Source organism: Vitis vinifera, chromosome 12, assembly GCF_030704535.1.
Source record: "Vitis vinifera cultivar Pinot Noir 40024 chromosome 12, ASM3070453v1".
NCBI lineage: Eukaryota > Viridiplantae > Streptophyta > Magnoliopsida > Vitales > Vitaceae > Vitis > Vitis vinifera.
Window position 1 is genome coordinate 14722167 of NC_081816.1, and position 72089 is coordinate 14794255.

Below are 72089 nucleotides of genomic sequence, written 5' to 3' on the forward strand. Positions count from 1 at the left end.
CCCAGAGTCACTTTCCATTTCGACCTAGAGTCATTATTTCCTATTTTAGAGCTTAGACCTCTCGACCCAGAGTCACTTTCCATTTCGACCCAGAGTCGATTTTCCATTTACGACCCAGAGTCATTTCTTTTCCATTTAGAGCCCAGAGCTCTCAACCCAGAGCCCATTTTCCATTTAGAGCCCAGAGCTCTCAACCCAGAGTCCATTTTCCATTTAGAGCCCAGAGCTCTCGACCTAGAGTCATTTTCCATTACAACCCAGAGTCATTCTTTTCTATTTAGAGCCCGGAGCTCTCGACCCAGAGTCATTTTCCATTTTGACCCAGAGTCATTCCTTTCTATTTAGAGCCCGGAGCTCTCGACCCAGAGTCACTTTCCATTTCGACCCAAAGTCATTCTTTCCTATTTTAGAGCTTGGAGCTCTCAACCCAGAGTCACTTTCCATTTCGACCCAGAGTCATTCTTTCCTATTTTAGAGCCTGGAGCTCTCGACCCATAGTCATTTTTCATTACTACCCAAAGTCATTTCTTTTCCATTTAGAGCCTAGGGCTCTCGACCCAGAGTCATTTTCCATCTCGACCTAGAGTCATTCTTTCCTATTTTAGAGCCTGGAGCTCTCGACCTAGAGTCATTTTCCATTACGGCCTAGAGTCATTTCTTTTCCATTTAGAGCCTAAGGCTCTCGACTTAGAGTCGTTTTCCGTCTTGACCCATAGTCATTCTTTCCAATTAGAGCCCTGAGCTCATGACCCAGAGTCTTTTGTCCTTTTTTTTTTTTACCCAGTGTCGTTCATCTTGTCCATGATCTAGAGTTATTCATCTCATCCATAACTTTGAGTCATCATTTTCATCTCTTTCCATCTTTGTGCTACTCATCACATACTTTCTCTCTTTACTGTCATTCCCCCACGTAGAGTTGTTCCATCCTTGTCGTTGCAGACTCATGTTCCGACCTTACTCTCGCCATGTGCTAAGACAAAATCTTTGGTCTTTCTTTAGTTCTTCGGTATAGTTCACTTCATTCCGCTCATTACTCGCGTTTCTACTCACATTCTCTACACTCGTGATCTATACCGAAGATGGGCATATTTGTAGACCCTCAATTTTGTCCCTTTAGCACATGTCTTTAATATTCGTTTTCAATGCTCCACAATAGTTCTTTGGTGGCCCATGGCTACTCATACCACTTACCTTTTTCTGAGTCACCTCGGAGATTTTGGTTAAGGGATTATCCGCCCCCTTATTGTGACCCTTGGTAGCCCTAATTTAGACTTAGGCTTTTCTTGTTTTTTTTTTAGGATAGCTTTTAGATACACTTGGCCCATTAGGCACCACCCTAGGCCAACTTAGTCTCATCATAGGCCCGTTTAGGCACACTTGGCCCATTTGGTCATTTTTAGCGTGACTTGTATGACTTGCATGGTTACATGGCTTTTGGGCTCGGCTTTTGTTTATTGGTTTATTTTTATTTTATTTTATTTTATTTTATTTTATTTTTTTAGTTTTAGTTTTATGATTATCATTCACTTTTTATTGGTTATCTTCCTCTTTATATTATTTTCCTTAACTTATTTATTATTTATTTTTATTTATTTATTTATTTATTTATTTTTACCGTTTCGTAATTTATTTACTTGCTTATCTGTTCATTCAATTATTTAACTTCAAAAATTTCATGTTTTTTTTGCAAGGAAACTTACCATTGGAGTTTAAGGAAGGTGGGACTCTCCTTGGAAGGTTCTGGAGGGGAGTTTGAAATTGGGAAGATTGCTTTTGAATTGGAAGATTTAAAAAAGGATAAGGAGAAAAGAAGAGAGAAAATAGGAGATTTCGCCTTTTTTAAGGAGATTCAGGTTTTAGGGAAGGGGGGATATATATACGTGAGAGATGAAGAAAAGAAAGAGGTCTCTTTTGATGGTGGGAGGAGATTCTTTTTGGTGAGAGGACGCATTGGAAGGAAGATGAGGCGAGGGGGCGCTAACAAGGTTCTGTTATCTGCATATTCTGTGTGATCCGAAACATGGATTTACAAGCCCTGTGATTATGTCATCAAGATAGCGCAGACGGGACCGATAACCGGTGGGAAGCCAAAATTGAAGTCTTCCATTCCTGTTCTCTGTACCGTCCACTTACAAAAGACTTAGAAATATCTCCACAGTCGCATGAAGGAGTCCACGCACAATTCAAATGTTCTAAGAACATGCGCACAGGTCAGATCGAGAGAGCTGCACACACAACAGGTCGGAGACATTAGGAATAAGATTTTTGAGGTAGGGGATTGGAACTCAGCTGCACTATTCTGGGAAGGAGGGGAGATCTCCATCGAAGCGGGTAAGAATTTCATCCCCTTTACGCGTGTTGACGCCTTGATTTAATGAAGAAGATTCTATACACATTCAGCCGTGTTGATGCCTTGGTTAAATGGAAAGGTTTTCATTCACTTTTAGCCGTGCTAACACTTTGACTATGATGGAGAATGGGCAGCCACTTTGTGAATATTAATTACTTGATTCCAATCAGGTTTCAATGGCCTTGCATATAAAATCTCCATGGATGACTTTTATAACGGCTTAATGGAGATAATGGCCTTGAATTTATAAATCTCCATGGATGAATTTTATAATAACTTAATGGAGATAATGGCCTTGAATTTATAAATCTCCATGGATGAATTTTAAAATAGCTTAATGGAGATAATGGCCTTGAATTTATAAATTTCCATGGATGAAACACGGAATATATGGTTGCATATGGAGAATTCCTTTGAAGGTAGTTTCATGCAAAAGGAGAATTCTTGAAAACTGAATTTTGTGGTGGACACGTGAGAATTGTGGTTGTGAATGGAAGCTTTTTCATGGCTGAAAATTCACAATGAAATGTGTTGGAAATTTGATGAAAGACTCTCACTCATGGTGCATGCGATTATTCGATTAAGTTTGTCCGAATTGAGGCACTGAAGAACATATGGCAGTATGTGGTTAGGAAGATCACGCTCTAAGAGGAATTTCTCTCCATTATAGACGGTTCAGTGAGATTGGAGCAGCAGCACACACTCCCATTGATAATAGGAACATGCACCAGATGGAGAAGCATCACGACAGTCGCATAAAGAAAGCACAACACGTACAATTTTATTTTTTTAGGAAAAAGGTAGCACGCATCACCAGATTTTAGAGGAACCACGGCTGCACCTTGAAACAGACAACACCGACACATCACCAGATTCTTGACCACCCACCAGAAGATGGAAGGTAAGCTTCGGGGTTTTGGGTTTTCTATTAATCATCTTGATTTTCTTCTTATTGATTATAATTTTTTGTGATCTATGCTGGTTTAAAGTTTTATTTAAGTCTTTAGTTTTTTTTATTCTTAATGATCCATGATATGATACAATTTTCTTGAAATCTTCTATCATTAGTTCTTGATTATCTATGCTAGTTTAAAGTTTTCTTGAAGTCTTTAGTTTTGATTCTTAATGATCTATGATGTTATATAATTTTCAAGAAATCATTAGTTTGTAATTTTTTATTATCTGTACTAGTTTAAAATTTTCTTGAAGTCTTTAATTTTTTATTCTTGATGATCATTTAAAAGATAGAATTTTTGTTTTTAGATGCTTATTTCTCTTAGTTCTTGGTGATAAATTGAAAGTTAGATTTGTTAAAATGTTGGTTTGCTTGATCTAAAAATCTCTGGTTGGTTGCTATAATGATTTTATCTTCAATTTTTAATTTTCAGAGGTCATTGGAAAATCATGAAGATTGGCCTCTACCCTCACCTTTATTAGTCTTGTTGATTACTGAGAAAATTTTACTTTGTAATTTTGTTTTATTTTGGGTCGTCTATATTTGATCTTTGTGAATTCTTTGTTTGTGAATAATGTCTTTCCTTTTAAAATAAAATAATTTTCTCAAAATGTTCCTTAAAAACCCCTATTTCAAAAATTCATTTAGAGTCCTTAGAATCAAAAACCCCATTTTCTTAAAATAATATGCAACCATTTTTTTTATTGGTTTGCATCTTTCTCGGTTTTTAACGAAAATTTTGGTTTGAAATCAGACACGAACCAAAGCTTGTGGTCCCAAATAAATGGGATAATTCTAAGCTAAATTCGTGTATATCGATTGGGGAATTGGTGAAACCCCTACATAAGAAAATCTTTTCAAAATTTATTTTTGTTGCCACATTTGACACTTGTTGAAATCATGTCTATCTATTTTTTTAGGAATTATATACAAGATGTATGTGATAATTGATGATTCTGTATACTTTGATCACTTTTGCTATGCTAATTAGATAACGAGCATGCTAGGATTTCTATATTTTATTATTTATTATCTAACCCCTTACAACTTGAGGAAGCACGTTACAAATTATCTATGTTATCCAGGTATGTCCTCTATCACCTACTTTTTGAATTCTGTAAATATGCCTGTCATTGTGAAATAATGCTTATGTCTAATAATGCTTGAGTGTTCTGATATACATGTTTCATTGTTTGATTATTTCTAATAAAACACATGCTGGATGATGTATTGTTTAAATTAACCATCGATGTTTTATGATAGCGCTTGAGAAGCCGTCCAGGTACGCATCCTTAACTTTCCTTCATTGTTATTCGATCTTGTTAGGCATGCAATATTCGAAATCATCTAGTCTACTTAGGTATCCATAATTAACTGATTAATGGCCACACTTCCCTTAACTTTGTCAGTAGAGATCTTTGTAGGGCTTAGAGGGGTGCTACCTCCTAGAGGTACCTTCCCAATAAGTAACCTGATCCCCGGACTTAGACTCAGGTTTCCCAAAGACATGCTTTTTCCAAAACTATGGAGTCACTTTTTAGGGTTTTTCTTTCTTATTTTATTTTCCCTTTAAAATAAAAATAAAATAGGTGGCGACTCCAACTTTTCTAAAATTAATTTTTCACAAATAAAAAGCGAGTCTCGCCGATCGAGTAGGGGCGCACTTGAAAAATGCGGGTCCACAATAGAATCCCTATAAACTAGTGTTTGTAACCTAATAAGGTAATGCTATCACTTACCAAGATCACCTATCAAATTCTTGAGTTACAGATCTTACTTATTTTGTGATCAACTAGCATACTCTAACTCTAAGAAGCATATGTTAAATTCCACTAAAGGAAGTATTACAATCATAGATTTCGTGATCACATTTCCTTTGGATCACCCAATGGGACACATTGTCTCAATCCTATGAGATATCATGGTGCCTCTATTGAGAATACCTGTTACCAGCAGCCTTCATCAACAATGATCAATAAGAATATATGACCACTTTAGTATCTCACTTATAGGTCAAAGCCTCATGTTGATTTCAACACAAGCTCAATAACAATTGATAGTCTTACGTCATGATTCAATGTAGGTTCTGTCTAGTGTGCATCATATACACTAGTGTGCTCACTATTGGAAACTCATCCCGACAGCTAAGACAAGTCTCATTCCAATTAGGAGGTAGTGTACTACAACCTTTATTGGATTGCCCAAATCCATGAACTGAATATAAACAAATTATCTACTTACAAGAAACCAATGACTTATATCCTTTGTGCAACTCCTAATGCACCTAAGTCATGTATAATATAAGAGATATGGACTGAATGCTCAAATTAATTTCAATGCATAAAAGAGATAGTAAGAAGATAGCCAAGTCTGACTTCGTTACATCATGTCTTTCTTTTAGGGGCTTAATCCCAATAGTGTTCTACCTCCTAATTAGATGGATAACTTGTCTTGGTCATCGCGATAATTTTCCCATTGTGAGTGTACTAGTGTATGTGATGCACACTGAATAGAACTTATGGTGAATCATGATGTAAGGGTATCAATTTTCATAATTCACTGAGCTACTATATTGTATGAACTTTCAACCTTAAGAGGATATTAAGTTTGTACCAAAGTCAATAAGAGACTTTGACCTATAAGTGAGATCCCAAGGTGCATGGTCACATATCCTTGTGGATTGGGTCATTGTTGATGAAAGTTGGTGACAACAGGAATTCTTAATAGAAACACCATGATATCTTATAGGATTGAGACAATGAGTCCTCTTGGGTAATCTAAAGGACATGTGATTTAGAAGACTATGACCATAACTTTTCCTTTAATGGAAATTTAACATATACTCATTAAAGCTAGAGTTTGTCAATTGATCACATAATATGTGGGATATGTAACTCGAGGTTGGAGAGGTAATCTTGAAAGGTGATAACTCTACCTAGTTAAATTACAAACACTAGTTCACGGGGAGTTTACATGCAATGAATGGTAGGTCAGGACCCTAACTTTGTCTCATTGTTATTTATATAGGATATTGGAGTACAGTTGAGTCTTTATAATGGGATGTTGAATCAACTCTAGAATTGGATTCTTAGGGGGTTAGTACTCCTATGGGTCCCATTAGTCCCCGCTCTAAACTCATATACCATGATGACATGGTTTATAAAGGGTTGGATTGGGTTTAGGTTCACTCTTGTGCATAAGGGTGTTTTGGTAATTATGCAAGGTGCACAAGGATAGTGAACAAGGTTTCTAGATTGAGCTAATTAATTAATTAGATTGTCTTGCAACGTTAATTAATCAATTCAGGCCTAATTTGGGTAAGATTAAGTGGTTGATGCCTATGTGGGCTCATGTCACTTAAACTTAGTGGGAGAATCCTATAAATACCCCTTTAGGGGTTAGAGTTTCTTAATCACTTTTAACGTCATATTTCATTTTTATAGAGAGAGAGTCAAACCTTCCTCTTTTCCATTGCCCACCTTTTGGAGTGTCAAGATTATGGTTAGAGTCATTGAACGAAAGATCTTGGGCGTACAAGACCTCTAGATTCTTCAAACTTCTTCACCACATGGAATGGATTTAGGAATATCCAAATCAGAGGTAAAGTGTTTTGTAGCCTTTAATTTAGATCCTTGAATGTTAAAAATGCTATTTTTGCTTTCATTGTATAGGATCTAGAGGTCTAGGGTAGATTGCATGTAGGTACGATCCAAGGCACGGAAATAGAGAAATCCAGGGTTCCCATCACTTCCATTATCCTTGCACATATAGCTTCCTTGCAAAATTCCTCAAAAAGCTTGTCATTTCGCTTTATTTTGTTGCATTTCTTCTCAAATACGTCCACTAGCTCTCAAAAGGACTTAAGTGTGTATTCAAGGTAAAACACACTTTAAGTGTTGTTTGTTTGTTTTTAACTTTTTGTTGAAAGTAATTTGCTTTTAGAATTCAATTGATTTCTTTTTTACTTTTTATTTGACTTATTATTTATTTTTAAATATTTTTCACTGAATAGAAAAAATAAATAAATAAAAATATGACTTTTTTTAAAACAAGAAGTAATTTATTCGTCCCTCATCCTCAACCTAGTAAAACACAATATCAACATTCATCCTTTATCTCATCTCATCCTAGCCACTCAGTTTTATACTTTGTCCCATTCAACACCATGCCCCTACTACCATTATCGTCACAATTGCTTATCAACATCCCACTTGCCACCTCTCTCATTTAAGTCACACAACAATAGTTTAACCATATTTTAAAATATTTTATTTTGATTATATAAAATAAAAATAAAAATAAAAATTATTTTTTCAAGGATAATAATGATAAATTATTTATTATAATAATTGCTATCATTTTAAGATTTGTAGAAATATGTTAAACTTTTTGGTCAATAAGAATTAGTATAAAAATTATTTTTCTTACTGCATTTAGATGTTGATTTTTAGCACATGAAAATCAAACAATTTAATAATTAATAAAAAATAAAATATTAAAAAAAAAAACTAGAACTTAACACTTAGCACTCTTAAGCACTATTTATTCTTAAGTTAAATTAAATTCTAAAATTAATAAAAAAAACATTATAATAGACTAATACTTGAAAGTATAATTCAATTTTTGTTAAAAATCAGTTCTTAGATATAAAAGATATGCATTTTTTTTAGCGTTAATCAATGGTATCATTGTCCCCATTTTCAAAATTAATAAAATTAAACTTTTACCAATAATTCTCTAGAAAACAAAATTTGTGTATATAACTTCACAAAATATTTCAAAATAACAAATACCTTGGATGAAGCTTTGAAATTATTATTATTATTATTATTATTATTATTATTATGATAAACTAATGATAAGAATAATACTATATACCATGAGAACTTTCCTAAATGCTTCTCAAACATAATTATGGTATACATATTTTTTATCTTGTAAACATATATATACTATTCCATTATATAGAATCACTTCCTATAGCTTACTCTCTGATAAAAAACATGTTTGATTTTTAATTGAATCATGAGAAATTAAAAATTCTTTTTTAAGCTCAATAAGAACTTATATGTCTAGTTCACTAATTTTGTTCAAAGAGCTCATGACTTTTAAAAAAATAAAAAATAAAAAATAGGAAAATTTTGATTTTTGTAAAAGTTATATTTTAGCTTATACAAAAACTTCTTTTATATTTAATAAAACTTTAAAAGTACTTTTATATTAATCACATGAATTTAATAAATTCTAGGAAAAAAATCAAAACATTAAAAAATGTTATGAATAGTTTGATAATATTTTCAAAAAACGGTTTTTGAAAATAGTTTTTATAAATATTTCTTTAATATTTTTTAGAACAAAAATTTGTTCCAGAACTTAGAATGCTTTTAATTTATTTCATGTATTTTTAAATATTTCTTAAAAATACATTTTCTTTGTATTTTATGTTTAATATTTTTTATGTTTATACAATTATTTTTAAAATAGATCTCAAAAAATAAGTGAAAACATTTAAAAACAACAAAAATATGTTCTCTATGTTTTCAAAGCAAGCTTTCAAAAATTTGTTCTTTGTCAAAAAATTATTAAGAAGTGTTTTTTCAAATTTGAAAAACAAATTTTGGTAAAAAGAAGCTACTTTTAGAAATAGTTCCAAACATGCTTTTAATGGTTTTTGGAATAAGTTTTCAATAAACTGTTCTGTATAAAAAAAAAATTATAAAAAAAAGTGTTTAGAAACATACCGTTAATACGTTTTGTGGTAACAACGATGTACCATTTAATATGGGAAACAAATTTATACCATCTTCCAGGAGTAGTTTGGATGGATTTTTAGAAGATACATATGGGCAATATGGTAAAAGAGGTGATGGGAATAATAATGTAAAATGTATTATTTTTTGAAAAAAAAAAAAAACTTTTTGTATTTTGGCGGAGGCAGTGAGTGAGCGGGTAAATGCTGTGGAACAGCAGGGAGTGATGACTAAGTCAGGCTTCTGGGTGGTGTTGGTTTTTCTCACAAAGGCGGCGGCAGTGCGTGACTGATGACAGGTGGGCGTCTTTGACCAGGTTCTTCTCATTCTCTTTCTCTTTTTTTTTTTTTTAAATTTTTTTTATTTATTTTTATTTTATTTTATGAGACATCACTCAATACCACTATTTTTATTATTTAATTCCTTTCATTTTCCCAACCATTTTCTTTCAATTTTCCAACCATTTCCTCCACCCTTCGCCACCATTGCCCCCTTGGACTCTCCCTCTCCGCCATTGCTAACCACTACTCTCCTCCTCTCCTATCTCCCCCTCTCCCGCCCCCAAATCTCTCCTGCAAATTCAACTTCAACGAATATAGCTTCATTTTCCCGGGAAATCCCCGGACTTTTTCATCTGGGACTGTTTGTTCGGCCAGTGTAACCAAAGTCTCCCTCTATGCTCCGCGGCACCGCCAATCCTCTCCAACGCATTCAAATTCAAGGAAATGGCTTCCCTTTCCTGGGAAATTCTGGGGAGTTTTGGTCTGAGGACTTTCTGTTGGGTGAGTGTTGACTTGGGTTGACCCACAAAGTGCTTGTGCGTCAGAGGGTGGTTGATGAAGAGTTTGGGGTGCTAGCTGCGGAGAGGTGGCGGTTATGGAGCCGGGGATCTTCGGTTCGGTTTTTGTTTCCTTGATTTTAGTGTTCTCTGCGTTTCTGAGGGTCTCTGGTAATGCCGAAGGTGTGTTCTCTCATCCTTTTTTAGTGAATTTGAGGGAGATTTGGAGGTTTTAATTGATTTAGGAGATGATTATGCGATGAATTGTTTGCTTGTTTTCTTTATTGGATATTTGATATTGATTGCTGTGGAATCGAATTTGGAAAATCCATGGTTGACAACTTTGTTTGGTTGAGAATTATGTTGCAATACACTAAAGCCCTGTTTGGCAATGCTTTTTCTGCAGTTTAAAACCACTTCTTTGGGACCTGTTTGTGGCAAGGCTAGTTTTTTAGGTAGTTGTTAGTAAATAACTTGCTTGGTCAATTGACCAGACTTGTAATTCGTAAATTTATGTGTATTTCCCTTTTTAATTTTTATTTATTTACTTATTTTTATGTTTCTTTGTGTGTTTGCTAACATGTACTTGTCTAAAACTTGAAGTTGAATCCAAAATTTGCAAACATGTTCCTCATGTTTAATACATGTTTTTTTCCAAAGCTCTGAAATTCCTCACCTTTTCAGCTGAATTTTCATCCTAATTAATAAAATAAAAAAAACCATCTGAACCCTTTTTTTTTTGGTTTCCAAATTTCCCTTTATTCTGATGAACAGGCCTGAGTGTTGTATATAATTTCCCTTCAGTCTGAAGTACTTGCAGACTGATGTTTGCCTCATGCATGTGAACCAGGTGATGCTTTGAATGCGTTGAAGTCAAATTTAGAAGATCCTAACAATGTTTTGCAAAGTTGGAATGCTACCCTTGTCAATCCTTGCAGATGGTATCATGTTACATGCAACAGTGACAAAAGTGTTACAAGAGTGTAAGATGCTTACTTTTGTTAGATTTTTTCACCCAAACGCAACAAGTTATAGGCTATGTTTGGTTCCCAGAAAATTTGAAGGAAAATGCAAGGGAAAGAAAATACAAAGGAAAAGTAGAAGGAAAGAAAAAGTGAAGGAAAATAAAAAAATAGATTAAAAGTGAATAAATTAATTTTTTTGTTACTTCAAACTCATTTTATTTATTTTAACTCATTAATATAAAGATTAAATAATTTAAAAATATATAAGTTTTTAATTAGTTTTAATCATATTTGATTTTCTTTGATATTTTTCATAGGACAACCAAACATAAAAAAATCATTTTCCTTTGTATTTTTTTTCTTTCCTTAGTATTTTCCGGGAACCAAACATAACCATAATGTTTCTTGCTATTTGGAGTCAATGTTGTCTTTATATGTTATTTTTCGGCTGTTATATTGACATTTTTCCAACTGTATACTCACAGTGACCTTGGAAATGCAAATTTATCCGGTCAACTGGTTCCACAGCTTGGTCAGCTTACAAATTTGCAATCTCTGTGAGTCATATTTTTATAATGAAAGTTGTTTGCCATATCTGTTTGATGTTCAAGCATATATGCTTGTTATCTTTTGTGTTCCCTTCTGATCGCTTTTCCCCCCATTACAGCCAAAGCCATAAATTACAAGGTTTCATTTTTGTGTTTTTATTTCTCATTGATATGTGGTAATATTTTTAGGGACAATTGTGTTTTCAAACCATATAGGTTTGATAATTAAGGTAAAGTCCTCCAACCACCCATAATTGATTACAAGGATATAAGATAGTAATTGACAAAAATACCCATTTGACTCATTTTTGTCTTTATTCTACCATTCTTCACATGCCACTATTCTTTCTTATTTAACCATTTTTAGTTTTTTCATTATTTGTTTAAACTCTTTTATAAATAATTGAAAAATCAATATTTATTTTTTATTTTTAAATTTTAAATAAACAAAAATTATATTAATGATTCACAGACTATTTTGGAAAATACTTTCTAAAAAAATATTAATTTAAATAAATAAAAATTATCTTTTACATTTATTTTTATCTTTTACATTTTAGAAGTAAATAATTTAATAATTAAAACACTGTTTAAAATAAATATATTTACTATTTTAATTTCTTTTATACTAAAAAGTATTTTAAATTTTTACTATTATAAAATAAAAAGTTTAATTTTTTTTAATCTTCTTCCTTCTTTATTTTAATAACTTTTTGAACATGACTTTTAATTATAAGTTATATGAAATGTTACAAATTTGTTTACTAAGGATTTTTTTTTTTAATGGTTTGAATTAATTGAAAATTTATTAAAATAAGAAAAAGGAAAAGAAAGAAAGAGGATGGATGAAGAGTTTTTATTTTAAGTATTCAATTAAAATATTTTCATATGACCTAATTTTAGAAGTGGATTATATCAATACATAGTAAAATTGAATTTTTCTTATATAAAATGGTTGAAAGACATATTTACTTATTTTAAATGAAAACAACTAGTTAAAAATTATATAGATTATATTTGAGTTTGGTTTTAAAATATTTTTCTAGTTTTTATTTTTTATTTTTTATTTTTATTTTTAAAAATAATTTTTATTTTCTATATTGTCTCTTTTTGAAAAATATGTTTAATTAAAAAAATGAAAATTATTTAAAAAAATGAAAATTATTTTTAAAAATGAAAATTGAAAACCTTGTTTAGTACTATTTTTTTATATGAAAAAAAAAAATCATTTATTCATTTATTGTGCCACTGTACAATTGTATTATACTAACTGTACAAGGGGAATGTACTAAGTATACAAAGGTGTACAAGACTACCATTTGTGAAATATTATAATTGATTATGAGTCATTCTTTTATTTTTCTTATCACTCATGAATTGTACACATATGTCATGCACTTTATTTAATTCCCACATGGCAATTCCAATACTTTCCCCAATAATGATATATGGGGAAAAAAAAATTTAACCTTAGGTCATCCACCATCTTCTCAACTAAACCATTGGAAACATGGTTAAATACTCCTACGTCGACACATAACTTAGAAGGGATATGAAATTCATGTCATTGTACAAGGGTATTATACTAATTGTACAAGGAAAATGTATTAATTGTACAAAGGTGTACAAGATTATCCTTTGTGAATGATTTTAATAAATTCTAAACCACTTTTTTATTTTCCTTGTCACCCAAGGATTGTACACCTATGTACACCTACTTGGACATATAACTTAGGAGAAATATAAAATTTGTGTCATTATACAATGATATTACACTAACTATACAAGGAAAATGTGCCAAGTGTACAAGGGTGTACAAGGCTCCTAATAGGTTTTGTACAATTTTAAACAACTTGAATTTGACATTAAGACAATTATTGATAGTTTTTTTTTTTTTTACCAAAATATGTCATTAAGACATTCCGTACAAAAATTAACATATAGGAAATAAAATTAAAATCAATCGTGTTTGAATTGTTCATTATAAGTAAACTAAATGAAATATATATTTTTACTATTTTGTCTTTATAAACATAATTTCATTGTTATCAATAGAGATTAAAAAAATCATATTTAAATGGAATTAAAAATAAACAAAAAATATTTTTATAACATTTTTATTTTTTAAAATCATTAATTTAAATTATGAAATTAGTTTTAAAATTAAAAATATTTGTTGTAATTATAGTTTTGAAGATTGCATGATTTTTATCTTATTACTTTGAAAAAATTGCTTTAATAAGAAAATATTTATTTTAATGGTTTTAAATATTTAAATCTTTATTCAAATAAATATTGTCTTCTTGATTAATAGATATATATATATATATATATATGCATGTGAGTGTTTATATTATTTTCGAAATAATATGAGAAATAATAAACACCATGTGTCTAATTTGCAAGTTAGACACATGAGGTATTTCATGTGTCTAAAAATTATATGTTCTATAAAAAATAAAAAAAAATATTTGATGATATATAATTTACAAGTTAGAACAAACAAATAATACTAATATTTTATGAGGTGTTTAAAAATTATTTAATATATATGAGAAATAATATAAGTTTGAAATAAAGAATAATATTTATTATATATTATGTAAGTTTTCAACATATTTTAAAAATATTTATTATATATTATGTAAGTTTGAAAAAAGAATAATATTTGATGAGGCATTTAAAAGTTATTCATTTCAAAAATGCATTTGGTAATAATAATTTTTAACCATATTTCATATTCAATTTGATGAAGAAAAATTATTCAACTTGGTTCCACTATTAAATAGGTGAGAGAAGGGTAAAAGAGTCAAAGAGAGAATGAGAAATGTGAGGTGATTGGTTAGTTTTTTCATTTAATAGTCAAGGGTTTTGTAGGGATTTTTTAAAGACAATATCCTTCCTCTCAATTTTTACTCATTCATTGGGTTTTTGGTTTAATCACGAGTGATAGGAGGACCTTACCTCAATTACCCAACCTAGCGGGGTTGAAAACACAATTCTCCCATATTTTTATGAGCTTTACTTTAGTTTCTTGTAGAAATATATAGCCTTGCTCCTTAGAATGGAAAATAAACTTCAACAATTCTATTGGTTACTTCAATAATAATGATAATAATAATAATAATAATTTCTTCAATAAAGAAGCATGTGGTTTAATGTTCGGTTGTATCAAGTTTCAAGGGATAAATATTCTCATTTGTTCTTCTTATGTGTTCATGACTTACATTAAGAATTCATATTTTTCCTGGTTACAGATTCTGTCCCAACATTAAGGTTTCACATAGAGAAATGAACTTTAAGAGCTTGTTTGGCTGTGTTTCACATTTTATGTTTCTAATAGTTAGAAAGCGAATACAAAATAGTTCAAACTGATGCTAGTCAAATAGAATGGGGAGGCATGCTTTTAGCAATTACTAATATTGGAGAAGAAAAGTTTTGTAGATATTGTAGTAGAACTTTCAATGATTATTAAAAGAACCTTAGTTTTCAGACTTAGAAGTAGAAGCAATAATCTTAGTCTTAGAAAAAATTCAACTATTTCTAAATCAAGAACAATTTACCTTAAGAACTGATTGTGAGAACATTTAAAAGTTTTTTGAAAATAAAAACTCTTCAAAATTGTCCACCAAAAGATGGATAAAGTTTCAAAACTCTTTAATTGATTTTAAACCTAAATTTGAACATATTAAGGGAAAGGATAATATATTAGAAGATTGGTTAAGTAGACAAGTAATTGTTAATAATGTTGATGATACTAATGATTGATTTTATTTTACAAGAAAATGGCTCAAAGAAAACCCACTAGAGCTAGAACCTTTCAATAGGAAACCATATGTCTGAACGAAGTGTTGAATCCAAACTTAAGGTTTAACTCTTTATATTCTCAAAACCTTTTTAAAGAACATAATGTTATAGTAGATAATTTTTGGTCTTTGAAACCACAAAGTTTTCCAAACCAAAATTTAGAATATGCTTATGGAAAAACTATGTTAGCTTTAGCCCAATATTTACAAAACCTTCAAAACCAATTGATTACTTTAAAAACCCAAAAATTTCAAACCTCAAAATCCAAGAAAATCAAGAAAGACTGATAAAAGATTTGAAAACCAGTACAATGTCAACCAGTTGTTTAGATAGTCAACCTGAAATGCTTAATTTAATTAGGAAATCAGCTCTTCTGTCTAAACAATATGAAAAACTTCTTGTTAAAAACCTAATTGGAGTTGATAACTACTCTTTAGTTGAAACTTTCTTTTTGCAAACCCAATATAAAAATGTGTTTAAAAATCAAGAACTTTTATACAAACATTTTAAAACCAAAATGTCGAAATAAAAATAGGGTATATGGCATATCATGACCCTGATTTTTTATTTGTTCTATACTTAGTTTATGTGAATATGTCTATTGTAAATAAAGATTTTTTTTTTTTTATTTTATCTTGTACCCCAGTTTATGGATTAGGGAATTTTAAAAAATATTTTCATGAACCACGTATCTCAAATCCTTACAAATTTTCTAGAAAAACTAAAAAATATTTTAGCTTATCTTTTCAAAACCGAAAAATAGATCGACATTTCTTTTAAAACCATTCCAACTTTATTTCAAACCAATGGATAAATAGTACCAGCCTATCACCATGTTTATATAAAACACAATAAAGAACCGCTTATTCCTCGATAAGAACTAGAATGGGAAATAACCTGTTCAAATGAATTTTTAGAATCTTTTACTTGTTTTCAAGCTTTTCAAATTTATGATCTTAGACCAACCTAAAATAAATTATTTCATCTCATTGGAGAAACAAAAACCATGTCTATACGGAGAAATAAACCTTTAGAACACATTATTGCTCCAAAACCTTTTGTTACCCTTGAAGAACAAGATTTTATAATCGAGCTCACTATAGAATTACTAGAACCATCTTCTTACCTCAACGATGACACATTATTTTAGGAAAACCTTGATGAAGAAAGTTATTACAATCTACAAAATGCGATGGAATGGTGACGTCAGAAATGACGACATTGAAGTAATAAATGCTTCTTCGACTACAAGAATTCAATACAACAATAGAAGTATAGAATCGACAAAAGATCTAATAGCCATGTATACTGCATGTGATGGAAAAGAAGAAAAAGACAAGGAAGAGACTAAACATGCGGTAAATAAAGAAATTAGGGAGAAGAAAGGAAAGTCAAGACCTCATAAACAGTTACAAAAATTTAAAACAAGATGAAATATGAGACAACAAGATTAACATAAACAGAATTATAGAAAATTTAGGACAAAATTTACACAAATATAGGAAACTTGAAATAAAATATAATACATATAATATCATATGTCAATACATATCAACAAAATAATAAATAAAAATGACAAACATATAGATGAGCAGAAAAATTTAGACAAATGTATATACATACAAAATGTATAATATAATGAATAAATAAATAAATTAAATTGATAGAGCTCTAAATAAAATATAGGATAAAATATTCAATTACCAAAATGCTCACAAATATAATAAATATAAAACAAGATAAATCTAAGAAATCCTAAAAGGAACAAAAACATGATACAAATAAAGAGATGAGGAAGAAATAACTTACCTGAATGTAGCCCTAAATCAATCCCAACTCTCCAAACCTCCAAAGGCAACTCCAAGATACGAATACAGTATAAGAAAACAAATGGACAGCCCCACGGTAAATACACGATAAGGAAAAACTTTCACTCACCAATGATATACAATAAAGAAAGAAAGAACCCTAAGAAAAGTAAGAGAAGAACACTAAAAAACAAAGTAGCAGTACCTCGCCTCTCTTTGGTTATCCTCCCCCCTGCTTAGGGCTTATGTGCCCTTTAAGTATGGTTTTCAAGACTTCCTCCCCAAGAAATCTCATGGACCCCTGCAAAACAAATAAAGCCCAAAATGAGGACTGATAACCCAAGCCCAATTAAAATAAAATAACCCAAGTCCAATTAAAATAAATAACCCAAGCCCACAACTTAAAATCTAAATACTCACAATCTAAAAATGAAATAGCCCAAACCCAATTAAAATAAACTAACCCAAATCCAATAAAATAGCCTAGGCCTACAACTTAAAATCTAAATACTTATAACCCGATAAAAATAAAATAACTCATATCCATTTATAAGGAAATTTGAATATCAATTCATGCAATTTTGGAAAAAAAACTAAAATTGAACCTCATGCAATTTTCTAACAAATAAATAAATTTATAAGTAAATAAAAAAATAGATAAGTAAAGAAATAAATAATAATAATAATATAGACATTAAACACTATAATCAAAATTCAAATGTTAATCTAGTGTAATTAATGATAAAAAAAAAATGAAAAGTTGAAATCTCACGACTAAATATTGAAAATTCAATCCAAGCAATAAAAAAAAACAAAAAAAAATTAAGCCAAATACTCACTTAAACTCATAATCATGTAATCACAATTCAAAAAACAAACCTAAGTGCACTAAGCCTAAAGAATCTTTCTTATAAGTGAACCTAAGTGGGTTGGGTGGAATTACCTAAAATGTACCTAAGTGATCTAAATGGAAAAATCTCTCAGTGAACTAAGTGGAATCTAACCTAAAGAGGTGCCTAAATGGGCATAGGGGAGCCTAGATGGGCCTAAGTGGGCATAGTGTCCTAGGAAATGCCTAAATATATTGTCCTAAAAGGGTTAACCTAAGAGAAAAAGGAAAAAGAACCTAGATCTAACTCGAGGTTGCCAATGGTCACATTGAAGGGCCACATAAATCCCTCAATCAGAGTCTCCAAAGTGGCTCAAGCAAGTAAGCTACATGAATAGCAATGGGTCATTGGGAACTATTGTGGAGTATTGAAAAAGCACTTAATAGGGCATAAGAGAAGCACAAGAATATACCTAGTATCCTATGTACATGGAGGAGAAAATTGAGGGTCTACATGTAGTTTGTTATGGATGTAGAAATTCAATTGCTTTTGTTGTGAAGCCATTGTTGCATGCTTTTCTTTTTTAGTTGCATGATCCATTATTGCAAATATTGAATATATATACATTCACTAGTCATACAATCCATGCCTTTTGAGTCTCAATTTTATATTATCTACCCCTTGGAGTTGGCCATTTGATTCTGCTTATTGTTATATATATTGAATTATAGGTTATGGATGTTCTATGCCTTTTTTTATAAAAAAAAATAAAAATTAAATGCTTGGAATATGCTTTTGTTACTTCTTTTTTTGATCCATGAATGATCAAAATTAAACTTTTATGGCAGGGAACTTTACAGTAATAACATAAGTGGAAAAATACCAAAGGAGCTTGGGAATTTGACAAACTTGGTGAGCTTGGATCTTTACATGAACAATTTAAGTGGTACAATTCCGGACACATTGGGCAAGCTTACAAAACTACGTTTCCTGTATGAATACACATCCTTCAGGAACTTTCTTCGATCATTAAATTTTCTTACCTTCCAGTTAATTTAGCTTCCTTCATATTTCTTTTTGTGTCTACTAATTAAAAGGATTGCTCACAATAAGCTAGTTTAGCGTTGATAATTCAGATGCTTGTACTTAGGGCAATTGCATTTAAAAAATATATTTTGGGTTTGTTCTCTGCTTCATTTAATCATGATGATAAAAAATTTGATACACATGTATTTAATTTTAAGAAATGCATTAGCATAAATTATTGATCATATGGAGTCTAATATAGTATATTTCTATTTTGATAGAAATTCGAAGCTCTTTATTTCCACTGTGGTTGAGACATCATATTGCATTTTTATTATTTTGATTTCTTAAGTACAAATTTAATCTTCATTTATTTATACGATCTTAGGGAAGCGTCTTCTCTGTTCACTTTTATACCTTATAACTAACTTTTTGCATTAAATTGTAATATGGCATAGGTGTAAACTTAAACAGAAATTATTAGTAGGTTGTTTAGTTCCCATTCCTCCTTTCCTTCTCTATAGGTGGTGTGACTGTCTTTTGTACATGCAGGACATACATTCTTCTAGTTGTATTTTATGATAGAGAAAATATTACAAATTGATAGGTCTAGTTTATTGTATTTATTCCTTCCCTTTTTCAACCAATCCATACAACCATTTGGAGAGTAAACATCTATTTTGGACAACCTAATGTGGTCCAAGAGTCAATTGTTTGGATAACTGTTGATTGGTTCCCTTAGAACTCATTACCACTGATGGGGGACAACCTTTTAAAGTCTATTCAAGGATGAAAAGGAAGACCTAAGTAAAATTTAAGTAGGATTAATATTAATTAGAATTGAATTAGGATTAGTATTTGTTGGAGTCAAATTAGGATTAGCTAGTTAAATTATAATATAATTAGAATTTGAGTCCTAATAGATTATTAGAGTCCTAGTAGACTTTGAATTTCTTAGAGAAACCTATAAATAGGTTAATCAATGTAAAGCAAATGGATAACTTAATTGATATTAATAATATTATGTTTTCTTCATTGCAAGTGTTGAAATCCTCAATGGTGAGACTCCATTAATTTTTCTTCTAGGTGAGGTCCTAGAAGGCCTTAGTGAGAATCTAAGGTTTCCATTTTTTCTTCCTCGTTCTTCTTTCTCTTTATTTATTTATTTTTTCTTTACCATAAAATTTATTCATAGTTCCTCTCTTTATACTCTAAAATCAAAACCTTAGCCCACCTACTTTTGAGTGTAGGCAACCATCTTAGGGTTGTCCTACTTTGGTTTTGGTATTAGAGTAAAAGTTCTTGGCTTGAAGGCATATGCAATTGAGGAGAGGACCAATTTATGCAATCATGAGTTCCAGAAAAACTTCTAACAATCAAGATGCCGCTACAATTCGCTTGGAGGAAATTTTAGCCACACAACAATCCCATCAAGATGCTATAATACAATTAAATAGAAAACTTGATGAGATCATGAAGATATTAGAAAATAGTAAATAAAAACAACCAATTGAAGATGAAATTAGAAGTAATCAGTTTAGACAATTGCCAAGTCGATCACGCGAAGAACAAGACAATTTTATGATGAGGAATCAAAGAAGGGGCAAACTCTTTGAGCAAGATGATGGTATGACAAAAAAGGTACACCTTGAAGTTGTTGAATTTTATGGAAAATTAAATCCAATGACTTTTCTTGATTGGATTGTGTTGATGGAAGATTACTTTGATTGATATGCAATGCCCGAAAATAGAAAAGTTTGTTTTGTGAAGGCAAAGTTGAAAGAAGCAACATGTCTATGGTGGGATAATATTGAGAATCAACTTCATAGAATTGGCCAACCACCTATAGACACATGGGAAGAGATGAAGTTGAAGATGAAGGAGCACTTTCTCCCAACTGATTATGAACAACTTATGTACACAAAATTGTTTTCCCTTAAGCAAGATACTTAGTTCGTTGAATAATATACAGATAAATTCCATGAATTGAGCATTTGAAATCCAGTTCGGGAAAGTGATGCTCAACTTGCAACCCGTTATAAAGTTGGACTTCGAATGAAGATTCAACTTGAGATGATAGCTGCACACACTTATACCATAGACGATGTTTATCAACTAGCCCTCAAAATAGAAGAAGGGCTAAAGTTTCAAGCTTCCAGGCATCCAAATTCACAAATTGGGAGCACTTTTTCCAACTGGACAACAAGTAAACCTTTAGGCACCACAAATTTCCAAACTTCGAATCATGTGAATAGTGAAGGCAATAATAAACAAGCCTCACATGTGCCTACTAGAGATGCTAATAAGGGTAAAACTTCAATGAACATCGGAGACAAAAATAACTATGACTCCTTTATGCTTTAAGTGTGGTAGGCATGGTCATCATGCTATTGTGTGCCCAACCAAAGGTTTACACTTTTGTGTTTAAGAACCAAAATCTGAATTAGAGGGTTACCCAAAGGAAGAATAAACCCACAATGAAATGAACTTAGTGAATAATGTGACTACTATGATGGTATGGCAGAAGGACGTAGTCTTGCAATACGACCTTTATTAGTTGTCTCAAAGGTAAAAGGAGAAGAAGATTGGTGACATAGTAGCATTTTCCAGAAAAGTATTTCTTGCTAAGGGAGATTATGCACCATGATCATTGATTGAGGTAGCAGTTTGAACATAACTTTGCAAGAACTCGTTGAAAAGCTAAACGTTAAAATAGAGATGCTTCCAAATCCATTTTGAGTAACATGGGTTAATGACACCTCTATTTTGGTAAGCTTTTGCTACTTAGTAACATTCCTTTTTGGTAAGGACTTTGAATAGTCTGTATGGTGTGAGGTCTTAACGATAAAAGTAAGTCATATTTTACTTGGAATACCTTGCCTTTTTGATAGAAGAGTTTAACATGATGGTTGAAAAAATACATGTACTCTCATACACAATGGGCTTAAGAAGATCTTTTGTCTAATGAAAGAAGCCCCACCAATTTAGAAGTCAAAGGACGCACAACCAAAAAGGGTGCTTATTATGCGTTAATTTGAAAAGATACGAGAAAAAAATCAAAATCAGCAATGAGAACTATAAGGAGACAATAGATGCACATCAAAGTTATATTCAGTTTCAAGAAGGTGATCTAGTAATGGTTCATCTACGTCTAGAAAGATTTCATCCGGACACATATCAAAAGCTTCAAGCTAAGAAAATGGGTTTATTTCGGTTACTAAAGCGATTGGGTGAGAATGCATATTTGTTAGAACTCACTTCAGACTTGCATTTTAGTCCAATATCTAATGTGGAAGATTTGTTTATCTACCATGCCATCAAAATAAGGCAAGTGAAGAATTGGATCTTCAATTACCACCTACTCTTAGCCCATGTCTTGAGATCGAGTATGTTCTTAATGATCAACGTGTGTCTACTCAACAAGGTGGATACCAAGAATTTTTGGTGAAATGGTGAGGCAAACCATATTTTGAAAATACATGGATTATGACAACAGAATTTCAAAAGCTTAACCCCGATCTCTATGAATTGTATCAAGCATCTAACTCGTTAGAGTCAAGTTCTTTCAAGTTGGGGGGGAATTGATGGTGGAAAGCCTTTTAGAGTCTATTCAAGGAGGAAAAGGAAGACCTAAGTAAACTTTAAATAGGATTAATATTAATTAGGATTGAATTATGATTAGTATTTGTTGGAGTCAAATTAGGATTAGCTAGTTAAGTCATAATATAATTAGAATTTGAGTCATGATAGGTTATTAGAGTCCTAGTAGACTTTGGATGTTATAATTAGAATTAGAGTCATAATAGGTTATTAGAGTCCTAGTAAACTTTGGATTTCTTAGAGAAGCCTATAAATAGTCTAATCAATGTAAATAAAAGGGATGAATTGATTGATATTAATTATATTATGTTTTATTCATTGCAAGTGTTGCAATCCTCAATGGTGAGACTCCATTAATTTTTCTTCTAAGTAAGATTCCTGAAAGGCCTTAGTGGGACTCTAAGGTTTCCATTTTTTCTTCCTCATTTCTTATTTCTCTCTATTTATTTTATTTTATTTATTTTTTTACCATAAACTTTATTCCTTGTTCCTCCCCTTATACTCAAAAATCAAAACCCTAGCCCACCTACTTTTGAGTGTAGGCAACCATCCTAGGGTTGTCCTACATCAACCATTGTGCAAAGAGTTTTGTTTAGTTCTGTGCTTTCTTTGTTGTGCAAGTATATGTTGATTGTGTTAAAGAACATGATATATATATTGTGGACCCAAATCCTACAAGCTTAAGCTTTTAGGAAAGTTAGTTATCTAACATAGTATTAGAGCCTCATTTGGTGGGAGGTCATGTGTTTGAGCGTCATTGCATTTTTCTTTCCCCAATTTATTGAGTCCACATGTATTAAGTCTACATGCAAGGTCAAAAGAGGTTGATTGTGGTTGTTTGCCTTCGGGTCTTTATGTGTGCATGATCTCGTGTTTGAGCCTCATCACACTTTTATTTCCCCAATTTATTGGGCCCACATGTAAGTTCAAAAGAGGCTGTTTGCCTATGTGAGAGAGGGTGTTAAAAATATGATATACATTGTGGACCTAAATGCTACAATAAAATTGGTTGTCTAACAGATTTTGTGTCTTTGCTTTGTTTGTTGTTTGCATTTCAATGATTATTATGAAACCTAACAGTGTTTATTTTGTAAACTGTCTGCATGGAAATAGGCGGCTTAACAACAATTCCTTGACAGGAACTATTCCAATGTCTTTAACTACTGTTATGACACTGCAAGTCCTGTGAGTACCAAGTTGATGTTCTATCCAGAGGAAGCTATTTTTTCCCCTTAGCTTCCAATGACATGATTTTGTTGCAAGTATATGACATTATAATATTCTTATGTGGATGCAGGGATCTGTCGAACAATCACCTAAGAGGAGATATACCAGTTAACGGCTCATTTTCATTATTTTATTCTATCAGGTAAACTGGGTGCAATGTCATTTTTATGATAGTACTATTGGGTGACCTATCTAATCCGTATGCTAACTGCTGTGTTGCAATTTTGCAGTTTTAACAATAATGACCTAAACCAAATTCCACTTTTTCCACCTCCACCAATTTCTCCAACACCAACAACTTCTTCGGGTTTGTCATTATTATTTTCTGTTTTTAACTAGTATTAAGTCCAACTTATCTGATTAAAAGAAAGTATCAACTCAAAGTTGTAGCTGATATTGGACCCTTCTGTGTTTTCATTGCTATGTTTTCCTTCCACTTTCAATTGGACATGTCTTCTACCCCCTTGTCTGGTCAAGTCATCCTGTACATGAGTTTTATCTAGTTTCGTAACTCATCCATCTTTTTTTATTTTCCTTTTATCTGATATATATAATTGAAAATAAGCAGAGAGAAACTTTATAATTGATGAATGTGAATATAAGAAAATCACTTCAGAGGATGGTTTATTTAGTTTCATCAACATAGTATCATTTTTGAGCAATTATTGTTTCTATTAAAAATTTTGGCGTTTCTTTGGCCTAAATTGCTGGTTATTAACTATTTTCTGAGCTTTTAGAGAATGTGGATTGGACTTGATCAATTTCAGAAACAGGCACTTGTGAGTTAACAAATTCAATTAGAATCTAAACTTTTCTTGGAACATCTTATAACTCACTCTAGAAAAGAAATGAATTGCTTTATTATTTAGAGGTTCTCAGTTAATGTTCAAATGTTCTGATTATCACAAATAATAATGATAATAATAGTATCATTTTTGAGCAATTATTGTTTCTATTAAAAATTTTGGTGTTTCTTTGTCCTAAATTGCTGGTTATTAACTATTTTCTGAGCTTTTAGAGAATGTGGATTGGACTTAATCAATTTCAGAAACAGGCACTTGTGAGTTATCAAATTCAATTAGAATCTAACTTTTCTTGGAACATCTTATAACTCACTCTAGAAAAGAATTATTTAGAGGTTCTCAGTTGATGTTCAAAGGTTCTGATTATCACAAATAATAATTAATAATAGTATCATTTTTGCGCAATTATTGTTTCTCTTGAAAATTTTGGTGTTTCTTTGGCCTAAATTGCTGTTTGTTAACTATTTTCTGAGCTTTTAGAGAATGTGGATTGGACTTAATCAATTTCAGAAACAGGAACTTGTGAGTTATCAAATTCAATTAGAATCTAACTTTTCTTGGAACACCTTATAACTCACTCTAGAAAAAAAATGAATTGCTTTATTATTTAGAGGTTCTCTCAGTTAATGTTCAAATGTTCTGATTATCACAAATAATAATACTATATTTATGTTTTTTTGGATTTCATTGATGTAGAAAACAGTGCCACTGGAGCTATTGCTGGAGGTGCCACTGGAGCTATTGCTGGAGGAGTTGCTGCTGGTTCTGCACTTCTGTTTGCTGCCCTTGGAATAGTACTTGCCTGGTGGCTACGAAGGAAACCACAGGAGCACTTTTCTGATGTACCTGGTTGGTGGTTTTAGTGAAAATGGGTTAAAATGATCAATAAGAAGTGTTACTTAATTTTCACTTCTCATTCGTTTTCATTTCTTTTGCAGCTGAAAAGGATCCAGAAGTTCATTTGGGGCAGCTTAAAAGGTTTTCCCTGCGTGAACTACAAGTTGCAACGGATAATTTTAGTAACAAAAACATTCTGGGCAGTGGTGGATTTGGTAAAGTTTACAAAGGAAGTTTAGCTGATGGTTCTCTAGTGGCAGTAAAAAGACTGAAAAAGGAGTGTATTCATGGTAGGGAACTGCAATTTCAGACAGAAGTTGAAATGATCAGCATGGCTGTGCACCGGAATCTACTTCGTCTACATGGCTTTTGCATGACACCAACAGAACGGTTGCTTGTCTATCCCTTTATGGTTAATGGAAGTGTTGCATCATGTTTGAGAGGTATTGGTTATTGGTCTCTTCATGTGATTTATTTTTTCAAAAATAAACGAAACTTCATTTTCCTTTGATGCCATCTGTTCCATTGACATTTTGGTTGCCAATCCATATGGTATACCAACTCTTGATATATAATGAAGGTTTTAAATTTGACCTTTGCGTCATTTTGATTTTGTCTAAATTCAAAATGAAACCTAAAACCTTGTCAACATAATTTAAATTTTGTCTGGTGCAATGGTAGTTTACCTTTGTCGATGCCAAGTGCAAATGTGTGAATTCTAGCCCTGAGCATTGCCACTCATGTAAAAATGCATAACTCTACGTGTGAATCTAACTAACTCCTAGAAATCTACTTTGATGTGAAAACTACAGAGTATTGTCTTTTCATGTTTAAACATTGTCTGAAAATATTGGAGTTGGCTGAAGTTTGAAAAGTATGAGTGGGCTATATCACTAATCAAAAGGTTGAAAATTTAAAAGATCTATTTTAAGAGCTATGGCCAACTTTACTTACCATATAATTTTTTTTTTTCCCTTCTGATCTTATTGATGCATTATTGCAGAGCGAGCTGATGGACAATCACCTCTTAATTGGCCAATAAGGAAACAAATTGCATTAGGATCAGCAAGGGGGCTTGCTTATTTGCATGATCATTGTGACCCTAAGATTATTCATCGTGATGTGAAGGCTGCAAGCATATTGTTGGACAACGAGTTCGAAGCAGTAGTAGGAGACTTTGGGCTGGCTAAACTGATGGACTACAAGGATACTCATGTTACCACTGCTGTATGTGGCACAATTGGGCATATTGCTCCAGAGTACCTCTCCACTGGGAAGTCTTCAGAGAAGACTGATGTTTTTGGATATGGAGTAATGCTTCTTGAGCTTATCACTGGACAGAGGGCTTTTGATCCTGCTCGGCTTGCCAATGATGATGCTGTTATGTTACTTGATTGGGTATGCTTTTACTATCTTCCCTTTGAGGATTTTTATAGTTTGAGTTTATAACTTAGTGGTGCATCCTTTTATTTACTTCTTTGAACTCTTTTGAGTCTTCTTTGATATTTGTTTGGTGTTGGGGATTTCAGCTATGGCTTCTAGTTTATAATATTGGGGGTGGGTTATTCAGAGATTACAAGTAGGTGAATTTGTTCCATACTTTCCCTCACAGAAATCCAATGATCTATTTCAACCTTGACGTCATTCAAGTGCTTAAAATAATGTTGTTACAATTACAAGTTAAAGTGATGCACAACTCAGAGACCTCTCAGACTCCTGTTCTTCTATTGATTTTAGTGAAAGACTTTAGATGGCAAAGCCGTGTTTTCAAATGGTATGAAAATTAAACTCAAGTTATCTCATATGTTTCCACAAATTTGTGTTTCTACAAAATTTAGGTGAATTTTGGAGAAAAATGAATAGATTCTGTTTTGCTTCTAGGTTTCATTTTGGATTCCTAAAAAAATCAGAAGCTTTTATACACTGACAGAAACATTTCAAAACTCAAAACCATGGTTTCAAGTTTTCAAGGTCCTTGTGTTTTCAATACTAGAAACTGGTCTTGAGCCATCAATTATTATACAGTGGGCCCTTTTTCTTTTAAAAACTGAAAGTTTGAATTCTATATATTTTTTAGGTAAATCAGATGGATTATCTAGTTTTTCCTCTACTCATATTTGTATTGCCTCTGAAATTCAATAGTCATTATGTTTTTCACTGTAAATCCATGACATTTTACTCCTTTTACCTACAATGAACTTGTAGGAGGTTTTTGGAGGCAATACATGGCAAGGGGATGGAGAATAATGCTGTCAAGTTGTGATCCTAGGTCTAGAAATAGCAAAATTGCGCAGACAATGATTACATTGACTCCTTTTTCTGAGATCAATATTCCCTATTGACTAAATATGACTTCATCTAACTTGTAAAACATGTTCTTAATTTCGTAGGGTTCCTTCACATCAGGATTCCATTAACATCTTCATAGCCATCTTCTTTGGGAACCAGTACAACCTTCCAGAATTGCACAGCACCTCATTCCAAAACCATCATCTCCTTTTTCTTTTGATTCTGTTGCACTGTTTCTGAACATGAATTCCCTATGCTGTATGCTCCTAGCTAATCAAAAGAGTAGAATTATGTACGTGAACTATGGCAAAGAATATAGTCAAAGCAGTGTAACCATAAGGGTCACAGAAGTCTTTTCCAGAGAGTAAGTGGGTATCAAATATAGAAAATGGGTCCTAATTTACAAACAATAGAAAGCCTGAAAGATGAATTAGCTCAATACAGTCAATGTTTGTAAAGGACCAATCATACTCTGCAATCAGTGGGAGAAGAACAAACAGCATTGTGTCAATGGCTCCAAAACAATAAACACTGGCTTGGACACAAATCATATTGTTGGAAAGTTGGTTTGGTTAGACTAGTTCAAATTGGACTCAAATTTTAGAATGGATAGGATTCCTTGATTTGAGGAATTTTACAATGGATAGGTTCCTTGATTTGGGGAATTATTTGAATTCTAGTTTTTTTGTACGTAGTAAAAGTTTTATTCAGATTAGGATTGGAATCAAATTTGTTTTTAGGTTTCCTTATTTTTAGCCTAGGAATTATCCATTTGTTGGTTATTTAAACGGATGTAGCCTGTGTTCTGAAAAATTTCAATAAAATAAAAGTTTATCCAAAAAACCTTTCACAGTTTTATGGTATCAAAGCTAGAGAAAAAAAAAAGAGTAGAAGGATGGTGAAGACTACTATGACTGGTGCAACTCACAGGGAGGAATATGATGCCTCATCTGGGACTTCACAGCTACAAGTTCCAACAACAAATCCAGGCAGTATAGAGAATCCAACCCTGCAAATTACGATCCATAAATTAAATGGATGTAATTTTCTTAAATGGTCGCAATCGGTGAAGCTGTTCATCAGAGTAAAAGGAAAGTTGGGCTATCTCATAGGTGCCAACAAAGCACCCAAGCCGGAAGATCATGTGTACCAAACCTGGGATTCTGAGAACTCCATGGTAATGGCCTGGTTAATCAACTCCATGGAGACAGCTATTGGGCAAACCTACCTCTTTCTTCCTACCGCCAAGGACCTCTGGGATGAAGTCCAAGAGACTTATTCAGATCTAGGTAATGCTACCCAAATGTTTGAAATTAAGACTAAGTTGAAAGATATTAAACAGGGTAGTCATAGTGTTACACAATACTATAATATCCTTCCAAATGCATGGCAAGAACTTGATTTATTCTCTAATATGGAGTGGAAGTGTGCTGAAGATAATGCCCATTATTGCAAGATTCTCGAAAAAGAAAGGGCATTTGATTTTTTGGCAGGACTCAATAAGGAACTTGATGAGGTTCGAGGCCAAATCTTGGGAAAAGAACCACTACCATCTGTAAGGGAGATCTTCTCTGAGGTGCGACGGGAAAAGAGTAGGCCGAAAGTGACATTGGGAGAACAACAATCTAGCCAATCTGAGACTTCTGCCCTAGTTATTCATGGTGAGGCGGCTTTTCAACCAATTGACCAGCAACTAGGAAAAAAGGGTGATTGTCCTTGGTGTGAAAATTTTTGAAAACGAGACCATATAAAAGATACGTGCTGGAAGATCCATGGAAAGCCACCTGCTGGGAGAAACCCAAGACCCACCGTGATTCCAAAGCCTACCATAGTGAATCTGAGAACCCTAACAACCAAACAGCCACTTCACCATTCACCAAGGAGTAGTTAGAGGTCTTGCAACATCTCCTTAATCCACAAACTGCATCCACTTCAATCTCAGGTTCACCAAATGCTGATCTCTCACCATCTTGCTCTCAAGCACAATCAGGTAGAACTCAATACCCATTCAGTGCCTTAGCCAATTCTTATAAACCTTGGATCATTGATTTCGGAGCTACAAATCACATGATGGGGTCATCCACTTCATTTACAACATATGTGCCATGTGCTGGTAATATGAAAGTTCAAATTGTGGATGGGTCATATACCCCTGTTGCTAGAAAAGGAATGGATGGGTCATATACCCCGGTCGCTGGAAAAGGAACCATCTCTCTGACAAAATTTTTTTCTCTTGAATTAGTCTTACATGTCCCAAATTTGTCATGTAATATATTGTCCATTAGTAAACTCATGAGAGATCTCAATTGTGTAGCTAAATTTTCATCTACTAGTGTTGTTTTCCAAGACTTAGCTTCGGGGAGGACGATTGGTAGTGCATGTGAGTGTGAAGGTTTATACCATTTTGATGACCATGAAGTTGTGTAAGGACAAGCCATTGTTGCTGGTAGCAGTGTTTTATCTTTTCCTTTTGATCATGAAATAATGTTACGGGACTATAGATTGGGCCACCCTAGCTTTCTGTATCTTAGGTTCTTGTTTCCAAAACTTTTCAAAAATAAAAGGTTGTCCAATTTTCAATGTGAAGTGTGTCAAATGGCAAAGCATACCAGATTAGTATTTCCTGCTAAACCTTACAGTCCCTCTAAACCTTTTACTCTCATACATAGTGATCTTTGGGGACCATCTCAGGTAACAATTCTAATTGGTGCAAAATGTTCATTACCTTCATCATGATCATTCAAGAATTTGTTGGGTTTACCTCCTTAAAGAAAAATCTGAAGTCTTTCAAACCTTCAAAAATTTCTATTCAATGATCAAAAATCAATTTCAAACATCCGTTAAAATTCTTAGAACCGACAATGGTAGTGAATATATAAATGTTGTTATTAGAGACTTTTTATCAACTAATGGGATTATTCATCAAAAATCATGTGTAGATACTCCACAACAAAATGGAGTTGCTGAAAAAAAGAATAGACACCTCTTAGAAGTTGTTCGGTCCTTATTATTTTCAATGAAAGTTAGAAAAATACTTTGGGACGCTATTCTTATAGCAACATATTTGATCAATAGGATGCCCTCAAAAGTTCTTAATTTTAAAATTCCCATTGTTGTTTCTTGCTTCATTCCTTGATTCTCGATTTTGCCAAGATTTATGAATTAAAATTTTCAGGTGCACTATTTTTGTACATGTCCATTCACATAATCATGGTAAACTTGATTCTAGGGCTATAAAATGCTTTTTTTTTAAGGATATGCAACAACTAAAAGATGTTATAGATGTTTTGATCTTGTTAATTAGAAACTATGCATCTCTATAGATGTAACCTTCTTTGAACAGTAGCCCTATTACACTTTGATTCAAGGGGAGAATTCTTGTGAAGCTTCGTCATGCAAAATTCCACAATCTTCTTTTCCAGTTCCTACACTCCTAGCAACCAGTCCAGTGTCTACTAAATTAGTCCACTCCCAGCAACCAATACGGTGTCTACTCAAATCTCTCCATCCATTCCTTTCGTTCAATCAAACCCAACAATAGTTCCAGTACATAACAGATTGTCAAATGCAGGGGAAGATAAAGCATTGCCACCAACAGCCTAGTCTACACCACAGTTCAAAGTCTACTCAAGGAAGTGTATAGTACTTGATACACTCATGCCTTGCCATGAAGCCACATCGGAGATAATGCTTGAATCAGGTTTGGATAATTCTTCATCACTCTCACATTCCTCACTTCCTGTAGACCCAGTGCCTAGTGACTTAGATCTCCCGATAGCACTTAAGAAAAGTGTTTGATCTTATACCATTCATCCCATATCTAGTTTTGTCTCTTATCATAGATTATCCTCATCTTTTTCTACTTCTGCCCCTCACCTTTCTTCCATAGAAATTCCAAAAAATGTACAAAAAGCATTTGGTGATCCAAGATGGAAAGTAGCGGTTGTGGAGGAAGTCAAAGCTTTGAAAAAAAACAGAACATGGGAACTTGTTACCCTACCGAAGGGTAAAAGAATTGTGGGATGTAAATGGGTCTTTTCAGTAAAATACAAATCTGATGGCTCGGTGGAATGGTACAAAGCAAGATTGTCTGCTAAAGGATTTACTAAGACTTATGGGATAGATTACCAAGAGACTTTTGCATTGGTGGCAAGACTGAACACAATTTAATTCTTCTCTCTTTGGCTGCAAACTATGATTGGCCTCTTCAACAACTGGACATAAAAAATGCTTTTCTCAATGGGAAATTAGAGGAGGAGGTTTACATGGATGTACCACTAGGACTTGAACAAGAAAGCTTCAATAAAATTTGTTAATTGAAGAAAGCTTTCTACATACTCAAGCAATCACCCCGGGCATGGTTCAAAAGACTCTCAAGAGTAGTAAAACAATATGGCTATCTTCAAGGATATTAAGATCATACCATGTTTTACAAATCTACTAATCAGGGTAAAATAACTGTTCTCATCGTTTATGTTGATGATATGATTTTAACAGGCAATGATCATGTAGAAATTGAAGCTTTGAGGAAGATCCTAGCTAAGGAGTTTGAGGTGAAGGACCTTGGGGTACTAAGGTATTTTCTAGGGATGGAGATTGCTAGAAATAAAAATGGAATCTCTATTTCTCAAAGAAAGTACACTTTAGACTTACTCAAGGAAACATGGATGCTTGGTTGCAAGCTTAGCGACATTCTGATTGGTGTAAGACACAAGATAGACCTAGCTAAAAAAGGGGATCTAGTTGACAAAGGAAGATACCAATGGTTGGTTGGAAAGCTCATCTACCTCTCTCACACTAGGCCAGATATTGCTTTTGCAGTAAGTACAGTCAGTTAGTACATGCATTCTCCATATGAAGCACACATGAATGTTGTCTATAAAATATTACAATATCTCAAAGGAACCCCAAGAAAAGGACTTCAATTTGGAAAGCACGACCAATTCAAAATAGAGGCCTTCACGGATGTAAATTGGGTAGGGTCTATAGAAGATAGGAGGTCAACATCTGGCTACTGTACATTTGTGTTTGGAAATCTCATCACATGGAGAAGTAAAAACCAAAATGTGGTAGCGAGAAGTAGTGCTGAAGCTGAGTTTAGATCAATAGCTCATGGAATTTGTGAAGTCTTGTGGATCAAGAGAGTATTAGAAGAACTAAAGATTAGAATTCATCCTCTAGCTATGATGTATTGTGACAATAAGGCAACTATAAGCATTTCCTACAATCCAGTCCACCACGATCGAACAAAACATGTTGAGGTGGACTGCCATTTCATTAAGGAAAAAATTGAGCAAAGGGAAATATGCTTGACATATGTGCCATCCAAAAGCCAGATTGCGGATGTTTTAACTAAAGGGATTCCGAGAGAAAACTTTGAAAATAATGTGGACAAGTTGGGTATGATAGACATCTATGCCCCAACTTGAAGGGGAGTGTTGGAAAGTTAGTTTGGTTAGACTAGTTCAAATTGGACTCAAATTTTGGAATGGATAGGATTCCTTGATTTAAGGAATTTTAGAATGGATAGGTTCCTTGATTTGGGGAATTATTTGAATTCTAGTTTTTTTGTACATAGTAAAGGTTTTATTCAGATTAGGATTAGAATCAGATTCATTTTTAGGTTTCCTTATTTTTAGCCTAGGAATTATCTATTTCCTGGTTATTTAAACGGATGTAGCCTGTGTTCTAAAAAAGTGCAATAAAATAAAAGTTTATCCAAAAAACCTTTCACGGTTTTACATATAATAAAAAACAGGGTGAAAAGCAACCAGAAGCAATAGTCTACTGCCAGTATTAGAAATTATTGTGTTGATAAGATCCCAAGAAGAAAGAATCAATGATCTGGTAAGTTGAGATTCAATATGTGGGGGCAACATTGCAACCAACATTTACCCTAGGCAGTGTGCTTTCGGACAAGACAATGATAATTGGGCAAACTCTTATTACATAGGGTATAAGATTTTTGTCCTTTCTTTGGTTTGAAGAACTCAATGATAGTACCTATATAAAAATAAATAAATAAATAAATAAAATAAAACCCAATGATAGAGATAGAATTAGCAGCTAGTGTCATGGTAGAGGCCATATTTATCTAGGGGGTAGACTCTCATTCATAGTTCATTTCAAGCTTGCCTATCCATGATCCTGTTAGAGAAGATCTAAAGGGATACTTTTATTTGTGTGGGTGGGGGTTTGCTGTTGAGACAGGTAGCATGTAACATTTTTAGCTGGGCGACTGTTTTTACACTAAAGAACATGTTTGGGCCAGGACTAGAATTTTTTTTTATTTCTAATAAAGCTAAAGAGGCTTTGGAGGGTTATTATGGTGGTTAGAGATAGAAAATATGCTTTGGAAAAGTGTCTTAGGGGAAAAGTTCCAAAGAGAGGGATCTTGTTCATAGTTGATAGGAAAATGTAGTTTCTTAAGCTACAAATGTTCCTTAGAGCTTGATGAGGTGGGGAATAATCATGTTTCTAGGATTGAATTCATGACCTCCCACTAAATAAGACTTTAATACCCCGATAAGCAACTAATTTTCCTAAAAGTTTAAGCTATTAGCTGGTGGACCAACAATGTATATCAAGCTTATTTAGGCCTTTTTACTAACCTGGCTGATGATTGTCTTGGAGGGTAGTTTCTGGGCATTAGAATTTCAGGTTCTCTAGAAGCTTCCATGATTGAGAGTTGGAGAAGGTGTAGAGTTTTCCAGCTTGCATTTATTGGCATATTATCAGGAGAATGAGAGGATGTGTTAGTCTTTAGATAGTCTAAGGAAATTCTTTCTTCAAATTCTCTTTTAGGTTATTATTGTCGTGGCCTAATCTTACCATGCTAACATCTGCCAGTTGGGGTTTTTGTGTGCCATCCAAGTTTAGCTTTCTAATGCTAGAAGCTGTTCATAAGAAGATTCTCATCATAGACCAGCTGATGCCAAGGATTTATACCCTTGTGAAGTGGTGGTGTTTTTGCAATTAGGACGATAATAGGCAAATTATTGCTAGATAGCATGTGATCTATGGACCTCTGTGGCTTTTTGTTTTTGCTTTTGTTTTTTCTTTTCCCTGTTGTTTGTTGTCTGTTTGTTTGTTTCATGGATTTTGCCTTCTTTAATCAAAAGAACCCTGTTCTGGCAATTTATGGGGAAAAAGAGGCAGACGGTTTGACAATTTAATGTGTTATCTCTTCACTCATTGGAAAAGAAAAAGTTGAAAGGAAATGTTGAAAATAGAAGGCTGGGTCAAACTCTTGAGGCATGGTAAAGTTCCTTTTTAGAACAATGGGAATCTTTTAGAAGCATTTTCCCTGTGTGGAACCCACTTACCATTTTATTTGTCCTACTTTTTAGGTATGGTTTCAAGTAGAAGGCACTTTGTTTTGGCTAGGCTCATAGTAGTAGTTGTTCAACATTTCCTGTATGTAGCACTAAGAAGATTGAAGTAAATATAGGACAACCAATGATGTGATTGGAAACCTGCAGAAAAATATACCAAAATGAAAGGACAAAGGGGATTGAAGCAAATCCACGATATATATATATATATATATATATATATATATATATATATATATATATAGATATATGAGAAAAGAGATTATAATGAAGCTTTATTAGATATCTGGTACTATTTCATGCACCTATTTCCAGAGTCACCCAGAGTCTCAAGGATGAGAAAAAAAATGCTTCACCTGCATCAGCATGGCAGTGAATTGCCACAAAATTTGCTATTTGGATGGTGAACAATTCAGGAAAGCACTAACAAGAGGGAACATAGCAAAAATGAATAAAAAAGCTGAAATAGTACAAGTAAAGCACCTCTTGTTCAAGGACATTTAAGAAATTGTGTTTGGGAATCATTCAAGAAAAGGAAGAAACTAGGGAAAATTGCAGAAGAGCTGGTGGAAGAAAAAAAAGTGAAGAAACAAGAAAGCAAATTGAAAGTGGCCAGAAGAGAAGAATTCCAGAGAGGAAGCATGAGCACACTCATCTACAAATTGATGTATAATTATTTTCCAGATATAATAATCCTAATGAATCTAATAATGGTCTCATTATAAAAAATAATGAGAATAAAATATTAACCTTGAAAACAACTCATTTTATGAGTGGTATTGACATTGAAGAATAGCTGATACCAACATTTGTCGATAGAGAATGAATTTCCCTAGAAAAAAGACAATATATATAAAGAAAGAGGTCATAACCCCAGCGAAGAAGTGGTTGCAGATTTTGGGCTGGCTAAACTCATGGACTACAGGGATACTCGTGTTACCACGGCTGTACATGGAACACTTGGGCATATTGCCCCAGAGTACCTCTTCACTGGAAGGTCTTCGGAGAAGACTTATGTTTACAGATATGGGATCATGCTTCTTGAGCTCATCACTGGGCAGAGGGCTTTTGATCTTGCCCGTTTGGCCAGCAATCTTATGTTACTCAGTTGGGTATGCATTTACCATCTTCCCATTATCTGTTCTATGTTTTAAGTTTATAACTTCAAGTGATGCATTTTCTTAAGTAGTTCTTTGAGTTCTTGAAGTCCTTTTGCCACATGTTGGGTGTTGGGGCTTTCAATTATTGCTTCTAGGTAACTGACTAGGGTTCAGGGTACTCTGCCAGTGGACTCTTTTCAGTTTTTCACATAAATCAAATGATAAATTTTGACTTTGTAACATTCAAGTGTTTTTCGTAACACTTTTCATAGGTAAACGCATCCATACTTACAAGATAATGTGATTTACAACTTGGTGGATCTCTCAGGCTGCTGTCCCTAGTGTAAAAGCCTTAAAATCAAAGTGGTGTTATCATAAGGGTCATAAAATTTTTCTCCAGAACTGAGACAAAGTGGGAATCAGAACATGCACACACACAAAAAAGGCAATGATCTTTAAACTGTTGCATGCCCAAAACACAAATAAGTCTAGGACCTGCTACTGTTTGTAGAGGACCCATCAATACTCACAATAACAATAGGCACTGAGAGAATAACAACTAGTATGTATTCCAATAACTTTCAAACAGTAAACAATCACCCATTCACAGGCTGAAGCATGAGCCAAGAAGGAAGAGGAGTGAATAGAAGCACAAATAGGGAGAGAAACAACCAGCAGCAATAGTCCCCTCAATGGAAATTCTGGCATGGCACTGATATACCTCAAAAAGAAAAAATCAATTATAGATTGAATATATGGGACAATGCTGCAACCATTAGTTATCCTGGACAACATGCTTCAGGATAATGATATTTTGCCCATATATTAGAAAGAGTAGTGATAATAGAGACTGAAGATTGCTGACCTCTTTTGAAGTGAAGAATGCAGTGATTGAGAGATCTGCAAATTCGCCAGCATCAGGCAAAGGGCTACAGTAATCTAAGTGAAGTAGTCTCATTCTAATTCATAGTACCTTTTCAAGCATGTCTCTTTACCTTACATAGTCCTTTGAGATGCTTAGAGAAGCTCTGAAGGTATTTTCACTGGGCTAGAGGTGAGAAAGTACCACATTTTGTGAACTGGGTGACTTTTTCATGCCAGAAAAATTTGGTGGGATAGGAATTAAAAATTTGTTGGTTTTTAATGGAGCCTTGATTGGTAAGTGGTTGTAGAGATTTTATCCTTTTTTTTCACATGGGGTGTGTTGGTGGGGGATTGCAGGGCAGGTCATTCGAGGCTTGGGAGAAATTTCTCAGTGGAAAAGTTCTGAAAGATGGAAGGGACTAGTTACCTGCGGCTCAGGGGGTTCTTCAGGATGAAGCCTTTGGAAGTCTACTAGGAAGGATTAGATCGTTCTTCAAGCTTGAGTTCTTTATTAAGTAATGATTATAGGACAAAGTTTTAGCTTGATATGAGGTTTGAGGAAGTGCGCCTGAGGATTTGGTTCCCTTCTATATTTGCTTTGACCTTTTGTAGGGAAACCTGGATAGCTTTCAATTGATGGATGGTAGTTCTGGACATTCGAATGGGTTCACTAAAAGCTTTCATGATTGAGATTTGGAGACGATGGGGATTTTTCTGGCATACCTTTATCAGGGAAATGAAAGAGGATGTGTAAGTTTGTCATATCAATGGAACATTTTTTTTATCAAATCCCTTTTGCAGCAGCATCATCATGGCCTAATTTTAGCTTCCTGGTATCATCATTCATCTGGTTGGGAATTTTTTTTACCCCATCCAATGTTGCCTTTTCTGTGTTGGTAGCTGCTTGTGAGAAGATCCAACCATGGACTGGCTGATGCAAAAGGGGCAAGGGGTTATACTCTTGTATATTGGTTTTGCTTTTGTGGTACGGATGATAAATTGGCAAATCATATTCTTCTCCATCATGAAGTAGCATGTGGAACATGGGCCTTAATTTTTTTTTTTTTTCCTTTGTTTAATGTTTCTTGGGTTTATTCCTTCTTCAATCAAAAGCATCCTGTTAGCTTGGTGTAGCAGTTTTAGGGGAAAATAAAAGGAAGGTTTAGATAACTGTTCTGTTCTTTATTTTTTGTCCTCAATATATTTTTTCCTATTATAAATGATGGATGGGGATTAAAAGTTCTAAATGAGGAAGCACATACAGCAAATTAGAAAGGACAGGCTGTGGCCAAACCAGTGATGCATGATAAATTTATATGTAAAATAATGGAAATCTTTAAGTAGCAGAAAATTGTATGTGGAACCTTGGTGCCAATACATTTATATCCTAGTTCTTTTGAGTTGGGTTCACAATAGAATACACTTACTATATGCCTAGACTCAAAGTAGGAAAGTGAAGAAACTGAGAAAATGATATTTCCAATTCATTCAAAACTATATCTTTTTTACATAAACATATCCCTATTTAACAAATATACAGAGAGAAATTAAAACGGAAAAAAAAAAACTACAAATATGGAAGAACACAAATTACCCATAATAGGGGCCTTAATCTTTCCCTATTATCCTACCAATCATTATTCAAAATTGTAACGGACTTCCACACTCCCCCTCAAGTTGGATCATAGATATTAATCATGTCCAACTTGCCAATAAAGTCTTCAAAGCTTGATTTCTGTAACCCCTTGGTGAAAATATCGGTCAATTGTTCCCTTGTAGGGATATAAGTCATGTAAATAATCTCTTTCTCAATTTTCTCCTTTATAAAGTGTCTGTCCACTTCTATATGTTTGGTTCTGTCGTGCTGAACAGGATTATAAGAAATACTAATGGCAGCTTTGTTGTCACAATAGAGTTTAATGGGGTGCTCTACTGTAATGCATAGTTCTTCCAACAGTTTCTGCAACCATAGTCCTTCACACATACCTTGTGCAACTGCTCTGAATTCAGCTTCGGCACTGCTTCTGACTACTACACTCTGCTTCTTACTTCTCCATGTTACTAAATTACCCCAGACATAGGTACAGTAACCTATAGTAGACCTTCTGTCATCTGTTGATCCCACCCAATCTGCGTCTGTATAGATCTCTACTTTCTTACTATCACTCTTCTTAAAGAATAGTCCTCTCCCTAGAGAACCCTTTAGGTATCTGAGGATCTTATACACTGCTTCTAGATGACTTTCCTTTGGTGAGTGCATGTATTGGCTAACCACGCTTACAGCAAAAGCAATGTCAGGTCTAATGTGAGAAAGGTAGATCAGTCTACCTACTAGTCGCTGATATTTCTCTCTATCCACGGGCTTTCCGTCACTTTCCATTCCGTTTCTTGCCTTGATAGGGGTATCACTTGGCTTGCATCCTAGCATGCCAGTCTCAATCAACAAGTCAAGTACATATTTTCTTTGGGAAATACTAATTCCCTTCCTTGATCTGGCGACCTCCATTCCTAGGAAATACCACATTTGACCCAGATCTTTCACCTCAAATGCTGTGGCTAAGACCTTCTTCAATCTTTCCACTTCTCCTGTGTCATCTCCAATGAGAATGATGTCATCGACATACACGATTAGAATGGTCATTCTTCCATCATTGGACTGTTTGAAGAACATAGTGTGACCTGATTGTCCCCGTTGGTATCCTTGATTCTTAATCACCTTTGCAAATCTATCAAACCATGCTCTGGGTGATTGTTTGAGACCATAAAGAGATTTCTTTAATTTGCATACCCTGGTTTCTTCTTCTTCCTTACAGAACCCTGGTGGTAACATCATAAACACTTCCTCTTCTAGTTTACCATTCAAAAAGGCATTCTTGATATCAAACTAATGGAGTGGCCAGTCGAGGTTTGCTGCCAAGGATAAAAGAACTCATATAGTGTTCAGCTTTGCTACTGGTGCAAATGTCTTGGTATAGTCGATGCCATAAGTCTGAGTGAACCCCTTTGCAACTAGGCGGGCTTTGTATCGTTCTACAGTGCCATCCACCTTATATTTCACTGTGAATATCCATTTACAGCCCACTGGTTTCTTCCCCCTTGGTAAATTCATCACTTCCCAAGTCTCATTTTTTTCCAATGCCCTTATTTCTTCCATCACAGTCTCTTTCCATTCTTGAATTTCAAAGGCTTCTTGAATGTTTTTAGGAAGCTGGATTCTGTCAAGGTTAGTTGTAAAGGCACGACACTTTGTAGAGAGAGAATTATAAGACACAAAGTTTGAGATAGGATGGAGAGTACATGAACGAGGTTGTTTCCTAATAGCAATAGGTAAGTCATCTGTTACCTGATCAGAATTGGAGCCATACTCCCGAGGGGTTGGAACTATCACCGGTTCTGACTCTTTTAGTGCTTTGGAGATGAGTGTCTCATTGAACTTCGATTTTGGCCTCCTTGAGTAGACAAGTGTTTCCTTATTTGTTTGTAATTCCATATCTTCCCTTGAGTTTAAGTGTCCTTCTATATCAGGTGGAGGGTTAGATATAAGGCACGGAGTGGATTCAAACATAGCAACATCAAGATAGTCAAAGGAAGGTCTAGTTTCACTCATGGACTCCCCCTGAAGCGAGTAGTAGGGAGTATGCTCAAAAAATGTGACATCTTTGCTAACATATAGCTCCTGTGAAATTGGGTCATAGCATTTGTAGCCTTTTTGTGTGAAAGAATAGCCAAGAAAGACACATTTAAGCGCTCTGGGATCAAATTTGTTCCGCTTAGGTCCGTGAATGTGGACAAACACAGTGGACCCAAAGACACGAAGTGAAAGGTGTGCATTAAGTCTCGAATGAGGAAAAAACTCTTGGAATTTTTGGAGGGGTGTGACAAAGGATAAAACCCGACTAGGCATTCGGTTAATAAGATATGTGGCTGTCAAAATGGAGTCACCCCAAAATTGTGTTGGCATGTGAGATGTAAACAACAAAGCACGAGCAACTTCAAGAATATGTCTATTTTTCCGTTCTGCAACCCCGTTTTGTTGAGGGGTGTCAACATAAGAACTTTGATGTATAATACCATTTTCTTGTAGGTAAGTGCTCAAGGAGTGATTAAAATACTCAGTACCATTATCAGTACGAAGAATTTGAATTTTGGTGTGAAACTGAGTTTGTATCATAGAGTGAAAGTTTATGAAGACTGATCAAACCTCAGTTTTATCAGTCAACAAATATACCTAACACAGGCGAATATGATCATCAATAAAAGTAATAAACCATTTTTTATGGGTCCTATTAGGGGTACGTGAGGGACCCCATAAATCACTGTGAATCAGAGTAAATGGTATGGATGATTTATACTTAGATTTAGGAAAAGACGCCCGATGATGTTTGGCAAGTTCACACACTTCACACTGAAAATTCAATAAAGTTTTGTTTGAACATAGTGAGGGAAATAAATATTTTAAGTACTGAAAACTAGGATGACCCATCCTTTTGTGCCATAACAAAAGTTCACTGTCCTTAGGATAAGATGTAGAATTACAAACAGTAGGAGAACTCTGTCCAAGCACATCAGTTTCGTCGAAGTAATATAGACCCTCACTTTCCTTAGCACTGCCAATCGTCTTCCCCGATGATAGGTCCTGAAAAACACAATGAAATGGTAGGAATTTAGCTGAGCAATTAGACATTTTGGTTAATTGGCTAATAGACATCAAATTGCAAGACAAATTAGGTACATGTAGGACAGGGTTGAGAGTAATCGACTCAGAAATACGAATACTCCCTTTGCCAGCAACTGGTGATAAAGTACCATCTGCAATTTTTACTTTTAAATTACCGACACAAGGAGAATATGTAGAAAATAAATGATGAGCATCAGTGATATGATCAGATGCACTAGAGTCAATAATCCAGGGAGTAGTCTGAGACATGGTACTAAGTCCTGTCAAAAAGATACCTTTTTTTGCCAAAGAACCAGAGGATAAAGTGGTAGAAGACTGACCAGATGCTTGGAAATTAGAAAAAAGCTCATATAATTTCGCAAGCTAGTCAGAATTAAACCCCACACTAGAGGTTAACTGACAAATTTCTGGTGGAGTTTTGTCTGCCTGGGTTTCGGAGGAGGCTTGATGACTATGGGCTTTATTAGGTTGTCTGGGCTTCCAATCTGCAGGTTTGCCATGTAGGGCCCAACAAGTGTCTTTGGTGTGGCCCAACTTCTTACAATGCTCACAATAAGTCCTCTTGGACTGTCTTGGGCTTGGCCCATTAGATCCAACAACATGAGGCCCACGTCCAGCAACAGTGTAAGGCCTATGAGGCCCATGAGACCCATGAGGCCCATGAGTTAAAAGGGCTGAGCCTTCAAGCCTAAAGGAGAGATCCAACATCACTCTCCTTCTGCTTTCCTCTCGCCGTACCTCAGAGAAGACTTCTCGGATGGAGGGCAACGGCCGGGGACTGAGAACCCTACTTCTGACATCATCAAGCTCGCGGTTTAGCCCCGCTAGGAACTCGAAGAACCTTTAGTTCTCCATCTTCTTCTTGAAGCGCACACTGTCCCCCGTGCACTCCCACTCTTCTTCGCAGCTGAGATTGAGATCTTGCCACAGACCCACCATCTCGATGTAATATTCCGTGACTTTCCGTTCTCCTTGCTTCATCTGCCAAAGCTGCGTCTTGATTTCAAAGATTTGGGAAGCATTTTTAGCATCTGAATACGTTTCCCGTATCGCATCCCACACGTCCTTTGCCGTCGGGAGGAACATGTAAGTCTTTCCAATGGATGGTTTCATGGAGTTAATCAGGCATGAGGTGATGAAGGAGTTTTTGGACCGCCATTTCTGGGATGCAGCTACATCAGTCAGAGGTGGTCGTCGTGTTTCGCCGGTAAGGAACCCTAACTTCCCCTTTTCGTCAATAACGAGTTTGATTGCTTGAGCCCACTCTCTGTAATTCTTACCATTCAGTTTTTCAACGGTAAGGTGGAGTGGGGAGTTGTCGAATGCACCGATGGGGCCCATCAAAGAGTGTATCTCCGACACTCTTTCATGGCTGTTTCCTCTTTGGGCATCCATGGACAGATTAGGGTTTTAGAGCAAACAAGGCTCTGATACCATGAAGAAACTGAGAAAATGATATTTCCAATTCATTCAAAACTATATCTTTTTTACATAAACATATCCCTATTTAACAAATATACAGAGAGAAATTAAAACGGAAAAAAAACTACAAATATGGAAGAACACAAATTACCCATAATAGGGGCCTCAATCTTTCCCTATTATCCTACCAATCATTATTCAAAATTGTAACGAACTTCTACAGAAAGGCAATCGTACTTGCCCTTTATGCTGCACTAAGGAGATTGAAGTAAATGTAGGATTGACCAATGATGTGATGAGAAGACTGGAGGGAAAGTTAAAATGAAAAGCCCTTTCTCCGTATTGCCTTATCCCAACAATACTTTCCATTACAATCTAACCAATTTCCCTATAGAATTTATTTTCTTTTTCTTCAGTCTGTTTGTAACATGAATGTTGCCCTAGTACATATTGTGGCTTAAATCTTAACAGCTTAAGCTTTTAGGGAAGTTCGTAGCTTAATCATATCAAAGCTAGAGATCTTGTGTTGGAGTGTTTTATCACAAAAGAGAAACAGAGCAGAGAAGAAGAAGCTCACGTCACTCTCATTCATCCTACAGAGCAAAGTGAGTAGGAAGGTTCTAGATATAGGGGGCTAGAAAAGAGTGCTCTAACCAATTTGTGACTAACTCCAGCTTATCCTCTTGCAAAAAAACAGAAAAAAAAAACACAAAAGTAGTTGTTTAACTAACAGAGCTTGTTATTACTGTAATGAGAATCTTAATATGTTTCCTAATGCTATTGTCCCCGTCTATTTATCTACTCAGCTTTTAGGAAAGTTGGTAGCTTAGTAATAGGCTTAGTTTTTTTTGAGTAGGTAAGATATAGACTTCTTGACAGGAACTTCTTTTAAAATTGACTTTCATTTTCTTTTAGTCCTTCTATAAACTCACCACATGGAATGGGTCTATTTTTCTTTTCTTGACACTCTGGATTTAAGGCATTTTAGAATTTCAATTAGGAACTTTATCCTTTTTGTTTCATTTATGGTGACTATGGCCATACCTTCATATCGCATTATAAACTTGTATATTTGAATGCTGCCCAAAACAAAATTTGACAACTTCAATTCCATGGAAGCCGAAACACTTATTTAATGTAATCCTCGCAGTTAACACTGAATCTCTTTTTTCCAGTAGTTTCATTCTCACATCCTATACATGGCACAAGCTTTTTACAGAATCTTATTTTCCATTGCTGACTTTTGTGTATATTTGCTGCTCTTTTGGAAAATTTAAGGTCAAGGAACTGTTGAACAAAAAGAAATTGGAAACACTGGTTGATTCTAAGCTGCAGGGCTATTACATTGTAGAGGAGGTAGAGGAGCTAATCCAGGTGGCTCTCCTTTGCACACTAAACACAGCTTCAGACCGACCCAAGATGTCACATGTGGTCAAAATGCTTGAAGGTGATGGTTTGGCTGAAAGGTGGGAACAGTGGAAAAAGGAGGATATAATTTGCGGAGAGCTAAATCATTGCAACTTCTCCTCTAATAATTGGATTATAAATGACTCCACTCCAGGCCTTCATCCTGAAGAATTGTCCGGTCCCAGATGATGCTTTTGCTATTCCACATGCATATGTATAAGTATCTCCTTTATTGGTGTCTTTAAAATTCAGATCATTAAATAAGTGCATATAATCTCTTTTTCTCATTTTATTTTTCCCACTACCAATTTATATTATTTGGTAGAGTTAATTGACGATGATTATATATTGTCTATTTTCTGTAGGGTTGTCTTGGTTCACACCTGAAGCCTCAGCTGCTAGTTTGTAGCAAAGTGTATATTGGAACAAGCAGATTTACATAGGTGTGCCATAGCTATGAGTTCAATCAATCTAATTCAACTTTTGCCCCGAATTATCATGATTGTGAAAAATGTTTACAGGACATCTTCTAAATGCTAGCAGAAGATCATCCAAGGCAGGGACTAGATCTACCTATGTTTTGTTGTATATGAGTTGAGATAGAATCATACCATTTGTGGATATTAGTCGAAATATAAGGTTTGTATGTTGGCAGTTCCATTCCAATTGTAATAAAACCGGCTTAAGGAGACCTTAATCTCATCTACTTAGATCAAGGGGCTTGATGGACTAGCTTCCCAAGTCTTGTTGATAATGTTGTCATGTATGGGTGCTTTTGTATAAAAAAATTTATTTAAAAGCTTGAGATTTTATGTTGGATTGTAATCAGGAGCCACTTTTAGAAAGTGAAGCTCATTTGAGGCTAGTTTTGGCAGGTAGCTGATAGATGCACTCTGGGACTGAGATCACCAAAGGAAACTGCAAGCATCTGACCAAACTGGCAAATGGGTGAGTCAATCGATAACCAGAGCAAAGTGCAGTTTTCTTTGTTGCTATGTCAACCAATTGAGACCATGAGGATCTCGTAATTCAAATTTGAGGAATGCAAATTGATCGGTGAAGTCTAAGAGAAGATTGTAGATCTTAATTCTGGTAAGACTTGTACACTCAACTCCTATTCCTCTTAGTGGATCCTTGAGGTAGCTTTTATGGCTCTAGGTTTTTGACCTTCCCTTTTTTTTCGAGGTTTTCTGTGTGGTTGAATATTAAGTTATGGCGTGTGATAAGCATTGTAAGTCAATTGGATCAATCCATATCAAAGTTGAAGCAAAATTCAATAGAAATTTCGTAAAAATCATTTACAGTGTTAAAAGCTTAGTTACCAACACATCCCTCTTCCTGACTGTTCCGAGCCCTCATTCTGCTCCCCCAACTTCTCTCCTCGTGCACCATTCTATAGTTGGACCTTCTCTTCTCAAGGATTAATTTGCTCTTCCCATCTCGCCATCGTTGTATCTGACTTCATTTTTTTGCCTGGAATCAGCCAAACCCGTATCATAATCATACTGCATTTGTAGAGTGGGATCAGACAGTGTCTTGTAAGCTGCATTCAGCTGTATAAACATCATTGTTGATTCTTCCTTCATGGAAGGATCACAAACATCAGGGTGATATTGCAGGCTCATCTGTCTATAAGCTCTCTTTATATCATCAATGCCTGCATTTTCTGGATGCCAACCAAGTAGCTTATAGCAGTTGGGAGACTCATTTTTACTGGACAACTTGGGTGCTCATCTTGCTGCTCTGCATGAGACCAAAACGAACCTGGAAGGCCACTGACAATTATGAGCTAGTAGATGAAAATAGCAGTGATGAGGCTTGATCTGAGAGAAATGTCCATGGGAGTCTGGCTGATCAGCTTGTGTTGAATGTGGATGAAGAAGCGTTTGAGTAGTGCATATAGATATGGAAGAGAATGAGGAGAGGAGGGAGGAAAGCATAAGGAATGTATGTGAAGTAGGCGACAAAGCCAAGACTGCTGCTTCTGAATTCAAGGCTGTGCTTCGGAGACATCATCTTATGGACATGGGATGAATATCTTTGAAAAGGTGAAGTCGTGTCCATGCATGATCTTTTATTAATACGAGGAGGTTCGTGGACGGTTTAGTATATAATTTGAAAAAGAATCCCTCTTAGGTTCATGGATAGTCTTTTTTCTTCCAAGAGAATTCTATGGTACACATTCCCTATCTGTCAAAAGCTTATAAAAATATAAAGTTCTGGCTAAAGGCTAAAGGTTAAAGTTAAGGTTCAAGCAGGAAATGACATCATGCTCCTATTTGGTTTTTTTTTTTTTTTGGTATTTTTTAATTATAAATAAAATAGGTATTAGTATATAAAAATAGGGAGAATTGTGTTTTGGGCCCAACTGGGCCCAAAAATTAAGAGAAGGTCCATCTAATTGCCCTAATTAATGATAAGGATATCAGATGTTAACAGACGAAAATGCCCTTTACATTTCCAACTCAAATGGTTGTAAATTAATGGGTTTCACAGCTGGTAAACTTGAAATGCCATGTCACCAGAGTGAAAATTCTGAATCTTCCTACCCTTTTCTCTCCCTCTGTAAACAACATACACACAAACGATGCCGACCTTAATTGTCCCCCAATCGCTTTCTTCAGCAGCTGAGGATTGTGAGCATTTCAGAAAAGCTTTTGTAGGTATTTTATCAATGATCATTCCCAAATCCAAATGATGGTGGTCTGAATTATTTGCTGATATTTTGATTTTATCAGGTTGAGGCGTTTGTAGGTATTTTATCATCATCGTTCAGAGAGAATAAATGGGTTTCATCCAAACGGTGAGCTTTGGGGAAGAAGATTGTCCGGTGATGATGCAAATAATCCAGAATAGCTATCCTTCGGATCAAAAATATTTCGAAAATAGAGAAATTGGTTAACCTGACGAAATTGGCTGCCAATGAAGATATAAACTGGCTGCCACCAACTGCTATGTCCACCAATTGACTACTCATTGTTAGCATATCAAACATCTATGTAGTCCATCAGCTTCAGTTTTAGTGGGCTGTGGGCCATATGGTGCACCAGTTGGACAATGCAAGACCTCCGTTCTGTTTGATGAGTCCAGACCTCTAAAAAGCCTCAAATGTAACTATTATTCTATGGCTCACAAACACTGGGCAAGATGTATATGCATAAGGTGTTGTGTTCCTCTGGAACATTCTAGGTTATTCCATTTTTTACATTTTTCCTTTTCGTTTTGTATACCTTGACCTGGTTACATGATGCATGCATAGTTAATGCTACTTTTGGTCCTATTGTCTTTCCATGTGGCTATAGACTTTTGTAATAAGGCTTTATAAGCTCTATAGGCTTCGAGCTCATAGAAACTGATATCATGAGATTAATTTAGGATCCACTCTCTCAGAATCTCTCTTGCTCTTTGTGTTAGTTGTAAGTTCATGACTATTTCACATTCTATTAAAATTTCTATTAGCTATCTTGATTTTATCAAAATCACGAGCTTTTGTTTTCTGCTTGAATTCCTAAATTTTCTTTTTGAATATTTTTCTTGTCTTAGCCCACTCCACCCAACTTTTCCTTTCTCGTTTTTTTGATTAGTATCTGAAACAATTCTTATTTCGTTGATCAATGTATATTCTTGCAAAAAATGAATTAAAAATTTAATTTGTGCCCAATTAGTTTGGTGTAAATGTCATCCACATTTATCTCATGTAATTTTAATTGGAAATATTTGGTGTTTATGGGAATAAACAGGAAGCTTGAAATTGCTAATCATTGGCATTAAATTGAAGCAGGTTTAGAAATGAAAGTTCTGAATTAGGAGAGAATGGATGAGAAGGAGAATTGCGGACAGAAGAAAATAATGTCTCCCTGTTTGGCTCTGAAGAAATTGCTTGGATGAGAAAATGGTGAGTACTCTAAAAGTGAGCCACAGTTAGAAGCATTTTGGTCTTCTTCAGAGTTTCCTCGTAAATTATAGACAATTGTTAGGCCTGGTGCCACATGTGATGTTTAAAAAGCTGTTCACTAGTTGAATGGAACCCATCTTTAGGCATGCTTTTTACTGAATAAAATATATGTTTGAATAATAATTTGTCATGCTTAGCATATAATCTTCTTTTGAATTCTAGCTGGAAAGTTGGAATTAACTTCGAATAGCTTCACATTAATGGACAGATTGCTATTTTTTAATTTGCTTGTATTGTTACAAAAGTATAGGGAACAAATTGAGACTTCAGTTTTTCCTTATTTTATTAACCAAAAGATTGCAATCATGATTAACCTATGCATGAGTAGACATTCAGTAGTGGTTGTATGGAATTTATGTATGTGTACAAGACATTTACACTAAGTGTACAAGGTACCTGTGTTTAATGTACAAAGGTGTACAAATGTACCTATGTTGAAGTATTTGCGATGTTTTAAAATCATTTCCATTTTGAAAGGATGAGGAACATTCCCTCACACACATTCCTTGATCACGCACTCATCTCGTTCAATTTTATTACTTCATACATGTTGATTGGATGACCAACGACAATAATGATGAATAAGAACCTATATTGGGTTTCACTTCCCCCTTTTCCCTTCCCCATTTTCCCTTAGGCATCACATTAGAACATGGTAGCTCACCCATATGCACGCTATTAGTTTTAGGTATGTCAAATTTTTGCCATTGTATAAGACATTTACACTAAGTGTACAATGCAAATGTGTTAACTGTACAAGTGTGTACAATGCTACCTATGTTGAAGGATTTCAAATGGTTTTGAATAAATTGCTTGCTCATTTTATTTTTCTAAGGGTGACATTCCTCATAGACATTCCTCATTTCCATTTCTACACATTCATTGGATGAGATAGCGCGCTTATGATGAATAAGAACCTCGATTTGGTGTCATTTTTCCCCTTTTCAGTGAGCCATGACATTGGAACGTGGTTAACCTGGCCATATGCACTAGTTTTGTTGTATCTAGGTGGAATTTCTGCAACTGTACAAGGCATTTAAACTAAGTGTACAAGGCCAATGTACTAAAAGTACAAGGGTGTACAAGGGTTTCTATCTTACTTTTTCCAATTGTGGGGAACAATCCTCAGACATGTTGCTTGATAACACTCATTGCATGCATTTTATTTGATGTCTACCATGTTAATTCATTCTATTAGCTTCCCTAGTAATGATGAATATGAATCGAAATTAGGGTAAACATTTTTGTCATTTTCCTTAGTCCATGGTAATGGAAACATTGGTTACCCACCCATATTAACTTGAAAATATGTACCTATTAGGGATTTGGTGACTAGACAAGGCATTTACACTAAGTGTACAAAGCAAATGTGCTAATTGTACAAGTGTGTACATGGGTGCCTATCTTGAAGGATTTGAAATGCTTTTGAAAAAATTGCTTGCTCATTTACTTTTTCTAAGAGGGAGATTCCTCATTTCCCTTCGTACACATTCATTGGATGAGATAGCGCGCTTATGATGAATAGGAACCTCGATTTGGTTTCATTTTTCCCCAACTCGGTGAGCCATGACATTGGAACATGGTTAACCCAGCCATATGCACTAGTTATGTTGTATGATCTAGGTTGAATTTCTACAACTGTACAAGGCATTTACACTAAGTGTACAAGGCCAATGTACTAAAAGTACAAGGGTGTACAAGGGTTTCTATCTTACTTTTTCCAATTGTGGGGAACAATCCTCAGACATATTGCTTGATAACACTCATTGCATGCATTTTATTTGATGTCTACCATGTTAATTCATTCTATTAGCTTCCCTAGTAATGGTGAATATGAACCGAAATTAGGGTAACCTTTTGTGTCATTTTCCTTAGTCCATGGTAATGGAAACATTGGTTACCCACCCATATTCACTTGAAAATAGGTACCTATTAGGGATTTGGTGACTGGACAAGGCATTTACACTAAGTGTACAAAGCAAATGTGCTAACTGTACAAGTGTGTACAAGGGTGCCTATCTTGAAGGATTTGAAATGCTTTTGAAAAAATTGCTTGCTCATTTACTTTTTCTAAGAGGGAGATTCCTCATTTCCCTTCGTACACATTCATTGGATGAGATAGCGTGCTTATGATGAATAGGAACCTCGATTTGGTTTCATTTTTCCCCAACTCGGTGAGCCATGACATTGGAACGTGGTTAACCCAGCCATATGCACTAGTTATGTTGTATGATCTAGGTTGAATTTCTGCAACTGTACAAGGCATTTACACTAAGTGTACAAGGCCAATGTACTAAAAGTACAAGGGTGTACAAGGGTGTCTATATTACTTTTTCCAATTGTGGGGAACAATCCTCAGACATGTTGCTTGATAACACTCATTGCATGCATTTTATTTGATGTCTACCATGTTAATTCATTCTATTAGCTTCCCTAGTAATGATGAATATGAACCGAAATTAGGGTAACCTTTTGTGTCATTTTCCCTAGTCCATGGTAATGGAAACATTGGTTACCCACCCATATTCACTTGAAAATATGTACCTATTAGGGATTTGGTGACTAGACAAGGCATTTACACTAAGTGTACAAAGCAAATGTGCTAACTGTACAAGTGTGTACAGGGGTGCCTATCTTGAAGGATTTGAAATGCTTTTGAAAAAATTGCTTGCTCATTTACTTTTTCTAAGAGGGAGATTCCTCATTTCCCTTCGTACACATTCATTGGATGAGATAGCGTGCTTATGATGAATAGGAACCTCGATTTGGTTTCATTTTTCCCCAACTCGGTGAGCCATGACATTGGAACGTGGTTAACCCAGCCATATGCACTAGTTATGTTGTATGATCTAGGTTGAATTTCTGCAACTGTACAAGGCATTTACACTAAGTGTACAAGGCCAATGTACTAAAAGTACAAGGGTGTACAAGGGTGTCTATCTTACTTTTTCCAAACGTGGGGAACAATCCTCACACATGTTGCTTGATAACACACGCATTGCATGCAATTTAATTGATGTCTACCATGTTCATTCATCCTATTAGCTTCCCTAGTAATGATGAATATGAACCGAAATTAGGGTAACCTTTTGTGTCATTTTCCCTAGTCCATGGTAATGGAAACATTGGTTACCCACCCATATTCACTTGAAAATATGTACCTATTAGGGATTTGGTGACTGGACAAGGCATTTACACTAAGTGTACAAAGCAAATGTGCTAACTGTACAAGTGTGTACAAGGGTGCCTATCTTGAAGGATTTGAAATGCTTTTGAAAAAATTGCTTGCTCATTTATTTTTTCTAAGGGGGACATTTCTCATTTCCCTTCGTACACATTCATTGGATGAAATAGCGCGCTTATGATGAATAGGAACCTCGATTTGGTGTCATTTTTCCCCAACTCGGTGAGCCATGACATTGGAACGTGGTTAACCCAGCCATATGCACTAGTTATGTTGTATGATCTAGGTTGAATTTCTATAACTGTACAAGGCATTTACACTAAGTGTACAAGGCCAATGTACTAAAAGTACAAGGGTGTACAAGGGTGTCTATCTTACTTTTTCCAAACATGAGGAACAACAACAGCCAACATACGAACCCAGAGGACTATACAAAATTCATTGTGCTGAAACTTATGGAAGAACTTACAAAACATCATTATGGGGTTGAGCTGCTTCAGTTCAGGAATCCCAGCAAGAGAGACATCTTGCTTTGTATGACAAACACGTGCGTCAATAATTGTAACAGTTGTAAATTAGAAATTATAGAGGTAACTTGCCTGTAATCTAATGAGAATTGACTTGATAGATTTGCTTTTTAACCAAGTACTTAGTGATGAAAATGTGTTTTGTGCTTGAACGGTGTCATTCCCATTAGTCCAAAATTTTGGGATGATGATCTCCATTTTTCGATGTGCCGAATGATTACTTTTAAGGTGTGGAGCTACTGTATTCTGAGAATGGTTAATAATAATTTTTAAAATCATACATAATAACTTCCAAAATAAAGACTAATAATTTTCAAGTGATTATGGATTATTCTTGAGTTTCCCTTTTCTCTTGTCTGACCTTGCTAGTTCCCAATACTAAAGTAGGAGTCCATTGATAATTTAAACACAAATATTGACTATAAGTCTCTGAAAAACCTTATTATTATAATCAATCAAGCCAATATCCACCCAACTAACCCAAGGGCAAAGTGGGTTCTTATTACCAAGCCATGAGCAATTTTGCCCACAAAAAAAACCTAGGACAAAAAAGGGAAAAAGCCACACGAAAAAAATGTTATATATATATATATATATATGAAAAAAAAAAAGATCTCAAACCACATGGCATCCACATGATTGAGAAACACCAATTTAGAATTTATTTTGATAGGGGATTTACTTTAGAGAATATTTTTTGAAAACAAGTTATTTTTGTTCAAAACCCCCATGAACATGCAGTCTGACGATGTATAAGGCATAAGAGTAGAGAAACGAAAGGAATGGATATTCATGGCATATTTTCTAGTGCAATTTTCTAAAAGAATAATGGCGTATTTTCTTATGACTATAGACAGTTGATGGATGAGATCAATTAGTCATAATTCTACCCTTATTGCAAGATCATTCTTCGTCGAGATCTTTTTGTTTTCCCTTCGGGGCTTTGGATTCCTGAATTGTAATCCTTTTCCTTCTCCCTTCCAATTAAGGAATGCAAGCACGCAACTTGGTTTCACCTACACATCTTGCCCTCTTATATAAAGCCACCACCGAAGGCCTCTTTGTCAAATGAAGGAAGTAATTGCTCTGGCAGAAATATCAACTGATTTAATTTCTGACAGTGGTACATCAACCTCCATAGCATTACATCTACTAAAAGGGTTCCTATTCTAGTTTCACATGTAGAATTGCATTTATAATTCATACACTACATTCCAACTTCAATCAAACAAAAGTAAAAACAAAAGGCCTAAGCTAGAGCCATTTGCATTTCAGCACCCAGATTGCCTAAGCTTGCATTAAGGCTGTGTACACCCAAGGTTGCCAGGATTGATGATGAGCCCCTGATGAAGCCAAGGTTTCCATCTTCACCATTGGAACAACCAACAACAAGTGATCAGATATTCAATGGCAAATCGGGTGGGCACGACACTGCCAACAGGCACTGCATGACTTGTGGGCACGTCGTGTGACACTGGCAACATGTGATGGCATGCTCATGTGCTTCAATTAAGTTATGGGCTCCGACACTCTGAAACTTTCCCTAAGTCGCTAGAGGCTTTAGACGAATTTTTCAAGTGATATGACTTTCCCTTCGAAACGTTCACCGACTTCTATTGAACAGCAGAAGCTAAAATGACACATAAAAATATTGTGTATAACAAAAAAAAAATGCCTTGCGCTTCCAATAAGTCTATCCAAACAAGACTTATGTCACGCAAATTGTGCGACATGCAGGAAAAGCTAGAGAGGTAGATGTCTAAGGTGAAGAGAAGTGATGAAAATGTACAACAAACATGAAGGATGGTTTAATTCAAGTCAATCAGAACCAAGTTGACCCAACTAAGGAAGAGTATGATGCATTCTCATCACTGGCTGTTGGCCTCTTCTCACCATCCCTGTTTGATGCTCCATTCCCAATTTTGGGAAGTAGCCCTGTTTCTAGACCAGCCATATCATGCAACTCTAATCGTCGCTGTTTTGCTTCTTCTATATCACCTTCCCAGCAAGTTTTGGAAATAATTCAAGCGCTTTCTCCATCTTATCCTCTATCACAAGCTCTCCATTTTGTAGGAGGACAAAGTAAACTTGTTCAGCAGAAGCCTTCCGGATCTAAGGGAGATAGCAAAAAACCAATCCATCAGTAAGGGACAGTTTATTATATAATTGAGAGGCAAAATTTTGAGGGTTTAAAATTCAGTAAAAGTGATAATATTTTGTGTGCACCACATACCTTGGGATATCTATGGCCCAGGAAAGTGAGAAGATGAGAAAAGGCTCGGGTGTTGACGGATTCTGGAACGAAAGCAATATACCCAAGTATTGCAAATGCCAGCATATAACTTGGAGAAATCCTTTGTCGCCTTCAATTCCACTGCCAGAGAATCCAAAACACCAACACAGAAGATTGGAGTATAGCCCTGTAAATTGAGATATCTTAAAAATGTGTTGACACCAAAGAATTAAAACTACTGACATAAAATTCCATAAAGGAATCAGGATCATGCAAAAACCAATATTAGCTTAATATTTCTGATTACAAGAATTTAGTCGGATAGAAAATTTTATTAACAATTCCAGAATTGCATGAAGGGTTCATTGTTGTCCTGTAACATCTAACTGTCCTGTCATTTTCACCTTGTTTCTATTGTTTGGTTTTGGTATGGATTGAAGTAGAACAGAAAATAAACTAACCAAGTCCAGGGAATGCATTCAACCAACATGGGAAGTCAAAACAAATATAAAGTTCTCTTGAATGAAATGATAAATTTTCCACTAACATTGCCTGACAAGGGACACCATTTATCTGGCATGCTTTCACATCTCAAGAAATTGAGACTTCTGAATTCAATCTTCTAGGGAAACATGAATTTATGAACCAGTCTATATGTCAGCACAAAAACTGAGCTGATAAGATCTAGAAAAGAAAAAATAATGCAAGTGATAAAAAAACTACTTTGATTAAATTAGTAATTCTTTTGCATCAGTAAGCCAGATTTCAATTTAATGGCTTGAAAGGTCAGGATTGTCTGTGTATTCTAGAAAAATGCATAGAATTGGAGAAACTCTTCTAGTTGGATGAAATGATAGATCCTATTACAAAAAAAAATTAAATTTTAATATTTTAATAAATGCCTCTACAATAAGCATGCTTTCATACAGTTAACAATGATGTACAATAGAATCAAACAGAAATCGTCAAATTGATAGCAATGAACAAAAAATTGAATGGGAAAAAAATTGAAACTATCATCTGTGAATTAGCATAGCAATAAAAGGAGAGTGTCAACTAACCTCCATGTTCAATAATATCTTTTTGCTGAAAAGAATCTCAATGGTCTGAAATACAGAGGTAATTTCATTAAAAATAATTCATCTGAAAGAAGATAGGGCCTAAATCTGAGAAAAAAGTATCTATAGAAGAGTGGAAGTAGAGGTGTAAACATGCAAAAGGAATCATGGAAACCCATATAAATGCACAATATGCAACAGCAAAGTATAGGCTATTGAAATGCAAAAGATGCAATAAATACGAAAACAGAGAGAATCTAAAAGCTGAAGATATATCTTTTAAAAGCACATGGGAAGGACATGTTTTTGTCTAGGGATGAACCATTGCAGAGTCTAGGACCACAAGATATAGCATTCCACTTGGTTTAATTTCTCATCAATCACTTTTTTCTTTCATCAGTTTCAATTCTCAATTTTCGTTAAGAAATCTAAATAGTGAAGAATGGCAACCCTGTACAGGAAATAGCATAGTGGTGATTAAAAAGTGCCTTCTGCATTAGGTGAAATATGGAAGTAACCTATGCCCCAATGGGTAAGGAGAGAACAACGCATAGACCCAACCATGGCTAGAATATGGATGTCTAGAGATGAAAATTAATATATTCTTAAGGCTTCGTTTAAAGCATTATGATTTGTAATAGAAGTTCCTTTGTGGTGATGGGTAATAGATTCAAAACCAACAAACTCACTAGCAGAGGAACATTGATAAGCATTGGAAATATGTCTAACTGCAGAATCGAACCCATAGTGCTAGTTGTTCCAAATGAAAACATAAACTACTAAAAACATAAGCTGTGAAAGCAAGATATAGCAAGAAAGTGAACTATAAACAGTCCCCACCAGAATGCCAGCAAAATGATCCTAAAAATGTAGGTATATACTGACTTTATTTCTGGTTAATTTTACTATGATAATGTATTGGTCTAGTTACTATAATGGTATAGTGGGGGTTCAGTAGATCTAGGTTCTATCAGTGCATGCATGCACAAAACAACAAAACAGAACTTACTTCCAGGGATCATCCCCAACAAGAAGTACATCATTCTCATAATCCACATACACCATTTTTCAACCTGAGCCTTTCTCGTTGTTTAGCACACCTTTAACTCCAAACATGTATTCAATTGCCTAGCATAATTCTTCATAATTCTTAAAACTTGCAACATCAATTGACCTCCCAACTGATCCCATTTTTTGAACCTGCCATAGCAAAAAATACCATCAAAACCAGAACTCCCTGTTTTCTAATAAAACAATCTACCAAAAAAGAATGTCCTTATTGAATGATGCAAGGTAGAAACATATGATAAAAAACAGTTCGTTGGCAAACATAGAAACGTCAATGTGTAGCGAAATGGAGTTTACAGTGACATTATGGTAGTAACAATATGTTAAAACTAAACTGGGCACACACTAGATCAAGGAGGCATGTAGGAGTGTTGTTGACTTGTTTCAATATACTTCAGGTGGTAATGATGGGCATGCCTCAATCTTTTTGATGAAAAAGAGACAATGTAGTCATTTAAAGATATACAAATTGTTAGTTAAAAAAAATTTGTATCAGCAGAAATAATACATGGTACTATAAAACATACCACAAGGCGAGTCTACCACAAACCAGTACGCATGTGGCACACATATAGAGACCAGGAATAAATAATAAGTTAATGTCTATATGGAAATGAGCTCTCAAATACTACTTTATCATGAGACATTGCATCTATGAATTTACTTGACACATTGTTCTTAACACAAAAATTTTCATGTTTTAAACAAAAAACAAAATTAGCCGATGCTAAATATACTGATCACTTCCAATCAGGCAAGAAAAGATTTAACCTCAGATACTAAGTCACACCAAAGCTTATGGGGATCCCAATCCATTTATATGGAGCCAGGATTGTGGCTCTACAATGATTGGTCAATGGTTATTTAACTGATGATTCCTATACAATATCCTAAATTAAAAAGACCTACAGGAGAAACAAATTTGAACAAGTGATCTAGAGTTATTCAGTGTGGGGGCAGATTTAGTCCAGTGCCACCCAGAAACCATGCTTGCACTTTTAAACGACAAAATAATTTATTACAGGATAAAATAAGGAGAGTTGATTTCTAAAGTAGGATTGATAAGTTACCTTCTCATTTACCAATTCAATGATGACAGATGCACATTGCTGCAATGACTTAATCCTTGTCATGCAGTGAGTTGATGGTTGCTCTAAAGCATCTCCTATATCCATGGATCCTTGTGAAGTCCCAAAAGGTGCCGAGCTATGACTTTCCAAGCTTCCAGTATAACATGTGTTAGTGATTCCTGCACCAGCAATTGGCATTGGTGCACTTGATTTGGTCTTCATATTTACAGATGTTAGTGATTCAGCATCAACATTTGTGTCATGGTCCACATTAGTCTCTGGCTTCATAGTTCTCTCTACGGTTAGAGATCTCTGGGACGCCTATAATTAGCACTGAAGATTAGTACTTAAATAATGAGTGTTATGCTAGTAATGACAATATATTTATGCATGCATAACTTACAAAATCAATCTCAGCATGTCCAAATGCTCCAAACTCCTTTATCTCAGCGACTAGTCGTCGCTTAATCAAATCATCAGTCCATGCCAATGCTGGGGGCACTGTAATGGGGACTTGGACTGAAGGAATTTAGAATTTAATGACATAATGCAGCTGCATAATAAATACAAACATCAGTAGGCAAATGTGACTATGTTGTGCAATAAAATTATATAACAAAATGGAAGACAAAGACTGAATAAGTTCACTACCTGTAGAAATAAAACACAGCCATGTACCCAAGAGGTCTTAGATTGTTGGTATCGCCTAATTCCCTCAACCAGTTGGTCAAGCACAAACTGGGCCCAATTAACGTCATTTCGGAATCCATCCTCATGGATGGTATGCCACAAGTTACGGCAACCATTGAGCCTAGACGTGGGGGCCAACAATGTGGCACATGCGTAGTAAATGAATGCTCTACGGAACTCCTCGCCTACAGGTAAGTCCAGGAGTTTCTCCTCGCATGCCCGAATAGTCCCAAATGGATGCTCTGATGATGTAGAGGTCACCTGCAAAATCCGCCCTTCTGTTGGGAGGCCGAAAATGAGGCCAACATCGGTGGCTGTAATAGGATAGTGTTTCTGGGCTGAGAACTCTATCCGTCTAAATCCAACATTGAAATGTTGGATTAGAAAGATACAGATGTTGTGGCGCACCTCTGTGCAGTTTAAGTTTAAGAGACCTCCAAATTGGAGGTCTCTTATGGCTTGTATTTTTTCCTCTGGTAACCGGTTGCAGAGTTTCTTAAATCTTGCAGCTGAGCATCGCGTAAACATTGATGTGCCCTGCATGCAATGTTTGACAACATGGACATGTTAGGAATAGCAACATTCTTGCAGTTGGTAATGCAAAAAATAAGTGAAAAAGTAAAGCTGTCATTTCTCAAAGTTACAAAGATTTGTCTGCTTGTATTTAGAAATAATATACAGCAGGGTAAGACATTAGATGGGGTTGGGTGCTACTGACAATGAGATATCTTGTAAGAGGGAGGATTGTAAATTTATGAATAAGCCTATATAGAATAGCCAATAACAGTAAAAATGTACAGAATAGACTATAAAAGTACAAAAATAAATATGAGAATACTACATGATATATAAAAGAAAGAAATCAAATCAATTTATGGAAATAAATTGACTAATTCTATTAGAGAAAGAAACCATCAACAAATCAATGAATAATCCTATTTAATTCCCATTTAGATTGTAAGACAACTTGATAGAACAAAAATCCTTGGTAATGAATTTGTGATATTCAACAACAACGAACAAATGGAGTAAACAGAAAATGCTATGGAAAAGCAGATTTCTTTCATTGCCTTAACATGCTTACAATAAAATGCTTGAGAAGGTGGAAATAAAAGCTCACAAACTCAAAGGCCTTGTATTCGTATTCCCTCGCACACACTGGGTTTTGTGTCAGGAATCATCTTTACAATAATTGTATTCCCCCAAGTGTTTTCCACTATACCGAACAACATGGTGGCTGCTAAGGGCCTTGCATTCATGGATGTGAGCAAGAGAAAAAACTCAAAGAGGTCTCTTTGTTTTCCCTGTTCTTTTCATTCTTCTGGCTATTTAAAAGGGGTTTAACCTGCTCCTTTTGATACTTCTGACATACACAAAATCTAGAGGAACTGCTAGAGCAAGCACTTTGCTACTGCCATTGAACATGGACAAGGTTTGGAATCCAATTTTCTGTTGAGAGTATTCCCACATGGTAATAACTATCATTGAAGAATTGTACACTATCATTTGATACCACGAATCATGTGTTTGACCAAAGTTCATTCACACCTAAGTTGTTAGCTGAGTGAGGATTCATGGGAAAATAAATGAAACCTAGGACTATTAATCTAAACTTGTGAATGTTTTGAGGCTTGAATCTGATTCAATGGGCATAATAATCTAAAATTTGCAGAATAGAGGAAGTGGGCATTTCAAATTAGGTACTGATACACTATGAAATGCTACTACATAATTTTTTGTAGAATAGTAAACAAAGAGTATCTTTACGCTTGAAAACAATAATAAATAAGATGAATCCATGAGTGTTGGAGAATTAAATGAATGAAGAGGAGTTTGGAAACCATAAACTCCAACTGGTAGATGCCCAATACAACAAGAACATCAACTAAGGTAAGAAACATCGAACATAGTTTCAAGTAGAAGTTATGACACTACTTGTTACACTTGGAACTTCAACAACAGTTCTCCTTCATTACCATAGCATAGTAACTAGCATTAAGTTATGTGTTATGCCAATGCATCAGTCTTCAAACCAAAACATAGTTCACAACATACACTTATAATATCCTGCTTAATTACAAGTTTCCTGTTTGCCTAAAAAATGAAAATTGTAATATAAGGCAAGACTCAACTAGAGTTTCAACAGCTTGGCTACGTACCCATTTACAGGTGAAGAAATTGTAATTATGCTTCACCACATAATTGTAATATAATACATTAAAAAGTTATGTGTTATGACTTTTTGTTTTTTTTTTTTGTTAACTTATAGAATTATTTTCATTGTCGTAAGGATTTTGCAAGAAGATATACATGAGCAATTTTAAATGTTTGTACTGCTCCTGGCAAAAGCCACATTGGGTACAAGTTTGCCACATCAGTTTGCTTGGCCAGTGCTTGAATCAGCGTAAATGAATTTCCGTAACTGGTTCAAAATACTGATATATGAAGTGTCTAGAGAGCTATGCACCTTGCTTCAGTCAATTGTTTGAATCTTACAGACAAAAAATAATACAGAATTTGCCACCCGAAAAAAAGGTATGTCCAGAGTCCAAGGCACTGAGAAATTGGCAAGGCATGGCTCTCCACCTTCATATTTAAATCACTTAGAAAGTGAAGCAAAAAAGAAGCCTAATGTCTCAATACCATTGAGGTCCCCATAAATAATTGTGATCATTTTGCCCTGGGGACCTAGCTTAAGTGGCTAAAGAGGTAAGGGTTACCTATAAAAATAAAAAAGGAAATAACCAAGAAAAGGGTATGCAAACTTGAATAGTTGGATTATTTATTGATGAAAAAGCAAGGGAAAGAGAAAAGAAACTTGGAGCCTCATAACAAGTTGGAATGTGGACTGTGAAGTGTGAGTGTTAGGGTCCCAATTTTTCCCCCCTTTATGACTTCTTAAGAAAGTTAATTAGGATTCTGGATTTATGTCTTATGCATGCATAAACACATATTGATATTCCATTGATTTATTTGTACATATTGATGCCCTGGGTTTTTGAAGTGCATATGGTTGGAAGTCTTTTAATAGCCTACAATATTTGAAGTATAAATTTTCTAATTGTAGTGGCTATAAACATTCTTCTTCTTTTTCTTATTTCTTTTGTTAATGTCTTTGTTTTGATTATACTCAAGTTTCATATTTTTCTCATAATATTTTTAATGTGTTTGTTTACTTTCTTTGTCTGTCAGCAGAAAACTATAAGAAGACAAGTGGCTAGCCTCTACCTCTGCCCCCAAACTCTTGAAATGCCTATTCTTGACGCTCTGGTGTAAGTTTTCAATATGGAATTATGAGTTTTCTCTGTGAAATAATCTTAGTAGTAGTAGAACCAGAAACAGCAGTTTATTCATCATCCTCATTACATGGTTGGGCAAATTCCACATATGGGTGCTTTTAGCACTTAGCATTGAGCTCATGAGTCATGACTTGAAATTCAATCAATATGTTCTTGCATATGAGGAAAAGGGTCCAAGAAAAAATACAGAGGTTTTCAATTGTCAGATCAGATTTAGCTTGTAACTTCTAACGTAGATTAGCATTAAAATATATCCTTCTATTTATTTTCTTTTGATTTTGATAGAGCACCTATCAAGAAGCCTGTGGGGTTATTACATGTAAAGGTTGTACGGGCACGCAAACTCTTGAAGATGGACATCCTTGGAGCATTCGATCCTTATGTTAAACTCAGTCTAAGTGGGGAGAGGCTTCCAGCAAAGAAAACCTCTATTAAGATGAAGACATTGGACCCTGAGTGGAATGAAGATTTCAAATTGATTGTAAAAGACCCAAAATCTCAAGTCCTACGGTTACATGTCTATGATTGGGAAAAGGTTTAAGATATCTTCCTTCTCTCTCATAAATTATTGCACAAACCTAAATAACTAAAATATCTTGCGAAGTAGAAATTATTTTTTTCCGTAGAAGAAACAACATTCACTTAATCTAATCATTACACTAGGTAAGGAAGTTCATTTTGACTTAAAACTTTTATAGGTTTTATAAAATATGGTTTGAGGTGACACAACCGAACATACTTTTAGTATATCCATTAGCATTAATCCCATCCCCATCACCATTCCTACCAGAACACCTCTCTTTATCCCTTCCTCTACCCTCCTCCCTCCTCCTAGAGGACATGGTTTTTGCCTATCCCCACAGCTGTATAGCGAAGACCATTAGATCCCTAAAGCATAATTTGATATGGCGTTAGTGAACCACATTTTCTATATTACCAAATTGTACACAAATATTGCCCGACAACTTACAAAGCTGATATAATAGTATTTAATAAATAAACGTTGAATTGTTAAAACTTCAATATTAGAGAACTTTCCAACATAACTGATACATGGTAACTATAATAAGGGAGATGAAGAAATCACTTAAATTTCATGCATAATATATATATATATACTAACTTAAAAGGTATCTGAAAATGAAAATTTCATAAAATGATTTCAGATTATATATAAACAAGGGAGTCATTTGTTCACACCAATTCAAATATGTAAAATATCATAAAATGAAATTTTACCCATTTTGATACCAACATGCATTCTGATTTATGTTCTCACAATACATTAAAATTGCATGACTATAGATTATAAGTTCTTGTGGCACTCTACCAGAGAAGCGAAAACCTCTCAAATAGTATGTTGGCAACAGAAGAATGCAAAAAACAACAAAGATAAGCAAGTATGATGAACCATACCGAGAGTGGGAGTGAACTGGCAGCAGAACCATCTAGGCCATTACCAGCCATTGTTAATATTATAACTGCATCATTGGGCATAGAAAAGTAGAATGTTATGCACAGCTAAACTGACCAACTGAATAACTAGACAGCAAGTATAGTACAATACTATGAAATTTCAGCTAAGTGACAAGAAAAATACACGCATCCAATGATGTGAGTATGACATACTTAAAATAGGGAAGTGATAGTATACATCAAGTTAAAGGATACCACGTTGAAAGTGCAATTTCAAATTAAATCAGTAATGAAAGCAACTCCAAATAATGAAAATTAAAAAGTAGTTTTATAAAAAATAAAATAAAAAAGTAGTGCATCGTGTCTATAATAAGGACAATACATAACATCCAAAAGCAACAACCCCATGACCATAAAGCAAATAATGGAACAATGAGGGATCGTACACAAAATGAAAACCTTACAAGCAAAGAAATGAACATGTCACGGCAATGGATTATTACATTTAGACTGATTGTGACCTATGCCATTGCATCGAGAGCAATGAATAGCTCTCTTATGGCTAAATTGTGACTCAATACGCCTTTGCCGGGGTCTTCTTGGAGGACGTCTCACTTGCGGGGGTTGGAGACTAGGAAATACGTTGCCTTGGCCATCTTGCAAAGTCCCAACCTCACAAACTTTAGGCATGTTGTGTGTTGGTAATGGTTGAAACTGACCCGAGTAAATCAAATGTTGGGTGGAGACTTTAAAACATGGGTCGATATAGTCATACACATCGTGTCTCAATGTGCGGATCACAGCACATACATGTGGACATGGCAACCCGGACATTTGCCATGTTAGACATGTACACTTATGTTGCTGCATATCCACAACCAAATAAACATCTCCAGTAAAAACCTTGAACGTCCCATCCAAATAGGGCATCACAGTAATCGGAGCAGATCTCGTGATATTTGACATTAGCTTTTCCTCTGTTTTGGGTCCAACCACGCTCTTCCACTTATCTGTATCACGCATATGGGTGTCCAACATGGCTACAAGCTTATCCATGTGCATCATCAACAACGTATAAATTGTTTGGTGTCGTTCCTCTCTTAACCACACATTGAAGGACTCTGCAATATTAGTTGTCATTTTATCCCAACGTTTTTTAAGGAACTTTGACATCGCCCAATGCTCCAGACTATTCTCTGCAACCCACCTTACTAGGTCGCCATTAAAACGCACAAGTTTTTCAAATGCCTCATTGTAGTCTATATCCAACCGAGCATATGCAATGTTGTCTAAAAGCAACAAAGCATCTTCTTTCCCTTTCTTTCCCCTAATTTTTTGCCTGTTGAAGAAGCTTGAAAAGTTGTCTTTCACATGTCGATAACAATAGGCGTGATTTTCTACCCCAAACAACTCCGAAACACTACGCAATATCCCTTGATGTCTATCTGATATAATAATTACTTCTTGACCATCTAGGATCCCCTTCAATTTCTCCAAGAACCAATACCAATCCTCATAATTTTCTGAACCAACCACACCTAAGGCTAGAGGGAACATTCCATCATCTGCATCATATGCAATGGCAGACAAAAGAGCTCCTTTGTATGAACCACTTAGGTGGCAAGAATCAATAGCCAATAATGGTTGACACCCCATGGTGAACCCTTGAATTGAAAATGCATGGGCAATGAACAATTGCTTGAAGTGACCTTCATGAGAAGTGTACTCGGCAATAGTTCCAGGGTTAATTTCCCTTAGCCTATGGCATAACCAAGGCAAAAACGCGTAGGACGCACGTGGAGATCCATATACATGCTCTTTTTCCTTCTCTTTAAGATGCCATGCTTGGTTATAAGTCAATTGAACTCCATGATCACGTTCAAAATCCTTGCAAATTTGTCGAGGAAGGTATTCTGGAGTTGTTCTAAACACGTCTTCAACAACAACAACACCTCTCTTGGAAGAAACCCGCACCTTAGATGAACACTCATCTTGAGCTATATGATTATGATTAACTTGGTAAGTATAAACTCGCAATATTTCATTTCCTTCAACAGCATGAGCTGTTATCTTCCAAGGACAATTCTCAACCGCACACTTTACTGACATATGAGTAGGTGAATTTTTCTTGTACTTGTATTGAAACCTTCTAGCTAATGACATTTGGTATATTGCATTCCGAAACTCATCTGCATTCTTAAATGTATGTCCAGAACCTAATATTGCCTCACGAAACCGATTCGATTCCAAAGGGGTGTACTCACTATTTGCACAACAAGATGCAAAACCTCTTGATAACATCATAGTATTAGGACTTGCATCGCATGATGCATTAGACGAAGGAAACGTAGGATGTGGACCTCTGCATTTACATTCATAACCAAAATTAGACTACATAATGCGTAAAATTGATATTCATAAAATTTTAAATAGACATCCAAGTGAAAACGCATTACCCAAGTGCCAATTGTGTATTCGGTATATTTGCCTCTATGGCTTCCACACCGGGTGACTCGACTATGTACACATTTGCAAAGTCATCACTGTGGGAAACCACGTTATCCAAGTCATCCTCATCTTCTAAATCTTGGATGACTCTAGGGTTAAACTTGAGGGTGTAGTGCATCCTCCTCACATGAAGGGAAATGTCGAATTTTTCTAAGACCTTGTGAGTGAATTCTTCAAATGTCATTCCTTTATAAATGTGAATACCTTTGCTTCTTCCACCAACATATTCCCAAAGGCCATCATTTTTTTGGACAAGTTTGCCTCCCACGAAAATATAACAGCATATTCTATTTGTGGCATCCATCAATCTATTGAAATAAAGCACAAATTTATATTGTTGAACAAACAATAATGCATATTCAATGTGATCTTAAAAGTTTTTTCATCTCACAATATACTATGTTCCCATACGAAAAAGTTATATTTTAAAAAATATATATACAAAAAAATGTAACTTTAAAATCTTAAAAAATAATTTTTGTTGCTCCTTTTGATTATTCTAACCATTGTCAACAGTAAGATTATTTTAAGATAGGCACTAATAAACAAACGGTGAGTTGAACTAAGATATGAAGACCGAGCTTCTCTCTTCTCTTAGACTAATAAATACTACCTAACCTAAACAAAACTAAAAATAATAATAAAAATAAAAAACAAAAATGAGAAATGTAAAACTGAAATGGAAATTAAAAGATTGAAATTAATAGATTAAAAAAAATCATTAAATTAAAAACTAAGAAAGGCTATAAAAGGAAAAAAAAACAAATCTCTAACTTATTTTCCCTATCATTCCCCTTTACTTATATATTCATAGTTCACATTTTTATAAGCAAAAACCTCTCTCTCCAACTACTTTAGTGCTACCCAATTTGACACTACTACTTACCTATGCTAATAATCTAATCGTGTCAATACTTGGAACTTTAAGACAGAACATCACAACAATATCTAGTAAAGTAGGAGGATTTTGTGTCTGATTCGACATAATACTCCAGAACATATATATATATATATACACACCAAAAACATTGGAATTATGGAACTATAAGACATTCAATAGGAAATAATCCCCCACGTTTTATTAAGCTCTGACCTATACTTACACTAGGTAGAAAACAAATTCTCATTCTCACTCAAACCCTTAGACAATTTCTGTTGGTACTACTATATCAGACATGCCTACAAACTTATTCAAAGAGAATGGAGATATTTAAATATTAATTATAAAGTGTTGCTTTTCAAAATAATATGAAGAGATAATAGCCTAAAAAATGTAACAAATACAAAATTCTCTTCTAAACTATCATGCCCTACTTTAGATGATTCATACAAAACCATAAGCAATAGTTTAACACATTTAAGGTTTAAGGGTAAAAAAAACTAATAGATAAAAAGAGATAAATCTGTTACTTGTGCCTACATCTCAAGCCAAGACACCATAAGAAAACTTTAGGGTTTTTAGGTTTTCCATTTCCCCTTTCCATTTTTCCTCTCCTGGTTTTCTAGCAACCAATTAAACAATTATAAATTATTTTCAAGTATATATGACAATTTTTCACAAATATTTTTTTGAATTTAAAATATACAAATAGCATGAAAAAAAAAATCTAAAAAAAATTACAAAAATAAAATCAGATCGATTAAGCCATGAATCATGAGTTGCAGGTAAAATGCATTTTCTGTATTCTCAAGGCTTAAAGAAAAAATTATAGTTCAAAAATTTTCCTTTCTTTTTCTCATTATTTTCTCAGCATTCGAATAATAGTAGCCAACCAAGAAGTCAATTATTGAATGGGAACAGTAACTTGAACTCCGGAGATCAAGTTGAACACAGTTTAGAGATTTGGACTAAGAAAATTTAGGTCGAGATTTAGGCAATCTACTAACCTCAAATATGCAACAAGAGAGACCCAACTGAAATCCATACCTTATTCAAATTTTCGAGAGAGACGAATGCGAGAAAAAATGAAAGAGCCGCAGAGATTGAGATGCAAGCGATGGAGGTGCTCGAGAGGAAGAGAAGAAAACGGCTTCTAGGCTTGAAATGCTGAAGAGAGACCAAAATTTAGGCAATCTACTAACCTCAAATATGCAACAAGAGAGACCCAACTGAAATCCATACCTTATTCAAATTTTTGAGAGAGACGAATGCGAGAAAAAATGAAAGAGCCGCAGAGATTGAGATGCAAGCGATGGAGGTGCTCGGGAGGAAGAGAAGAAAACGGCTTCTAGGCTTGAAATGCTGAAGAGAGACCAAAATTAGGGCAAAATTCCAAAAATCCGCAGAGATTGAGATGCAAGCGATGGAGAAACTCGGGAGGAACAGAAAAAATGGCTTCTAGGCAGAGAAGAAAACGACTTCTAGGCAGAGAAGAAAATGGCTTATAGGCTTGAAATGCTGAAGAGAGCAAAATTAGGGCAAAATTCCAAAGAGCCGCAGAGATTGAGATGCAAGCGATGGAGGAACTCGGGACGAAGAGAAGAAAACGGCTTCTAGGCTTGAAATCTGAAGAGACACCAAAATTAGGGCAAAATTCCAACCTGGATTTTTTTGTTTATTATTTTTTTTTTTCATAATCAGCAAAGGTTATTTTTGGAATTAATAAAAGTGCATATCCTTCTTTTTAATTTTGACACTTCCTATGGGTTTTCAGCTTAAATGGGTCGGTTAGATGGACCATCTCTTAATTTTTGGGCCCAGTTAGGCCCAAAACACAATTCTCCCATAAAAATAACCATTCAAACATTCAACGATGCACAACCCCATTTGGCAGGTTGTCGACGTTTATTGATCAACAAGGGATTGGAAACAATGTGTAGGCTTGACCATAGACAAAATGTCGATGATTTTGGTGGCCTTCTAACTCATGTTGACTTTTCTCTATCAAAATTTCTGAGCTCCAAATATAATATTGTTGGAAGAGGATATTCTTTCTTTTAGAAATGATTTCATATTCTTATAAAACAAATATTTTATTGAGAAAATGTTATTTTACAATTAGAGGAATTGATCTGTTGTAGAAAATGTTGACATTTAAATGTTGGATCTAAAGACATATATAGGGTAGGTAATTTAAAATTTCTAACCAAGTAAGTGGCTAACCTAATATCCTTTTATAGTAAAATAACTAGAAAAAATGAGATCATTCCTTGTCTTTGGTGCAGAACGAACTATAACTCCAATGTCCACAATCTTCCATTCAATCCTACGATGGTATCGTTGAGTGGGCGATGATGCTTTGCAAGATTTGAGTTAGACTTGCTCTTGGGACGAAAGGGAAACTGTTTGTTTTTTGGTTTCTAATAATTTATAGGAGGTGAAAAATGAGAGGAATGACCTATTTTGGTTTCCCATGTTTCCTTATATACTAAGGGGAGAAAAGACCAAAATGCTTTTTCCATATTAGAAAACAAATCCAATCTATAAATTAAGTCCCTTAAAGTCTCAAATTTCGTGCACAAAGATTACATCTATGAAGGTAGCTCGATCGAGGACCAATGAAACATCTAATTGTGGCTCCCATAAAATTAATCAAACATAATTTGATAGTCAATTGATCACACCACTAAAGTCAATTGACTACACTCCACTAATAAGATCCAACTATATGAAGCTAATAGCTATCCCACAACCTACTAATCCTTGTATTTATTCCCTATGAATTGATATATGTAATTTAATTGATATGTGTTATTTACTAATAAATAACATCTTTACCTTCGTGTTGCAAATTCACCTTTGGTATGATAAAATAATTTTATCATATCTTAAGAGGATAAAACATGATTTCACCACTCAAATGACATTATCTTGACCAAGGATTTAGCTTGATCATGCACCTTATAATTGTTGGAAGGGAATATATTGTCCCTAGTGGGATATCACAACTTTCATTTTGAGTATACACAAACTACATGCTAAATTAGCAGTCACCCAAGATCACAACAATATATAACCTCTATGTGGGTCTCACTCGTATGTGCCTCAAAGTGATCACTAATCCAAACATTAGCCTAAGTACCTCTCAAGGTTAAGGACTCCTACAAGATAGTAGCTAGGAGAACACATGTCACTTAGATAGTAATAAACAAGTTCTCCATAGGTCATGTTCAATGTGTAACCATACACACTAGCATACCACCTTAGAGTTCCACTTTGAAAACTAAGATAGGTCATCCCACCTACATGGGAGGTAGCACACCATAATATTACTAAACTACTCAAGTTCACGAAATGTTGTAAACAATAGTATCAGTCTACAAGGAACCCATAGTTGTGTCCTCTATGTGTCCACTTACACCTGAACTGTGTACAAAGCGAATTGATTTGACTAAGTATCCATCAAAATAATAAAGAGAGAAACTATTAATGCACACAATACCAATGAATGAATAGGAATGATATATTACATAACAAATCTTGCAATATGTCTCACTATACAAGGCTTATAAACCCAAAAATCTCCCACTAGCCTTAAGTAGACTAGGATTACATCTAACACCATAAACATCGCTATGAGAGTCAAATACTCATGCTTGTAAGGTCTTAATAAAGGGATCTTCTAGGTTATCCTTAAATGCAATCTTTTCCACTATTATATCACATTTTTATACTATCTCCCTAATGAGATGATATTTCCTCTCAATGTGTTTTCCCTTCTATTGGTTCCTTAGTACTTTAGATAGTGTTACCACCCCAGTATTGTTGCAAAACAATGCCATGGTGTTCGGTAAAATCATGGTACCCCCAATTCCATTACAAACTCTCTTAGCTAGTCAACTTCTTTAATTGCTTCCGAAGCTACTATATATTCAGTTTCCATAGTGGAGTCAACAATGCATGACTACTTGATACTTCTCCAACTAACAACCCTATCACGAAGTCTAAACACGTAATCTAAAGTGGACCTACAAGAGTCTTTATCAAACTAAAATTTTGAATTTGTGTATCTTATGGGTACTAACTCATCGCTTTGATAAACAAGCATATAATCCCTTTTTTCTCCTAAGATACTTGAGTATATGCTTAACCGTTATTTAATGCTCTTGATTGGGATTAGATTGGTATCTACACACTATACTTATTGCATAATGTATGTGAGGTTTAGTGCATAACATAACATCCATAAGGCTACTCACTATGGAAGAAAAAGGTATCACCTTCATGCTCTCTTTCTCCTCAATCATCTTAGGAGATTGATCCTAAAAAAGTGGCATTTCATGCTAAAAGGTAGCATACCCTTCTTAGAATTTTGCATAGAGTACCTGACTAACATGAAATGTTCTTGTTCTTTCTATCATGCAATATCTTGATTTCTAGAATATATTGGGCCTCACTTATATCTTTCATTTGGAATTGAGTAGATAACCAAATATTTACTAAAGATACCATTTCTACATCATTTCCAATGAATAGTATGTCATCCACATACAAGATTAGAAGGGTCACCATGCTTCCCTGCATATAGTTGTATGAGAAAATAAAGGCTATGCTTAATTAAGAAAAACACCCAAGAGGAGGGTGAATTGGGTTTTTAAAAAATCTTTTCAATAACAACAATTTCAAGCACAATATAAGTGAAAGTAAAGAGATAGAGTTAGAGAATTCAAACTCGGGTTTTATAGTAGTTCGGCACTTCCTTGCCTACGTCCACTCTCCTCAATCTCCTTACCGAGTGAGGGTTCCACTAACTTGAAGCTTCAACCAAGCTTCTAATCTTCTTACACTTGGATTCCGGCTCCAATGGGCTCTTACACAATCTCTTCAAGAATTACACCTCTCGAAGGCTTAAACGCTTGGCTTTTACAAGAATAAAACACTCAACCTAGCTCAAGGATGGATCAAATACAAAACAAGGCTAGGATGATTCACAAAGGTGCACTAAGGAGTATGTAAATGATGATTTAATGCACCAAGAAAGAAATGAGAGCTTTTTTATCAAGAACAGGTAGGTAGATAATTGATTGCAAGTGTTCTCTTATTCATAAATGAAGTGGAGCTCTTAATTTATAGGTTTCTAAGCTCAGGAGTCAAAAATAGCAAAAGGTACCCTCGATCGGTCGAGCTAGGGGTTGACCGGATCAATAACCGTTGGGCATTAAATGCTTTGATAGGTTACCGTTGCCTCGACCGGACCTCGACCGGGAAGGGTGTGAACCTCAACCAGGAAGAGAAGGCTACTGGATGAGAGAGAGTGTTTTTGACACTCCTCGACCGGTTCTCGACCGGACAGGGTTAACCGGTCGACCAGTTCCCCAATCGGTTGAGCCGGTTGGCCATAGCCTCGACCGGTTGAGCCTTTTGGCCTCGAAAACCTTCCTTTTTAAATTCCTTTCTTTTCTACTACTTAGGCAAGGTCTTTAGGTGAATAAATATGTGTATACCCTCAATTTTGTCCCTTTAGCACATGTCTTCGAAATTCGTTTTCAATGCTCCACAGTAACTCCTTGGTGGCCCATTACTACTCGTGCAACTTACCTTTTTCTGAGTCACCTCGGAGACTTTGGTTGAGGGATTATTTGATCCCTTATTGTAACCCTTGGCAGACCTGATTTAGACTTAGGCTTTTCTTTCTTTTTTAGGATAGCTTTTAGGGTAGCCTACTTAGGCCCACTTAGGCACTCTAGGCCCGGTTAGGCACTCTTGGCCCATTAGTCTCACCTTAGGCCCGTTTAGGCACACTAGGCCTATTAAGACTTTTAT

General features: G+C 34.9%; 2 protein-coding genes and 1 long non-coding RNA gene across 13 annotated transcripts; 1 reads left to right on the forward strand and 2 right to left on the reverse strand.

Moving 5' to 3' along the window:
- Positions 1 to 9479: 9479 nt before the first annotated feature.
- LOC100266543 (BRASSINOSTEROID INSENSITIVE 1-associated receptor kinase 1) lies at positions 9480 to 48456 on the forward strand. Of its 11 annotated transcripts, none has more exons than XM_059741200.1 (13): positions 9480 to 10016; positions 10684 to 10728; positions 10780 to 10816; positions 11284 to 11355; positions 18640 to 18783; positions 23531 to 23602; positions 23715 to 23786; positions 23875 to 23951; positions 25144 to 25296; positions 25386 to 25727; positions 26288 to 26682; positions 44250 to 44592; positions 44744 to 45190. In XM_059741200.1, the coding sequence occupies exons 1-12, from the start codon at positions 9932 to 9934 to the stop codon at positions 44565 to 44567; spliced, it is 1812 nt and encodes a 603-aa protein (XP_059597183.1). In that variant the 5' UTR covers positions 9480 to 9931; the 3' UTR covers positions 44568 to 44592; positions 44744 to 45190. The 11 variants fall into 11 exon arrangements, 9 of the variants coding, with proteins under 9 accessions (XP_059597183.1, XP_059597182.1, XP_010657614.2 ...); XR_009467118.1 differs by having other exon boundaries at positions 9481 to 10016; positions 10684 to 10816; positions 44744 to 44821; positions 44900 to 45190; XM_059741201.1 differs by lacking the exon at positions 9480 to 10016 and adding an exon at positions 10210 to 10288.
- A 5252-nt stretch (positions 48457 to 53708) lies between these two features.
- On the reverse strand, positions 53709 to 55276 carry LOC132254758 (uncharacterized). The gene is made up of 2 exons (XR_009467116.1): positions 54278 to 55276; positions 53709 to 54156 (listed from the first exon to the last, which is right to left on the reverse strand). It is a non-coding gene; the product is annotated as an uncharacterized LOC132254758 (long non-coding RNA).
- A 7017-nt stretch (positions 55277 to 62293) lies between these two features.
- Positions 62294 to 65570, reverse strand: LOC132254728 (uncharacterized). The gene is made up of 5 exons (XM_059740935.1): positions 65335 to 65570; positions 64982 to 65240; positions 63733 to 64834; positions 62879 to 62943; positions 62294 to 62350 (listed from the first exon to the last, which is right to left on the reverse strand). Exons 1-5 carry the CDS (start codon positions 65568 to 65570, stop codon positions 62294 to 62296), a joined length of 1719 nt encoding a protein of 572 aa, XP_059596918.1.
- Between the last annotated feature and the right edge of the window lie 6519 nt (positions 65571 to 72089).

Coding starts and splice junctions, on each gene's coding strand:
- LOC132254728 (XM_059740935.1), bottom strand. CDS start 65,570: ATGACATTTGAAGAATTCACTCACAAGGTCTTAGAAAAATTCGACATT. Junction 65,241..65,334: donor AATACACAATTGGCACTTGG/GTAATGCGTTTT, acceptor ATGTAAATGCAG/AGGTCCACATCCTACGTTTC. Junction 64,835..64,981: donor ATTCACCTACTCATATGTCA/GTAAAGTGTGCG, acceptor GTTTCTTCCAAG/AGAGGTGTTGTTGTTGTTGA.
- LOC100266543 (XM_059741199.1), top strand. CDS start 9,932: ATGGAGCCGGGGATCTTCGGTTCGGTTTTTGTTTCCTTGATTTTAGTG. Junction 11,356..18,639: donor CTTACAAATTTGCAATCTCT/GTGAGTCATATT, acceptor CTTTTATGGCAG/GGAACTTTACAGTAATAACA. Junction 23,603..23,714: donor GTTATGACACTGCAAGTCCT/GTGAGTACCAAG, acceptor ATGTGGATGCAG/GGATCTGTCGAACAATCACC.